The sequence below is a fragment of the Zea mays genome, chromosome 3 (genome assembly GCF_902167145.1).
Source record: "Zea mays cultivar B73 chromosome 3, Zm-B73-REFERENCE-NAM-5.0, whole genome shotgun sequence".
Lineage (NCBI taxonomy): Eukaryota > Viridiplantae > Streptophyta > Magnoliopsida > Poales > Poaceae > Zea > Zea mays.
In genome coordinates, this window is record NC_050098.1 from 200,315,821 (window position 1) to 200,387,909 (window position 72,089).

At 48.0% G+C, this 72,089-nt stretch overlaps 2 protein-coding genes across 2 annotated transcripts; one reads left to right on the plus strand and one right to left on the minus strand.

Moving 5' to 3' along the window:
• Positions 1-9,885: 9,885 nt before the first annotated feature.
• LOC100383445 (CPP transcription factor) lies at positions 9,886-32,821 on the plus strand. Its single transcript, NM_001176095.1, is given in 8 exon segments — positions 9,886-10,501; positions 10,855-10,959; positions 12,685-12,859; positions 13,922-14,278; positions 29,944-30,020; positions 30,107-30,201; positions 31,544-31,999; positions 32,436-32,821. Coding segments are annotated over 8 exon segments (1,824 nt in total). The 5' UTR covers positions 9,886-10,121; the 3' UTR covers positions 32,615-32,821.
• A 7,436-nt stretch (positions 32,822-40,257) lies between these two features.
• LOC100276610 (Protein CHLORORESPIRATORY REDUCTION 7 chloroplastic) lies at positions 40,258-41,464 on the minus strand. The gene is given in 3 exon segments (NM_001150359.1): positions 40,258-40,879; positions 40,964-41,094; positions 41,234-41,464. Coding segments are annotated over 3 exon segments (516 nt in total). The 5' UTR covers positions 41,346-41,464; the 3' UTR covers positions 40,258-40,606.
• Positions 41,465-72,089: the final 30,625 nt, after the last annotated feature.

Sequence of the window (72,089 nt, forward strand, 5' to 3'; positions counted from 1 at the left end):
CAGCTTTGTGTTGATGGGGGTTACCAGCTGAGATTAGGAGTCTTGGGGGTACCCCTAATTATGGTCCCCGACAGTAAGGAGTGCTTTAAGGTTCCCGAGAGCTTCTTCGGCCTCGGGAGTCCAAGTGAAGCGCTCGACCTTCCTTAAGAGGCGGTACAAGGGCAATCCTTTCTCGCCAAGGCGCGAGATGAAGCGGCTCAGAGCCGCAAGGCATCCCATGACCCTTTGTACTCCTTTTAAATCTTTGATGGGTCCCATGTTGGTGATGGCCGCGATTTTCTCCGGGTTGGCCTCGATGCCTCGTTCGGAGACGATGAACCCTAGGAGCATGCCTCGGGGGACTCCGAAGACACACTTCTCGAGATTGAGTTTTACGCCCTTCGCTCTTAGACACCTGAATGTTATCTCAAGGTCAGAGAGGAGGTCAGAGGCTTTCCTTGTTTTGACAACAATGTCATCGACGTAAGCCTTGACCGTTCTGCCGATGTGCTCTCCGAACATGTGGTTCATGCACCTTTGGTATGTTGCACCTGCATTCCTCAAGCCAAATGGCATAGTAGTATAACAATACATGCCAAAAGGTGTGATAAAAGAAGTCGTGAGCTGGTCGGATTCTTTCATCTTGATTTGGTGATAGCTTGAATAGGCATCGAGGAAAGACAGGGTCTCACACCCAGCGGTGGAGTCCACAATTTGATCGATGCGAGGCAGAGGGTAGGGAACCTTTGGACATGTTTTATTTAACCCAGTTTAGTCTATGCACATCCTCCATTTCCCACCTTTTTTCCTTACAAGCACATGGTTAGCTAACCATTCTGGATGGAATACCTCTTTGATGAACCCTGCAGTCATTAGCTTGTGGACCTCCTCACCTATGGCCCTGCGCTTTTCTTCATCAAAACGGCGTAGGGGCTGCTTCACGGGTCGAGCACCGGCTCGGATGTCCAGTGAGTGCTCGACGACATCCCTCGATATGCCTGGCATATCCGAGGGACTCCACGCAAAAACTTTAGCGTTTGTGCGGCGAAAGTCGACGAGCACTGCTTCCTATTTGGGGTCGAGCTCAGAGCCGATCCTGACTTTCTTGTTGGCGTCGTTGCTGGGGTCGAGAGGGACAGACTTAACCGCCTCAGCTGATTCGAAGTTGCCGGCGTGTCGCTTCGCATCGGGCGCCTCTTTGGAGAGGCAATCCAGGTCGGCGATGAGGGCTTCGGACTCGGCGATGGCCTCGGCGTACTCCACACATTCCATGTCGCACTTGTAAGCGTGGCGGTATGTGGATCCGATGGTGATGGTTCCCTCGGGGCCTGGCATCTTGAGCTTAAGGTACGTGTAGTTGGGGACGACCATGAACTTGGCGTAGCACAGTCTTCCCAACACCGCGTGATAGGTCCCTCGGAACCCGACTACCTCAAAAGTTAGGGTTTCCTTTCAGAAGTTTGAGGGAGTTCCAAAGCAGACGGGCAAATCAAGTTGCCTAAGGGGCAGGACACGCTTGTCGGGGACAATCCCTTGAAAAGGTGTTGCATCGGCCCGGATCGTGGACAGATCGACCCCCAAGAGCCCTAGGATCTCGGCGTAGATGATGTTGAGGCTGCTGCCTCCGTCCATGAGGATCTTGGTGAGCCTGGCGTTGCCGATGACGGGGTCGACGACAAGCGGGTACCTTCCTAGGCTCGGTACGCAGTCGGGGTGGTCGCCTTGGTCGAAGGTAATGGGTTTGTCGGACCAGTCTAGGTAGACTGGCGTTGCTACCTTCACCGAGCAGACCTCCCGGCGTTCTTGCTTGTGGTGCCGAGGCATTCGCCACTTGTCCGCTGTAGATCATGAAGCACTTGTGGACCTTCAGGAACTCCTCTTCCTTGTCGCCCCCCTTCTTGTTGTTGCCTTGGTCCTTGCCACCTTCTGCCGAGGGTCCTGCCTTATTGAAGTAACGCCCGAGCATGTCGCACTCTTCAAGGGTGTGCTTGACGGGACCCCTGTGATAGGGGCATGACTCCTTGAGCATCTTGTCGAACATGTTGGCCCCTCCGGAAGGCTTCCGAGGATTCCTGTGCTCGGCAGCAGCGACGAGATCCGCGTCAACGGCGTCGCGTTTTGCTTGTGCCTTCTTCCTATTCTTCTTCTTCGTGCCACGCTGGACGGACGCCGCGGGGGCGTCTTCCTTCTGTCTTCCCTGAGGCTGCTTGTCCTTCCGGAAGATGGCTTCGACCGCCTCCTGACCAGAGGCGAACTTGGTGGCTATGTCCATAAATTCGCTTGCCTTGGTGCGAGTCTTGTGTCCCAGTTTGCTCACCAGGTCGCGGCAAGTGGTGCCGGCGAGGAATGCCCCGATGACGTCCGAGTCGGTGATATTGGGCAACTCGGTGCACTGCTTTGAAAACCACCGGATGTACTCTCGCAGGGATTACCCTGGCTGCTGGCGGTAGCTCCGAAGATCCCACGAGTTCCCAGGGCGCACGTACGTACCTTGGAAATTTCCCGCGAAGGCCTTGACTAGGTCGTCCCAGCCGAAGATCTGCGCAGGAGGCAGATGCTCCAGCCAGGCCCGGGCGGCGTCAGAGAGGAAAAGGGGGAGGTTGCAGATGATGAGGTTGTCGTCGTATGTCCCTCCCAACTGGCATGCCAGTCGGTAATCTGCAAGCCACAACTCCGGCCTTGTCTCCCTTGAGTACTTGGTGATGGTAGTAGGGGCTCGGAACCGGGTCGGGAACAACACCCGTCGTATGGCCCGGCTGAAGACTCGCGGACCTAGTGGTTCAGGCGAGGGGCTCCGATCCTCCTCACTGTTGTAGTGTCCCCCGCGCCTGGGGTGGTAGCCTCGACGCACCTTCTCCTCGAGGCGGGCTCGATGGCCGCGGCGGTGTTGCTCGTCGCCGAGGCGATCCCGTGCTGCAGGTGTCCTGTCTCCTGTGTGCTCGGTGTGGACCGAGGCCTCGCACATGCATCGAGAGGACGCTGCATGATGCTCCGAGGGGCCTCCTCGCCCTTGGGAGGCAGAGCTCTCGGCTCGCCGGACAACGACGTTTTCCAGGAGATCCTTGAGTTCGCCCTGGATACGTTGCCCCTCGGTGGTGGATGCTCTGGCATTGTTCGAAGTAGCATTGCCGCTGCAGCTAGGTTCTGGTCGGCCCCACTGAAGGCCGGGGGCAGCCCTGCCCTGGCATCGTCAATGATGCGGCGTTGGACGTCCCGGGCCCGATGACGCGCTCCTCCGGCGAGTGCTCGGCCTGCCCACTCCTTCTCGATGTTTTGTCGGAGCTACACAAGTCGCCCCGTTTCTTCGTCGAGCTTGGCCTGCATCTCGCGGAGTTGCTTGAGCTGTGTGTCCTGACCCCCAACAGGGACTCGGACCACAGCTAGCTCCTGCGGGATCTCAACGCGAGACGCAAGCACAGGGGCGTCGTCATTTCCTAGCATGCCGAGGTGGTTGTCTTCGTCGTGATCCCCCTGATCGATGTGGAAACACTCGCGACTTGGGTCGTAACCCTCGTTGTTGAGGCTGTGGCCATCGTCAGAGTAGCCGGAGAGGCAGTAGTCACATGCGGACATGAAGTCTTGCATGACACTGGGATCACGGAGTCCGGAGAAATCCCAACTGAAGTCAGGGTCATCCTCTTCCTCGGAACCCGCGGGTCCGAAGGTTGAGACGACCGTCAGTTGGTCCCAAGTTGACCACATATGGTACCCTGGAAGGTCAGGATATGCCCTTGCAAAAGCGCTCACCGAAGCGGGGTCGCTTGGTGGATCAAAGTTGAATCTAAATGGAACAGGATGGAAAACTGATGGTACCTCCTAGTTGATGGACGGTGGTGAAGTCGCATCGGGGACGGAGTGTGATGTTATCTCAGGTGCAAGACTAATGTCCGACAAGTCCCTCGCAAGGGTGCCGACGTCATCAGTCCGCTTGGGGTTGACACGTTGCTGGGAAGCAACACCCGTCGTTGTCTCAGGTGCGAGGACAACACCCGACATGTCCCCCGCAGAGGTGCCGGCGTCGTCGGCTCGCTCTGGTCGGACAGCCGACGAGGTACCACCTCTTGCCTGGCCACGGTTGCTCCGTCTTCTCCTCCTCCGGCGAGGAGGGTGGCGGGGCAAACCCGTACATCCCTCTTCTACCGCGGGGAGACGTCGTCGTCGAGTTCGCCGTCGCCGGGCGAGCCGACGATCGTCGTTGTTGTCGTGCTGCGAGGGGAGGAGTACCATGTCGTAGCTGCCATCGCGGGACATGAACTCGAGACTCCCAAAGCGGAGCACCGTCCCGGGCTGAAGAGGTTGCTAAAGATTGTCCATCTGAAACACAACGGGAAAGTATTTGTCAACATGCAGTAGGACCCCTACCTGGCGCGCCAACTGTCGGCGTTTTGGACCCGCGAGGACCCTCGACCGACCAGTGAATTTGACACTGCGTGTCCCTGCCCAGATGGGTTGATGCAAGATGAAACACAAGAGGGAGGATGAGGCTTATATTATCTTGCACCAAGGTGCTCGTAGTAGGGGTTACAAGCGTGACGAGAAAGAGAGAGGGTGCGTCCTTGAGGTGAGCCGTCTGAGTTAGCCTTCTCTGCTTTTTTCTCTCCTTCTCTGCCTGCCTCCCTTGGGAAGGCCCTGGACATCCCTTTTATAGATACAAGGAGATGGTCCAGCTGTACATAGGGGTGTATCTATGTGCTAACGTGTCCGGTGGAGAAGTACTTGAGCCATGTAGAAGCGCAGCTGGCGTTGTGGCCCGGGGTCCTGCTGACGTTTCTTTGCCTTCGTAGAGAGTTAAGAACAACCGACGTCATGGACGCATGCAGGGAACCATCATTACCTGTTACCAGAGTAATCTAGATGGGACACCGATCTTGTTCCTTCGTAGCCTGAGGCAGCTAGCTAGGGGTAGGGTAATGATGTATCCCCGTGGCGTAGTCGGTCCGAGGCCGAGGTCGAGGTCGGGTGAGGTGGAGACTTCTCCTGAGGCTGAGGCTGAGGTCGGGCGAGGTTGTGACTCCTCCCGAGGCCGAGGCCCGAGGTCGGGCGAGGCGGAGACCTTCTTCTGAGGCCAAGGCTGAGGCCAAGGCCTGGGGTTGGGCGAGGCGGAGACCTTCTCTCGAGGCCGAGGCTGAGGCCGAGGCCTGAGGTCGGGCGAGGCGGAGCTCCCTGTTGCGCCCGAGGCTGAACTCGAGGGAGATCGTGACTTACTGTCGTTAGTTTCCCTAGTGGTTGGCACAGTAGTCGGAACGGGGTGAATAGTGTTGTTTTCTTGTCAGAACGATCAGTAAAGGGGCGAAGTGACTGTGGTCATTTCGACCTTGCCAACTGAGGCACGCGTGTCAGGATAAGGTGTCAGGTGATCCCCGCATTAAATGCGCATGCGATACGGTCGGTTGGTAAGGCGATTTGGCCGAGGTCGCTGTACGATAAAGTTTGCCCGAGCTTAGCCTCGGGCGAGACGGGGGTGCGCCCGTTGCCTGAGGAGGTCCTCGGGCGAGGCGTGAATCCGTCCGGGATACTGTTCTTGCCCGAGGCCGAGCTCGGACGAGACGAGATCGTGTCCCTTGGCAGACGAGGCTTCAACTTTGAACCGCGCTTACCGGTCTTTACAGTCTTTTTTGAGGATGTTTTCTAGCCATGTTAAGGAGTATTGGGGGTACCCCTAATTACGGTACCCGACATGTAGTCTCTAGCACTTAGACATATATGATTAGTACATAAGACAATTGACTAAGTGCTAGAACATACCTTTTTTACTTGGAACCATATAGATTTATAGTATGCCTACTTTCTAGCCTAAAAGTGCCTTTTTCTCAATTTGCTTTAACTACATGTACTCATTTCTCATACAAGATGATGTTAGTCCAAGCACAATCTGTTGAACATTTAATCATCAAAACTAAATAGAAATAACCTAAGGGCACATTTCTCTTTCAGGAACAAATCAAACTTTTTTTGTAGCACCGGACACATACAATGAGTTATACACCAGTCAGCCATTACAAACTAGCTATTGTCGACCCTTGAAGCCTAGGTATCCAATGCAGTCACTAGTGTCACTCTGGACATGTCCGGTGAGTGTTACACTGCTTGATTACATTTGCAACCTATTTGAGTGCCCTACCCGATGTGGGATCCGGTGTGTCACAGGACATGTCTGGTGCGTAGTAAATTGTAGCACGTTGTAAAGCTTATCAGTGTCCTAATAACAGTCACATAGAGGGATGTGAATAGACGACACCTGAAAATTACACACTTAAATCATAATGAGGAAAGAATATCCTCTGAATCTGTATCCATGAGGATTAAAATGAGAAATATCTTAAGCATTGCACATCTAACTTTACGTGATGAATATTATCCATAGGTAATCGTGTTTAGATTCTGCTTTCTCCGTACCCATACCCACCACACATAATGGGGAAAGATTTTCCTCTAAATTTGTATCCGTGAGAATTAAAATCTTCTCATACCCAAACTCTAATAGAGAAATTTTCCATGATTTAACGGGTATCGGATCTCCATTGACACATATAGCAATAGGAGTGGATTCCATGCAAAGCCGCGTATCGGTTGCTTATGATTTCACGTTGGACTGACGTGGTGGAAACAAACAATTCCCTTAGAAGGTGCCCTAGAAGCTACACGTTTATGGTTTGTTTGCTAATTTTAGCCCCTTCAATTCTCTTATTCCCAGACAAGTTCTTAGAGCATCTTCACCAAAAACACTAAACAAGGTTCTATTTTAAAATATAGGGCCCTAACACTAGAAACATGCTCCGACAGGGTTCTATTTTTTAAAAAAAATCATCAAACGAATATAAGGCTTATAGATGTACATTTGGGTTGGGTCTGACGGGCCGGCCCGAAGCACGAAAAAAAGTACGGCACGACACGACACGAAATATTTTAGTGCCGGGCTGGCACGACACGATATATCGGGCCGGGTTTGGGCTGAGGTCGTGGCCCATGGGCGGGCACGAGCACGAGCCGTTTAAGGCAGACACGAAATGGCCCATATAGAGGCACGAAAAGGCCCATATATTTATTAAAATCACACTTCATTTCACACTTTTATGTACTTGATAAAGAACACAAATCTATAGATCATGTTATTTAGATGTTTTTTATAGCTTTGAATTAGAGTATGCGATGTAATTTTATTTTTGTTATGAACATTAGATAATGAGCTGAACTTACGAACTTTATATAGAGCTGATTATACTCTTTTTCTTTCTAACAAAATGATTTGTAAACGAGGTAGTCATTGCATAGCTCTAGTAACTTAATACAAATATTAAGTTTGCTTTTGGTCAAATTTATTTGTCTTATCTTTTATTTGTTTTATTAAATTTGTTTTGAATTTCGGGCCTGATATGAATTTCGGGCCAAAAACTGAATTTCAGGCCAAAAATTGAATTTCGGGCCCTAATGTGAATTTCGGGCTTTTATAATTTCGGGCCGCCCGAAATGAGCCCGGCACGTTTAAGCAATTACGGGCCGAGCCGTGGGCCGAGGGCTAGGCCCATGGGCCGGCCCGGCACAACCCGAAATTCAAACGGACCGGGCCGGCCCGAAATTCAAATAATACGGGCCTTTTCGAGCTTGGGTCGGGCCGGACGGCCCGAATGTACACCTATAATAGGGCTCACTCTCTCGGGTTCTAAATATAGTACCCTATATACGGGAGCCTTATACTCATTTTGTATACTATTTCTAATATTTTATTTCCTAATAATATAGTTTATTTCTTAATAATATGCTATAGGGCTCAACTGCTGGAGATGCAAACATTTTTGTGACAGTAAACACTTTAAATCATGTCTTATTTTAATTTTGAGAACTCAAATATATGACTTCGTGTTGGAGTTGCTCCAACATGACTTATAAAAATGTCATATAATTTAAAAATAAGTATATTTTTAATAGAATTTAGGGCACAAATAAAACATTCCATTCGAACAATCTAACTTCAAATCTATATTATAGGGTAGCCCACTATAGTGTAGTATATTTGAGGCACTTGAGAGTTGCCTATTATTTTTTGACTAAATTTTATGAAATGTGACATTGTTAGAGTAGTTTCTTTTTTTGCGTAGAGCCTTATACTTCAATTTGAGACACTCATTTAAGATATTGTTGGAGATTCTATTAGCTGTTAGAACTTAGAAGCGGGTTCTTACTATGAGACCAAAAGCCACTAAACACGGGGACAGGCACCGTGTAAACGAGGTTCCATTTTTTTTTCGGGAAGTACTCCACGGTTAAGGCTAGAAAACAGAATTTGTACTATAGATTACAATGTATATAAATAAAAATTGAAATAGAAGATAAAATAAGAAATTACATATAATAACTGATGGATAGCGCTTAGCGACAGAACATATTGTGCCCCAGAGCTAAGGATGTAAATGGTCGGTAAAATTCGGTAAATTTCTGGTACCGTTTATCGGTTTTTCCCGACCGTTTTCAGATTTATCATGATATACGAAAAACGGGACGAAAACGGAAAACGATGCGGTAAACGGTGAGACATGTTTACCGTTCGTTTACGAATTTCTCGGAAAAAACCGGTATTTCCCGTATTTTAACCGTATTTTTCCGGTCCACAAAACAACCAAGGAGGCAAGAACTATACCCGTTAGGGTTTAGGGTTTCATATGTCATAGAAGATATATCAAGTGATCCAGACGACATGCCACATGATTTCTAGTTTATGTATCGTGTGTTTAAGATTTATATACTATGTGGTTAAAACTTCAGTGAACATGTATGATCATTTATGTGTGGTCATGACTATGTATTGTGTATTTGTGTGGTTGAGACTTGTATGTGGATGTGAATGAACAATCGTGTTTAAAGACTTATGTGTTGTGTGTTAAAATTTGAGAGTGGATATGTATGAGTGTATGACCAATTATATGTGGACAAGATTGTGTTTTGTGTATTTTTGTGAACGAGACTCGTACGTGGATGTGAATGAATAACTGTGTGGTCAGAATTTGTTTATTGTGAGCTTTTCCGATTACAGTTATCGTTTTCCGATCAATTTCGAGTTATTTTGCTCGGATTTATCCGTTTTCGATATACCGGAATTTATAGGTCGTTATTCGTTTCCGATTTTTCCGTTCCGACCGAACAAAAAATTATACGGGTAAAAACGATGAGAGTTTTTTTTTCAGAACATTACCGACCGTTTTCACCCTTAGACTATCCGCAACCGTTACCCCTAAATTTTTCCCCCTATATCACTTTTCCCCCCTATTTTTTCCCCTATTGTTTCATCTCCCGCAGCGGTTCCCCCTAAATACTCCCCCTATACCCCACTACCACTATAAAATATCATTTTCTATACCAACTATCAATTTTTTATCTACTAACAATTACTCGTGGACCCACAGCACAGTGTTTAGGGTGATGAACAGTGACACGCCAGATTGAGGGGGAGAGAGAGGAGGACGGCGGGCTAGGGGGCGGTGCAGGGGGCACCGCTGCGCGCGTGGAGCGCCCCCTGCACGCGCCATGCAAGGGGAGGGGGCAGCGTAGGGGCTGCCGTTGCGCACAGCCTTACACAAACCTGCCGCTTCTATTGCGCCCTCGCATCGACTGCGCAGCCTCACCGGATCCTCGTCCTTGTGGCCCACGTGTCAGCAGGGGACGCCGCGTGAGGTGAACAATTCCGAACCCGTCGAATCGAACGGCGAGCGGACCAACAAGCGAACATCTATGAATTTGAGCCGCAGGATGCTGCCCAGCCACGCCGCCGCCGTCGGATGGCGGGGCGCCTCTCGGATCTGGCCGTAGAATATATATGAATTCGATTTCGAAAGGAAAGGGTGGGAGAGAAAGAAAAGGGGAGAGGTGGCAAAAGGGAGGGGGACTGGGCGAGTCGAGAGCAGCAGGGAGAGAGGGAAAATCCACTAATCCCCCACCCAAGCTCAAAACCCGCCATAAACACGCGTCGGAGCTTGTGGCGAGCGCCGCCACCCTGCACTCGGCTGCGGGGCCTCCGCCCCCTTCGATCTGTAGCCGGCCGCGGCGATCCCGCAGCGGCCCCCCGCGGCTGCCGCGAATTGGTTTTGTGTTACGTTACCGGTGGGCGGTGGGCGGAGGCGTTTTGATCCTGTAGCTGCCGGCTTGAGTAGATGGAGGGCAATGAACAGGGCTGTGGAGGGCTGCCGCAAAGGCCTCCCGTGCTCGGTGCGTCCATGCAACCGCCGATTAAGAAGCTGGTAAGGCAGCTCGACTTCAACTCGGCGGCATTGGCGGGAAACCCCGCGATGGCGGTGGCCGCCGCCGCCGTATCTAGGGTTCTGCAGCCGAAGGCGTCGTCCGTGGGGTTCCAGCATCCGCAGCACGTGGGGGCTGCCATGCCGATGGGAGTACCGCAGCAGCTGCACCAGCGTGTGCTGCCGGTGATGCGCCTGCATCAGGTGGTGGGGCATGTGCCGCTGGCGGTCTCTGTACCGCAGCTTCGTCCGGTGCCGCCGCAGCCAGTCCAGCGCCCCCCGGTCGCCGTTCCCTTGTGAGTGTCCCCGTTCTGAGATTTAGAAGTTTTGAAACTTCCGCCTCTCTGTTTGGTACGGGCTTCGTTTTGCTCGATGACCGAGCCCGTTGTCGTCTTGATCCATACGCTGAACATGGGATCGTTCGATTTCCTGAGCCTCACCACGAGGCAGTTCCCAAATTTTAGTGTGGCCTTGTCATTCCTCGGAAAAGAAGGCACATATTTGCGTTAGATGAGCTTATTGATCTTAAACTAACAATTCTATGAAATTTTCAGTGCATCCTCCCTGCCGAAGATCCAAATATTTCAAGTTCTCTCTTTAAAATTTGCATCTTGCTCGTGTTCTAATTGTGCTTTGGGACCTTGTGTAGGAAACCAGAGTCACCAAAACTACGGGCAAGACTGTACGAAGGGAAAGATAGTACTCCCACGAAGAAGAAGTGCTGCAACTGCAGGAATTCCAAATGTCTGAAGTTGTAAGTCAGATTCTATCATTAGCTTGAGAAAAATAAAATATGGCAAAGGACGTTTTCTTATGTGGACAGTGTTATCTTTTTATCAATATGGATTCTTTGACTTGACGTAGAAGAGTCAATGAGCTGGAGTGTTGTATAGATAGTCAAAATATGCTTATCATTCCTGGACGGAGGGTTTATGCTTATTTAATATTTATATGGCATTATAGACGTGGATCTGCTTTAGCTATGACATTATCACCGAAACTTCTTCATGATTTCCAAATAAATAAACTTCACTCAAATGGTACGTAGGGGGTGCTTGATTTCTAAGGACTAATTTTTAGTCACTCCATTTTAGTCTTTAAATTGCTAAACACGGAAATTAAAACTCTATTTTAGTTTCCGTATTTGGCAATTTAGGGACTAAAATGGAATAAAAGGGGGGACTAAAATTAGTCCCTAGAAACCAAACACCCCCTTAGACTAGAATTATAAGCTAAGTAATACACTCACAGACAACAAAGAACTTATGTTGTTTGATTATTCATTAAGTAAATACCACTATACCAGTGTTCTTAAGGTGTCGCCTAGGCGTCCAGGCGCTCGGAGAATACTTGGCGCCTTGCCCGCCTAGGCGCTAAGGTGGTGATCCCATTTGCTTGCTCGCCTTACCGCCGTAAGAACACTGGTAGATACATACATGTACATGTATGTTAGATGAGTACTAGTAATCGGAATATGAATAATTCCAGTAATCTTTCCAACACCCTTTCAATCCTTCATATTATCTCCAAAACCCTAATTTATGATTCTCTGCATACCTTTAAAAATCTATACAGCGTGTCATAGTTCTTAAGGCGGTAAGGCGAGACAAGGCGATGGGCCACCGCCTGGACGCCTAGGCGACGCCTAGGCGCTTACTAAGGCGAGCAAGGCGACGCCTTACCAATTAAATAAAAGACAGAACAACAATATATATGAGGAAGAAAAAGAAAAAGGGAGAAAGAAAAAAAAGAAGAAAGGGGTAGAAGAGATGGCCCAGCCCACCAGGCAGGCAACCCATTTATCCTACGGTTAGGGTTGCTCCCATCTCACTGTCGCCGCTCATCCACAACCATGCATCGCTGCTCCTTCTCCCCCAAGCTCGGCAGCGCTCCCCCGAGTCTCAGCACCGCCGCTCCCCCGAGCTCTCTGCGCCGCCGCTCCCCCGAGCTCGGCACTCCCCCGAGTTCTGTGCCGCCGATCCCGCTCCCCAAAGTCTCTGCTAGGCTTCTTCCCCCTCCCCTCTTGCCAACTCTTGGCTAGGCGACGGGGACGCCTAGACTTTTTGGCTGCCTGGACGCCTAGGCGACGCCTTTGAAACCAGGCAGTGTGTCATTGTTTTGATCTCCACGTTGAAGTCAGCCCACCTCCCGTTTTAAGGGGGTGTTTGGGATGTCTCCAGGTTCCAGCCTAGTGTGGAGCTGTAGTATATAATATCAATTTAAATAGTTTTAAAAATATTTTTAATTTAAGTAATAAACGAAATGACTTATCTAAATATATTTTAAAGGCTTACAACTCTAGCTCCACGATTTTCTGGAGCACCTAATGACCTGCTCCACTAACTCCACCAAATTTACTAGAGCTGGAGCTATCCCAAACAGGACCTAAATACAAAGAATGTACTGTGGTTTTGGTATTTTTCCAGTAGACATCTTGTGTATATGTATCCATTTGAAAACTTTTTATGGTTCTTTACAGGTACTGTGAATGCTTTGCTTCTGGTACTTACTGTGATGGTTGCAACTGCACCAACTGTTTTAATAATCCTGATAATGAGGTTGCCAGGCGTGAAGCTGTTGAAGCTATATTGGATCGTAATCCAGATGCTTTCAGGCCTAAGATTGGGAGCAGCCCACATATGCATAGGAATAATGTATCTTCTGTGGTCCAAATATTGTTCGCTTACTTTCTAAAGGAACATTTATTGCTATTGGTTTTCCTTTGAGTTTCAGTTATAGTTTATGCAAATTGGGAGAGTTTGAATTAAAGGACCATTCTAGCTCAAGGGAAAAAGGAGAACATTCCAATAAAATTATACCAGAAGTTTCCTGATAAATCCTGACATCTTAAAGTTATTTTTTGAGTAATTTATGCCTGCAATTCATTTTCTCTAAATTACTGAAGCATCATGCCTCTTTGGAAATGTGTATCAATGTAGTTAGATTTGTGTGTGTGCTTGGCAGTTTGTAAATCCAAATTTGAATCCTCAAAGTTTAAATCAACATACCATATTTGACATTGTCTGAAATGGAAATTTGCTGTTGTTGAACCTTAATCAAGCTCTTGTCTCTTTATTAAACTATTATTGATAAGTTTTCTGTAAAAAATATAACCTGGTAAAGTAGGAAGAAGACAAGGTTTGTAAAAAGTCAAGATTCAGTCTCCCTGCAAAATATTTGTCACCTCTGTCCTCATAAACAAGCGCATGATTTCTTTCCTTTTGCTTATACTAATATTAAGCCCACCTCCAGCCAAAAAAAAGCTGTTCTAGAATACGCCAACTTTTATAATTTGTTCACCTCTTCACAAAATATACTTATATTTGTTAAAAAAAATCATGGATTCACCAGCAAAAGTGCTTCAGTGTAATTATAATGTTATTGATTTTCTATAGGCGCGTCAGAGACTGTATTGTCACCTTAGGTAACAAGAAATTTGGACTGTAGGACACATGTAGTATTTTAGCTGAAAAGGATAATGTTTCCAATAGGAAGGTCACATCCATATTTTCTCTTGTTATCCATAGCTAGCAGTAGTAATTGGGATCTGATGAGATTTTGATAAATCAAATATGCTATTGCATTAACCTTAGACCCTAACCCTATTCTATTTATTATCAATTACAGGCATTATATCATTATTGCATTTCATTTCGGCCATGTTATTGTGCTGCCTTGACACGTCACATTAATTCTAGTCCATGAAATTTTGCCAGGAGGTGCCTAGTGATCTCCCTTTAGTAGGGAAGCATAATAAAGGGTGCCATTGCAAGAAGTCAGGATGTCTCAAGAAGTACTGTGAGTGCTTCCAAGCTAATATACTATGCTCTGAAAACTGCAAGTGCATGGATTGCAAGAATTTTGAAGGAAGTGAAGAGAGAAGAAATCTTTTCCAAGGGGATCACAAAAATGCAATTAACATGCAGCAGGTGACAAATGCAGCAGTAAATGGTGCTATTGGAGCAACAGGATTCCCTTCTCCTTCCACATCAAGGAAGAGGAAACATAATGATCCTTCACTTGACCATTTCAATAAGGAACATATAGCGCACAAGAATTATCACATACCTCAGGTAATGGCCGTGCCTAAGACTTCAACTTGCACTATTTTTGCCTCATTTCATTATCTTGGCATGGCTTTGTGTTCTTGCCTTATTGTCTTTAGGAGCAAGCTGAAGTGCCTTGTTACATTACTAGGAGTGTGAGTTTTTTCCCATGATGAATTGGATTGATGAATAGCGCCTCAAAACTTTTCTTTTTACGTGACAAAGCAGTGTTAGCTCCTTATCCTCTACTTCTAATAGATAAATGTGCAAGCACACCAGTAGTCTAGTGATTGTGTAGAGAATTAGGAAACAACTCACACCCATTAGGGAGGGGTGACTTTCGTATATACAACCAGGATACAACTTGGAGTACAAGTAAGGAGTGACTTTCGTGTATATATAGCTAGGATACAACTTGGAGTACAAGTAAGATACAAACACATATGTAGACTATATATCTCTAATACACATCCGCAGTCACAACAGGAGGGAATTGGATGCAGAGAATGGGTCGGAAGCCACTAAACACCTGTACATACAGTCCCTTTGTCATGATGTCTGCAAATGATGTGCAGAGGGGACATGTAACACTCGAACCTGCCCCAAAGTAACTTTCTTATGGACGAAGTGGATGTTAATCTCAGTGTGCTTCGTGTGACGATGATGAACCAAATTGTTAGTCATATAGATAGACTGCACTATAACTGTCGCAATAGACAATGGTCACTGAAGGAATCGAGACATGAAGCTTCTGAAGCAGCTGTAGCAACCAACAACACTCGCCAACTGTATGTGCAACAATTCAATACTTAGCCTCTGCACTTAGGGATGGCAATTTTACCCGCGGGTTCGGGCTCGGGTACGAATTTGTACCCGCGGGTCTTGCCCGTACCCGACCCGTGATAAAATCGGGTCGGGTACGGATATTTTTTGTCGCCCGCGGGTTACCCGTGGATATCCGTAAAAACTAAAAAACTAGTGAGCATGTATCATGAAGACTTGAAGTGTTCCCATATTATGTTTTGTATACATGTGTTGACGTATAATTCATGAAGACTTGTTTGAATTGTTCCCTGTACGAATAAGTTTTCTGGAATTTTTGCTGGTTATGATTGTATTTTTTTGGAATTTTCTGTGTGTGTATACACACACACACACGCGGGTACCCGATACCCGACGGGTACGGGCACGGGTACAATTTTTTACCCGCGGGTATAGTTGCGGGCCGGTATGGCTAATACCCGTGGGTACGGTCGCAGGCGGGTATTTATTATACCCGACCCGAATCCGACCCGTTGCCATCCCTATCTGCACTAGAACGGGACACTATATCTGTCGCTTTGAAGACTAGGAGACCAAGTTATCATTGAGGAAGACATAGACGCCCAAGGTAGAATGTTGTGTGTCCGGGTGTTGGAGTAGGCAGTGATGGATGACACACTACGAGTGCCTAAGTGAAGACCTACATCAAGGGTGCCCTTCACATAGCGTAGGATGCACTTGATCAGGGCAAGCTGGGGCTCTTATGGATCGTGCATGAAGAAGCAGACTTGCTGAATGACGTAGGCGAGGTCAGGCCGAGGCAGCGTGGGGGTACTGTAGAGCACCAACCAGACTCTGGTACTTGGAGGGGACAACAACAAGGTCACCATTAGTGATAGACAAATTGGACCAAGAGTCAACTAGAGTCGTCGTACAATGACACTCAGCTGTACCAGCATGCTGGAGTAGATCAGTAGCGTACCATTGACATGTTGCTGTAACACGAGCAAGCCATCAAAAGAGTGTGACGAATGAATGACGCAGGCGAGGTCAGATCGAGACAATGTGGGGTACTATAGAGCACCATCCAAACTCTGGTACTTGGAGGGGACAAAAACAGGGTCACCATTAGTGATAGACAGATTGGACCAAGACTCCAAGAGTCAACTAGAGTCATTGTACAGTGACACTCAACATACCAGCCTACTGGAGCAGATCAATAACATATTGTTGCTGTGACACGAGCAAGACATTAGAAGAGTGTGACAAAGATACCAAGGAAGTGGTGGAGAGTGCCAAGATTTGTCATGGCGAACTTGGAACTGAGACGATCAGTGGTGCGTCGTAGTAGAGCATGAGAGGACATCATGAGTATAATGTCATCGATGTAGAGCAATATGTAGGTGATGTCATCTCGATCTTTATAAATAAAGGGAGACATGTTGGACTTCGCTGTAGAGAAGTTGTGTCTTCAGTTGTCGGTGGCGAACTGCTGATACCACACGGAGGTGCCTGCTCGAGGTCGTACAACGACTTCTGCAAGAGGCAAACTGAGTCAGGGACTGACAGGTCGATAAACCAGGCAACTACTGGCAGTAGACATTCTCAAGATCGCCATGAAGGAAGACATTCTTCACGTCGAGCTGATGAATGGGCCATGTCCATGAGGTTTTAAGCTGAGCAGAAAACAGATGGTGGCCAGTTTGACAACAGGAATGAAAGTCTCATCATAATCAACGTCATGCTGAGAGAAGCCTAGAACAACTATCTAGCCCTGCAACGCGCAAGAGAGCCATTGGACTGAAACTTGTGCTTGATTATGCACTTGCCCATTAAAATGTTCGCATCGGAGGTTCGAGGTACGAGGCGCCAAGTGTTGTCGATAAGCGTCTGATACTCGTTCGCCACAACACCACAATCAACATGCTCTGGTAGTTGTTAGGAAGCAGAGATGTCGATGTGACAAAGACCTTGGTTGCTTAGCACCTAATTGAGTCAAGCCCGCTAGAGGAGGGAAGGCGGTGGTGTCATGCGTTGCATAGGCCATGGAGGCGGCGCAAGCGGCTATAACACCCTAGAAGGGACCCTCGAGACAGTTGGGGTGCATGGACCACATGGGGCAGCAGGGACAGACACAACATCGCAAAGAGGCTGACTTGTTGATGTCGTGGTAGTGGACGACTCAGCCCGTCCATCGCAGGGGACAAGAACGACGATGGACGATGCTAGTTGACAATGCCACTAAAGCGATAGTCAGTAGGAGCCAACAAGGATCGACATTGGTAGATGACCTCAAGCCGAGAGCTCTCGCTCGGAGCTATAGCGGGGCTGGGTTGGCTGGCTAGACAATCGCACTATCTGGCTGAACAACTAATCGTAGAAGGCTTGCCATGATGATGGTTGGGTCATCGAGGCGGTGAACCGATAGCTGCTCGACCACAAAAATAGAGAGAGTAGCCAAAGATGCATCATGTAGAAGAAAGTCAAGTGAAGCTGCCACAAATGGAGTGGCGACAAATGGAAATACCGGCTCATCAAAGACCACATGGCGGGATATAATCACCCATTGACTAGAGATGTCAAGACAACGATAACTATGGACATAAAATGGTTCGAAAAATATCTGTTCGAATCCGGATTTGAAGAAGGTGAACACAAGTTCGGATGCAATTTTCGGATATCCGAACGTTTTATCGGATAACAGATACAAATACAAATATTTGGTTCGAACATCGGATACGAATACAATATGTATGATATTCGTCGGATAGCTGTGTGCATTTTGATGGTTTTCTGCAGAAACAATACACAAATAGCCTCAGAAATTCATGAAACTTTATGGAGGTGTAACATATGTCCACATATAATCTTAAAAAATATTTGGACTATAAAATCCACAAGATGCCAGCGTTTCTTTCTGTTGACGCCTTTTCGGAGCGCCAAACACTCAACAAGAACCGTGGCGGTGCCCTCTGCACAGGGGCGGACGGTCCGCGCGCAGGGGCCGGACGGTCCGCGGCCTGGTGCGAGGCGCGGTGGTGCTCTCTGCGCAAGGGCGGACTGTCCGCGGCCTGGGGCCGGACGGTCCGCGGCCTGGTGCGCTGCTGGGACTTCTGCCTGACGGCCGGACGGTCCGCGCCCTGGGGCCGGACGGTCCGCACGTACGCAGGGACGGCGGAAGATTGCCGACGGCGCCTGGATCTCGCTCCCGGGAGGGACCCCGTCGGGGAGTAGAGATCCTAGGTGGTGTCTAGGCTCGGGCAGGCCGACCTAGACTCCTCTAATCGACGTAGAGTCGAGGAGAGACGGAGAATTTGGGGATCGAGTGGCTAAACCTAAACTAGACTAGAACTACTCCTAGGATAAAATGCGAGTAAAAGTTGTATTGATTCGATTGTTGATTGTTACAAATCGGCCGTATACCTCTCTATTTATAGAGGAGGGGGGCTGGACCCTTTACAAACTAATTTCCGAGCTTATCCCATGATTTTAGCTAACAACCGTAGCACAAAACTCGGAACCCTAATCTGTTCTGCGCACGCGCGGACCGTCCGGCCCACAGGCGCGGACCGTCCGGACCGTGGACCGTCCGGCCTCAGGGCCGGACCGTCCGCGCTCAATTCTGGTTCGAACATATGCCCCCCTGCCTTTTGGTGGAGCTGAGCGAACCAAAAGCAACTAACTCGATGTTATCACATCGGTTTTCTTAGGCATCTTGCCACTTACTAGGATGGTACGCAGTGGCCTTGGTCTCGATGGTTGACTCAACGGACGTGATCCCTTTAGATTTGATCGAACTGTCAGTCCCAACATCGCCGAGCGTCATACTGGTCCTGACCAATTCGTCACCTTGCCTTCCTAATTCTCTAAGTGTTCTGGCGTAGCTCCGTAGTCGACCAGGTCTTCTTCTTGCAGGTCGTCTTCCTCCATGGGCGTCGGTACGTCGTCGGAGGTGTCTTGGTGTAGTGCGGATGGTTCGGCCTCAGGGGTCGGATGGTCCGCGTCCTGTGCAGATGATCCGGCCTTTATAGCCAGACAGTCTACCATACCTGCAGAGAGATGCACAGTTGTTGTTTTATTTACTATCTTTGTGGCCGTTTGACTTTTCTCAACGGCCTTTGGTCTCCATCTCTTTTGCGGTGGCGGATACTGCGGATGCGTGTCGTTGAATATTCTTTCTGCCTCTTTTTCCTGATTCTCCTTTGCTCTGAGGCGCTGTAATTTTCGCTTTTGCGATCGTGTCAATCCCGATGGACACCATCGGGGCATGGAGTATTTTGGATCGGCTATTTTATTGACAGTCGTACTTTCTTTTTTGTTTGTGTTGGCCGATTCACCAAAAATCATCGGCCCTTCGTTATTTTGTTGTACGACGACATCTGTCGCTCCTATTTTAATGACCTCTCCCTTTTTCGTACTGTTGGAGGTTATAGTTGTATGCCCCCCTGCCGGATTAGTCAGCCTTTGGGGCCGAATTGTTCGGCAATCTTGCTGGGCCTGTGCTCGTGGACCAGATTGAGGGGCTCTCAATCGGTCTTGTACTGGAGGTGTCAACCTATTGAATACAGATGTTTGGGGTGCCCCCCAAGCGGGGTACTGTGGCATCCCAAATAGGTATGGTGGCATGCCCCACATTTGATTTGGGACGTATGGTGGAGGTATGTATGTGTATGAATATGGCATAGATGGATATGGTGGTGGAGGTGTCCATGCAGGTATGTTAGGTCTTAATTGAACATTATGACCTCTCGTCCTTTCCGATTGGTGTGGTGGTCCAATCGGCCTAACCTGCCGTCGCACCTGGGTGGGTAAGCGAGGTCCCTTTGGTGGCCGGTCGCTGGGGCCAGCCTTCTTTTTCACATATTTAGACAATAATTGATCAAAGGTCGGGCTAGATTTTACCAACCGACCAGTTGCCTTGAACGTGTTAGTTTTCCACGTACCTATTTTTGGTCGTCGTGGTTTGAAGGTATGTGGTCGCCGCGGCTCTTCGGCGTTGCCGGACCGTCCGCTGGAACGCTCCGGACCGTCCGGTGATGTTACGGACCGTCCGCGCCTGGACACCGGACCGTCCGCGATGCGTAGTATGGGTTCTCGCGCATATCTCCTTGTCTGTGCTTGCCCCCCAGCGCTGGAGTTTGTGATGGTTACCTTCAGTGTCTCCCCTCCATCAGGAGTCTTCTCGGCCATCACTTTCCTGCAAGAAATTTTGTTGTTTTCATCGGCCTCCCGTGCGTTGCCGATGATGACTTCTTTGTCTTTGCCCTTATCGGCTGTGTTGGGCCGAATTAGGACCTTTTTGCCATTAAAGTCGATCACATTCATTGGGAAGGGCTCCGTGTCCTCCTGAAATTTCAATCGTCCCTCATTAATGGCCGATTGAATTTGCCGTCGGAACACATTACAATCATTAGTGGCATGGGAAAATGAGTTGTGCCACTTGCAGTATGCGCGACGCTTTAGTTCGTCGGCAGGTGGAACGATATAATCAATTTTAATGTTACCATTTTTTAGTAATTCATCGAATATCTTATCACATTTGCCGACATTAAATGTAAACTTAACCTCCTCCTGTCGTTCCTTCTGAACTGACTGCAAGGAGTAGCAAACCGAAGATTTGGCCTGCTCGGGCCAAACTATTTCGGCAGTGTAAACTTTCTTTGGTTCATCGTCCGAACTACTTTGATTGTGTTCTACTATAGGGACATTATGATGAACCGTTCTGACTAGTTCTTTGCTTCGGCTTTCACAAGCCGAAGCTCTCTGATGTAATTGTGCTAGAGTAAAGAACTGGATGCCTTCTAATCTCTCTTTTAAATAATAACGCAATCCATCAAAGGCTATTCCCGCCAGTTGTTTATCTGTTAAATGAATTTGAAAGCATCGGTTTCTCGTATCCTGGAATCTCCGGATATAATCACTAACTGATTCATCCTTTTCTTGTCGTAGGGTCACTAAGTCTACTAAATCTAGCTCATAATCACCAGAGAAGAAATGTTCATGAAATTTTTGCTCTAAGTCTCCCCATGACAAAATGGAATTAGGAGGGAGCGTGGCATACCATGTGAATGCAGTCCCTGTTAAGGATAATGAAAATAAACGCACACGGAATGCTTCGGTGTCGGCCAATTCTCCTAATTGTGCTAGGAACTGGCCTATGTGCTCACGCGTGCTCTTTCCTTGGTCACCCGAAAACTTTGCAAACTCGGGTATCCTGGTTCCCTGTGGGTATGGGTGGTTATCAAATCGGCTGTCATAAGGCTTCCGATATGATTGCCCCCCAGGGATCATGCTTACTCCGAGCTTATCTCGGAACGCCCCGGCTATTTCTTCCCTCACTATACCAATGGCAGTCGGTGCAAGACCACCGGCTCTCTGGTCAAACATAGGTGGGGTTGGTTGCATGTTAGTATGTTGTCGTTCCCCCCATTGGTTTGAGCTACGTGGTGCATTTCCATTTGCCCTATATGGCTCATATGTTTGATCGTTTCTTTCCGGCCTTCTAGGTGGGGCCGGAAAGCTTTCCTGGGCTCTGAATCCTGAATTAATGGGCTGGTGCATTGCATAATGTGATGGGAAGTGTTGCTGGGACGAGCGAGGATTCAGGTAATAATCCCCCTCAAAAGACTCATGCGCGGACTGTCCGGATACGTACCCGGACCGTCCGTGATTATATGCGGACCGTCCGTCGTTGTATGCGGACCGTCCGACTGGATAGTTTAAATTCGGTGCCCTATGTGGTGGCTCGGGTGCGTGTCTAGGTAACTCATTAAAAATGGGCCCGGCTGTGGTTGACCCGGACGGTCCGCGCTCGCGAGCGGACGGTCCGGACATGTGTAGATCGGCTGGTTTACTGCCGATTTGCGTTTGCTCAGGGTACGTGTCCATCGGCATCCCATAAGGGGGTTGTGACTGGTCGTGACAACCTTTAACCGATGTATTACATGTATTATCTCCTAATTCAACCTCGTGTGAAGGAAAATTTGCTATACTAGATTTATCAAATGCACGTACTAGTCTCCTACAATCGTTTTGCATAACCCCTATGATATTTTGCATCTGTTCTCGCTGTTCGTCTATGTAAGCTTTAAGAGATTGGAGTTCGTTGGTGCTACTTACATTTGGGGTAATCGTAGTAGGTCGGAGCGAAGCCAGATCTGTCGCCCGTTGCCGAACGACTTTGTTGTTCCTGTCCACTTTGAAGTCAGCCAGGAACTTCGCCTTTGCTTCTTGGATCAGCTGCTCCTGGCGCTCCTCGAACAGGAGCTGTTCTTCAGCCGACAAGGCTTCCCATGTCGGTGTGATGATATTGCTGGTGGAAACCTCAGAGCTATCTTTTGAACCGGCCATTGAGGGCCGATTTGATAGGTCTATATGTGTTGTCCCCAGCGGAGTCGCCAAAAGTATGTTGACGCCTTTTCGGAGCGCCAAACACTCAACAAGAACCGTGGCGGTGCCCTCTGCACAGGGGCGGACGGTCCGCGCGCAGGGGCCGGACGGTCCGCGGCCTGGTGCGAGGCGCGGTGGTGCTCTCTGCGCAAGGGCGGACTGTCCGCGGCCTGGGGCCGGACGGTCCGCGGCCTGGTGCGCTGCTGGGACTTCTGCCTGACGGCCGGACGGTCCGCGCCCTGGGGCCGGACGGTCCGCACGTACGCAGGGACGGCGGAAGATTGCCGACGGCGCCTGGATCTCGCTCCCGGGAGGGACCCCGTCGGGGAGTAGAGATCCTAGGTGGTGTCTAGGCTCGGGCAGGCCGACCTAGACTCCTCTAATCGACGTAGAGTCGAGGAGAGACGGAGAATTTGGGGATCGAGTGGCTAAACCTAAACTAGACTAGAACTACTCCTAGGATAAAATGCGAGTAAAAGTTGTATTGATTCGATTGTTGATTGTTACAAATCGGCCGTATACCTCTCTATTTATAGAGGAGGGGGGCTGGACCCTTTACAAACTAATTTCCGAGCTTATCCCATGATTTTAGCTAACAACCGTAGCACAAAACTCGGAACCCTAATCTGTTCTGCGCACGCGCGGACCGTCCGGCCCACAGGCGCGGACCGTCCGGACCGCGGACCGTCCGGCCTCAGGGCCGGACCGTCCGCGCTCAATTCTGGTTCGAACACTTTCATTTCACTTCCACTTGTTGCGTGAGTTACACGTGAAATCACTCTAAGTATCCAAGTTTCAAAATAATCAATACTTCACCTTTTCATTTACATGTGGAAACTTGAGGTTATCTTCTTATAGAATGTTTATTAGTCTTGGGAACTTATTTGCAATTTTCGGTCGGCACTAGAATATTTTATGAGCTAATTGCATTTTGATGATTTTATGCATAAATAAACTAATAATACACAAGTAGCCTAAGAAATGAGGCGCGACATATGTACACATAATCCTCAAAAAAATTTTGGACTCAAGGAGTGACTAAATGATTACAACAACCGTAATATTTGTGGAATGTTGTCTTACACGGTATCTGACACAAAAATTCGTTACCAACGATATCTGTGTCAGACTAGTTTCATATTCGACACACTATTCATATTTGCATCTGAGAACATCCGTATTTGTATTTGTATCCGAAGCTATCCGTATTTGAATTCGAATCCGAATAAAAATATGAAACAAATATGGTTTCAATGATATCCATTCGTATTTGACTTGATTACACCCCTAACGGTAACCTTGATGAGAGGTTGGATAACCGATGAAGACACATGGTATTAGATATGTATATACAATTTAATTCTTGCCTAGCATAGGTGACTGTTTTTACCTAGAATAGGTGATTGTGATTGCCTTGTATAGGTGATTGTGGCTGCCTAGTATAGGTGATTGTAATTGCCTTGTATGGGTGATTGTGGTTGTCTAGTATAGGTTATTGTATTCCTTGTATACCAATCCAAACTAGGTATATACATCTAAGGTCATCCCCCTATTGGGTGTGTGGTGTTTCCCCAAGCCTATTCCTCTACACATGGTGCAGAGCGAGGTGAAAGTTTGTGGGAACTTGTGGCACTAAAGTTAGGATAGCAGAGACAGCTGAACACACGAAGCTGAGAATAATGCAGTACAGAGCGATGGAGGAGCTAGTACGGGAGTTGGTTGCTGTTGGCGCCGATCTGGGCGCCAATCACTGTGATGAGTACCGACGGCGGTGCTCTCTATGGAGGCGTGGACGGTCCGCGGCCTAGGACTGGACGGTCCGCGATCTGGCACAGAGGCTAGGGTTTCTGCTTGACGAGTCGGACGGTCCGCGCCTGGTGGCTAGACGGTCCACACGTGCGCAGAGGCGACGGAGTTTGCCAACAGCACCTGGATCTCACTCCCGGGAGGGACCCCGTCGGGGAGGAGAGATCCTAGGGTTTGTCTTGGGATCGACAGGCCACCAAGACGCCTCTAAACGACGTAGAGTCGGAGAGAGGTGAAGATAGAGGAAGAGATCTATGTTATTGTCTACTCCTAGGGCAAAAGGTAAAGAACTTAAGGTAAGTTGATTGTTTGATCGATTGTTGGTTATTCAATCGGTCGTACCCCTTCAAATATATAAGGGGAGGTCTAGACCCGTTCCTAGGCGTCCTCTAACTGCTCCCGCGAGATTAGAGGGATAGATACGCGAGGAGATAGGAGTTTAATCGCCTGATCTAATCCTATCGCGGACCGTCCGCGCCTATAGCCGGGCCGTTCGGGCCTCAATGCCGGACCGTCTGGCCATGCCCAGTGCCACAAATGGTGCTCAAAAGTTGCTAACAGAAGAAAGTGTTGCTGGTTGAGCAAGTAGCTGTAGCAAGCGCTTCAACCCAGTCCGATGGTGGCATGGAAGCATGGATCATCCATGTCTAGATGTTGTTGATAATACGAAGCATACACTCGGCTTTACCTTTCTATGGAGAGTTGCAGGGATAGGATAGGCGAAGCAAGATCGCAACTCGCGAAAGGGCCTCAAGCGTAATGGTTAAAGCTTCTGAGTAGCACCTCTAGGTCCCGGGTTTGATCCCCCATGTGGGCGAATTTCGGGCTTGGTTCAAAAAATCCCCTCGCTGTGCCCCGCTCGCTCTCGGAGATCGATATCCTACGCGCCACCCTCCGACTAGGCCGTTGCAAAGTGGGCAGTTGATCAGCTCGTTAGTGATGGGGGGCTAGGGTCGAGGGTTTTCTCGGCCAGGACTATGTTTCAGTCTCTTCTTAATATAATACCGGGAAGGCGTTCTTTCCCTCCCTGGCCGAGTTATTTTAGACATCGCAACTCGATAGGAAGGTGGACGTGGCAGACTGCAACTAGCAGTGGTCGGTGTCGAAGCTGGTGAGATGGTGTAGAGGTCCCCACTACTATTGCAACCGATAATCACTTCCCGTTCATGGATCCTTAATAGAAAAACCAAAGGCATCAATAGAGCAATGATTATTACGTATAAACTGACGAACATAAAGGAGATTGCACATAAGAGTGGGTGCAATAAGGACTTTATCAAGGTAAAATGAAGTGTCAGCTATAGTAAGAACGGACGTGCCATGACTCACAACGGGAATAGAGTGCCTGTTGGCCATAATAATGGATGAAGAACAATAGGGTAGACATGTGAGTAATATATCATTCGATGAAGACATGTGGGAGGTAGCACCACTGTTGAGAACCCAAGGACTGCCCCCTTGAAGGGTCATTTGGTTCAATGTGGCGATGAGGCCTGCCTGGTTTTGTCCACTGGCCAGAGGGTGTGGTAGTGGGGCGAACTGTTGGCGCCACTGGGAGGAGAGAACTCAACAATGACAAATGCTATATGGGCCTATGAAGTAGCCCCTATCCGCACCACTCTGGCTGCAGCGATGGACGCAACCAAGGCTGTTGTGGCTATTGTTGGTCGTGTAGTAGTAGACCTACTAGCCAGTCGGAGGAGGTGGGCGCTGGTCACCCTATTGCTGCTATCATCTACCACCATCACCATGGCCCTTTTTGTTGTTGCAGTTAGAAGTATTATTGCTGCCTCATGGGTTGATTACATAGGGTACATAGGACTAACAACCTACGTGGGTAGGCAATGTGGTACTATTCTTGTTTACTCTATCATCCCCCGCAGTTGCAACGACAACATTATAGACACTGAGACTGAAGAAGCTCACAAACTAATATTCTCCCGCAGTCATAACGGGTGATGCACTGCGTAAGTTGTGGCTAGAGAAGCCGATGAGTCCTCATGCAATGTGGTAGCATTTTGTGCTTATGTCGATGTAGCAAAGCTTAAGGGCAATTTTTGAAGAAGTCGTGCTGAAGATAACCGAGGTAGATGTAGTTGTGGTTAGGTTGCCATATTGGTGGAGCTGCAAGCACACAAGAGGCACCATGGTGATGACGAAGACACATCGAGGCAGTAATCGTGGAAGGGGATGGTGGTGAGGTAGATGTAGTTAGGACCGTTTTAGACGAAAGGCGATGATGCAATCGAGGCAAACATAGAGGGAACATGAGGGTCGATGATGAAGTCGATGTAATCAAGTCGCCTGAACTAAGGCGTAGTACGGGTTTGCTAGGCCCACCAACATGTCGGGGATGAAAGTATGTGCTGATGTTGCCAATATCAATTGTATGAGGTAGAGGGCCCCAACCATATATCAGTGTATGAGGGGCCAACAAAGGTCTTGATGAAGGTTGCTGTGCGCGGAACAGTGCATTAGAAGGTGTTGATGCGTGAAAGTGCCTCTAGCTGAGTTGATTAGGTGGTCTGAGTAGCACTCCTCAGGTCCTGGGTTTGACTCCATGTGGGAGCGAATTTTAGGCTGTGGTTAAAAAAAATCCCCTCGCGTGCCCCACGCCAAAGCATAGGTCTAAGGCCCGATCCCGGTCACGGTCGTGTTCTCACATGGGCTATTGTGCCATGTGTATGGGTGGGGCAGAGGTTCGGGGGTTTTCTCGACTTGTGTGAGAATGTCTTCTTAATATAATGCCGAGGGCTGCCTTACCCCCTGCAGGTGGAATTAGTAGGCGTTGACGCAACATGCGATCGTCAGATTATATGAAGTAGGTGGGGACTAGATAACGATGCTTACAATGTGGTTGTGTTGGACGAAGAAGCAATGCAGTAGCGAACTCAAACTCGAAGGCAAGTAGTTCAGACAGTAGTGGATGTTTGAGAGTGAGCAGTCAGGACACAGAGTGTGGTGGCAGATGAGCAGCGGTGGCCCCACTCACTGCTAGCACTCAATTGACGATGAAGACCTGATCAACAAGACAAAGACCTTATGTGGACGGATGACACAACAAAGATTGCACAACATACTTGTCGATGCACGTGGAACGATGTTGTAGATGCAACTGCAAAGTGGGCACATGGGCGGTGGTGTTGTGGCCTGACGAGGTGATGCAACGACAACCTTGTTGCTTAGAGAAGATGCACATAGTACTCGACAATGGACGTCACGAGAGCCGAGTGGATCACACAATTGATTGTACGAACTGAGAACATGCGGGATGGAGCAACGATGGAAGAAGTAGGTTGAGGCGTTCGATCTGTTGTGATGATGACGAACTGATGACGCAGACATGCACATGGAATGACCGAGAAGCGACGCGGGGAGGCGTCCCCTTGGTATCACATTCCTGGCTAGGCCACATAGTCCAAGATGTAGATGACATTGTAGTTGATGCTGATGTCGAGTAACATGCTCGAGATCGATGGCGGTGGGCGACTCGATCCCAATCAGTTATTGGGTAAACTAAAACAGATATAACAACATCACATGACTCTCTATGGTTGAGGAACCTGCCCTGATGGAACCTCTAGGACTCGATGACCGCGACTTGGCGAATGAGTCAACGACAATGTCAAGCAAGTGTAGAGGAGAGGCACATGCGATCTATGTAGAGATTTCTTGGAGAGGATCAACGTTGGCACGTGTACAACAGGAGACACAAGATCGACTGGAGTCGAGCGAGGGTGCAAATTGGTTGACTACCACCATGGCGACATGGTGTTGGGGTCATGGCGGCGCAGGATGGAGCGACACTAGGCGCCCTTCACGACAAGCTTGAATAAGGTGATGAGGTAGCGTGGCATCGCGAGAAGGCTCGATCTGCTGTTTGACGATGACGAGGAAGGCAACGAGATCAATAGGATTCGATTCCTAAAGAGGTGGCACTGCCCTTGGTGGAGATCAATCTCTCCTCAAGGGCGTGCAATGCAAAAGTTATCGACGGCTAGGGTTAGGATCTATATCGAACCTAGACTCCTGGACGATTGATACCATATAAGAAAATAGAATTGGTACACTTGGTTGAATGTATTGTATTGAGGTTCATGGGTTGATTACATAGGGTACATAGGACTAATACCCACATTGGTAGACAATGTGATATTATTCCTATTTACTCTAACGGTGTGGAGTGCGCTCGGAGGAAACCTTGCCTTCATTAGCGAGGCGAAGTTACTTGAGCGTGTGGTGTTGAAATCGGGCAACAACGTGGTGTCCGTGATGTTGTCTGCGTGCGGGAGAAGCGTGAGTTGAGACCACGAAGGAGACTGAGAACCAGTTGGGACGACAAGACTAGATGTCTGACATCGTTCAAAGCAACGACAATAGACTTCATGCGTTGGCAATAGTCATTGATGGAGAGATTCCCCTTCCTCATAAAGGAGAACTCATTAAGGAAGACAACACAACACTCCTTGTTGCCTAGAAAGAGGCCCTTGATGGTGACCTAGAGCTGGCGTGCTGACCGCCAATTGTTCGCCCTCATGGTGAGGTCCTAGATGTCTAGGGCGATGGACCTGAGGAGCCAACCGTAGACACATGTATTGTCCATAACTCCTAGGGATTAGGAGGGGTTGGCTGGAACAGTCCCATCGATGTGGCCGTGAAGACCGAACTTTCTTATCAAGAACTTGAAGTGCGCCCACTTGTGGAAGTTCAGGTGCTTCATCTCGAGGACGATACGGATGTGAGAGCGGATGGTGATCGTGGCGTAGGGGGCAACGATCGGGCCGACGGGGACAAAGCCCATGGCCCTGCTAGTGGAGGTAGAAAACTTGGTTGTCATCTTGGGCAAATGAGCAAAAGTGCAGGCGAGCGAGTGCCGCACGAGCAGATGAAGAGGAGGCGAGCTCGGCGTAGGGACGAGCGGAATGCAAGCATAGGTTGCGTGCAAGAACGCGGGGATAGCAAGCAGATGGAGGTGGCTTCACGGACTGAGCTCAGGACCATGCAGTCATGAGCGGGAAGTAGAGGGCACGACATGCGGGAAAGAGATGGTGCGCGCGAGGAGGCGTGTGCAGAGGAGCGCGTGAGATTGCAATAGTATAGTGGAAATGTGTGAAAGTGGAAGGTTGTGAGCAGAAGAGATCGTGAGCGGGGGTGGCCGCGCAGCCGTGGAGTCGGCAGTGCTAGGAAAGATTAAGGTAGAGGCAGGAGCAGGAAGGGGACCTGGACTCTTGATACCATGCAGAGAATTAGTAAATACCTCACGCCCATTACCATTAGAGAGGGGTGACTTTTGTATATATAGCCAAGATACAACTTGGAGTACAAGTTTGATTCAAACACATCTCTAGACTACACATATCTCCAATAGGTTGGTCACTGAGCAATGGTACCAGCTGGCAACCAGCTGGGGTTCAAATCCCGCCTCGCACCCAAATAAATTCTCTGTGCCTCCACAAAAAAGTGGTAGGGCAGGTTCTCAGCTAGTTTTGCTGAGGTTTCTTCTTAGTGCATAGCTGTGGGGCAGTCTTTTCCCCATCAGTTGAGTTTTTAATAGACAAACGTACCTTACGGAAGTCATTTTTTCTATTTTCGTGGGAGAACTTCGAATTATCTAGAACATAATTGTAAATTAAAATTGACTTTTTGCAAGGTGATAGACAAAGTTACTTGGAGCAGCAGTTATTATGAGATTCCGTTGAAACTAGTTGTATGTACTGCACACTATCTTTTTTCAGAAAAATGCGGTGCCTGATGGTTCAATTCCAATAAGCCAGTCTGCACATCCTCCAACTCTGGGCCCCTTCACCTATAAGTAACTATCCATCAGCTATATAACAGTTTCATGGAATGCCTACCGTACCTGTTTGCTACTGACGGTTTTGTGCCATCCTACTTCAGGCCCCTTTTAGCAGACACTGTCCAAGCAGAGGATATAAAGGAGCTATGCAAGCTTTTAGTGGTGGTATCAGGAGAAGCTGCAAAAACATATGCTGGTACTGCTCTTGTCTTTACGCTGATTTAATCTTCTGCGACTTAGAAACAAGAAGTGACATTCAGTTTTGTATCCATGAGTTATCTTGTTGATATGCAGTGAAGTAACTCACATAGATCAGCACCTATTTGTTTTAATATTAACTTCCCTGTGTATAAGCAAGTTCTTTTGCTTTCTTTCTCCAAAGTTGGATTTGATCTTTTTTGACTTGTTTACAACTTTACGTCATTTCTTCAACCTGGAATTTGGATGCTGATGAACTGCTTTATTGAAGATTAGTTTGACAACAACCAGAAGATAAGATATAGGGACAAAAGTGTTAATGCTTCATTCTTCACGCAGAAAATTATGTGATATACTTATTGTTATTGAGTTATTTGGGTTTATTGGATGTGCAGCTATTACCTCTAATATATACTGTTATATTATGACTCTATAAGTTACTAAGCGCTACATTTCATGGTCACGGTTACTGTTCGTCTTTTTCCTGTTGAAACAGCACAAGAGTTGGCAAACAGTTGATATGTTCATATGTACAATCACACTTTCTGTTTCTCACATCATCAATGCGCGTTTCACTGCATATGTACACTTCTGTCCTTCAATAAAAGGGGCAGATCGCGAAAGAGCCTCTAGCCGAGTTAGTTAGGTGGTCTGAAAAACACTCTTTAGGTCCTGAGTTTGACTCCCCGTGGGAGCGAATTTTAGGTTTGGTTAAAAAAAATCCTCTCGTCTGTCACACGCCAAAGCATAGGTCTAAAGTCCGGTCTTGGTCGTTTCTCACATGGGCTACGGTGCCATTATGTATGGGTAGGGCAGGGTTCAGGGGTTTTCTCGACTTGCATGAGAATGTCTTTTTTTAAATATAGTGCCCGTGGTCTATCTTATCCCCTAGGTCGAGTTTTTTTTTAATAAAAGGAGCAGACCCAGTTCTCGATGCTTCCACATGAGCGGGGTTTGTTATATTTATTTATCAATATAAGTATGGACACACCCGTTACCATGGTTTTTAAAGCGGTAAGGCGGTCCAAGGCGTTGGAGCACCGCCCGGACGCCTAGGCGGCGCCTAGGCGACGCCTAGGCGAGGTAGGCGGGCAAGGCGCCTAGGCGTTAGACCACCGCCCGGACGCCTAGGCGACGCCTAGGCGTCGCCTTAAGAACAGAGCCCGTTACTTACATGTAGCACTATTTTATCCCTCCCCCCTCCCTAGACCTGCAAGTATGCACTATTGTATGTTAAGAGAGAACACCATAGAGTATTATAAACATAGTCCACGAGATGGTTAAATGGGCATTAATTGGATGGTTATGTGCTGCTCATTGTTTTTTCATTAAAATAACAGGTCAGAAAACGAAGGAAGAGAGGGTCGGCGAGAAGGAAGATGAAATCGGAGGGCAGAAGGAAGATGACAGGGTAGGTTCCCTAGCATTGACAAACCATGATAGAGAAGGAAATAATCAAGATCAAGATCAAAAAGCACCAATTGATGACCATTCAAGCAGAGGAACTCATACGGGCAAAGCTATTATAGAAGAATCCAGACCTAACTGCGTTGATGATCATAAGACCCATAGACCTATGTCTCCTGGAACACTAGCACTGATGTGTGATGAAGAAGCATTTGAGAAAATGTGTGACGAACAAGATACAATGTTTACGACTTCTCAAAATGCTGCTCCTCAGCAGACAGTAATTGTCAACCATAACCAATCTGCACTGTATGCAGAACAAGAAAACGTTGTGCTGACAGAATTCCGGGATTGCCTCCGCAAGTTTGTGAGATACGGAAGAATGAAAGGTACACCGAATATGTTCTTATTCACCATGCTAATTACTAACTTGTTACTTCACGTCAGTGATTGTTTTATGAGGGGCCGGGAAATACATTAGGGCCCTACTGTGCAATTTATTTTATTATAAAAAATAAGAGTGTTATATTTGCCAGCATTACATAATATGGGAAGTCTGGCCTCATTTTATCCCTTTCTCAGACCCTATTTCATGTAGGAGCCTCTGGCATCGGGTCTGTCACTCTGTCCTCTCTCTCTCTCTATTGCATAATATGGATCCATCTGAATGAGTGGTTTTACATGGTCTTCTATTTTATCTGGGAACTGAGAATCCATTAGTAAACCTAGGAAGGCTAGAGCGTATATTGTGTGGTGAGATAATGTCCTTTTCTGTTTGTTTTCCAAGACTAGGATGAGTTTAATCCTGATTATTCTCCCCTGCAGAGGAAAGGTACTCCATGGCAATCAAATCTGAAACATCTGGTCATCCTGGACAGGTAAATGGTGTTTCTCAAGTACCATATTCAAAAGTAGATGTGCCTGCTGTAAAAACATATCCACAGAGTTCCAGCAGTCATCTTGTTGCTGGAAAACCTGTTACTGGCCTTTTGGACAAAAACTGAAGCCTTGGCGTTCCAGATTTTTACTTGGGGTGTTGCAAGGATCAAGGGAATAGTATTTTCACCCTATTAACATGTTGATCAGATACATGTATCAGTCTTGATAGATAATTTAGATGTTAGAGAATTCCAATTTTTTCTCATTGGTCAGAATAAGTGTAATGCTGGAATCTGGATAGTTAGTTTAGTAATAAATGCCAACCTTGTAATATTTTCTTCATTGTATTTTCTCTCTTTTCTTTTCCCATTTTCCACCCACCTGGTTCGAGCCAAGATGTAGCTTGGTGGGTGCTTATTTGAAAATAAAGAAGTCAAAAGGAAGAAAAGGGCAATACTGCAGAGATGAGCCCAGCTGTCATTGTTGCACTGGTGTTATTTTTAACTCGCAGATCGTTGTAGCCCCAACAGGTGCTACATCGATTCCATGGCTCTACAACTTGCAGCTGCCATTGTGATACTTGATTGATAACCCGAGAGATAATCATAATGGCCACCCACATTCACCGCTGGCCATTACTGGAACTCGTTGGCATCTTTTCTTTGTTTCCATGATTTCAGATGAAACTGAATAAGCCGAAGCCCGAAGCATTCAGTTGAGGAAGAATCCGGGTGTGTTCTTATTAGACAGTTACATTGCATAATTGCATTCGGCGCTTGCAGAGAGTCCTTTACTTTACAGAGCGCTTGCTGTCTACTGTCGCCTGCAAAGGTTATTACAGTCCCAGGATCCGAGATACTGAGCTGTTGATGTTATTCAGAAATTCTTTCCTGCAGATAATATGAACAAATCAATCCGAAACTCACAGGAGCCGTGGTGGATCGAGCAATTGTGCGTAACTACAATGCTTAAATAATTCTCCTGTTTGCCTTAACGTCCCGTTTGGATCATTGGAATTGAATTCCATTCTAATAATATTAATTTAGTCATATATCAATTAAGCTAATTCAGTATTATGAAAAATATATTTGTATATTATTATTAACATCATATCAGAGATATTTATGTGCTACATTTTTAATATAGAAGAGTGAGACGAAAAGTGTCATGTAAGTTACAGAGTATAAACAAATTCTACTAATGCATAAAATCATTTCTCATTCTCCACCCCATAAATTTGAGATAAACTTGTATCTAAACTTTGTAAAGTGGTAGAATGTCAAATTCTAAACTAAATAAGTTACTTTATTGAGTGAATTCTAATTCCTCTAAAACGAAGGGATCCAAACGTCCCGTAAGAGATTTACCTGTGTGATTAATGGAGATTAGTTGATAAATAACAAGTAGCATCCTATATAAACACCAAATTTGTGCGACTACTTAAAATGAAACATGGCTTGTCTCCTAGAATCCCTTGTATTTAGGTTCAGAGTGGAAGGAAATAAGAACGGGAGTTAAAGGAGGGAATTCACATCCCCTGTGGGGTTTTGAGTGGAAAATTATATAAGACATCATGAACGGGGATGAATGATGATGCATTCATCATTTACTACAAGCACAATTTTCAACCAATCACCACCCTTCCCAAGGAAGTGATCCGTGACACCCCCCCCCCCCCCCTTAACTCCCAGTTCTTTCCACCAAAAACGCATAGTCCCACCAAACAAACAAAAGATTTCATAAACCCTATATCCAAACTCCCATTCCATCCTTTCAATTACTGTCAGTGTTTGTCCTATTCTATATTCATATCTATACCAATATATAATCTATCAGTTTAAAATTTACAAAACTCACCCAACCAAATCACCTCTCCATCCTTAAATACAATAAATAAATTACATCCAAACTTAATACACCATCAAAACCAAGATCACTGGATAATCTCATCTCCCTTACTCACTTAAATCCAATGGACAATATTATTTGAATTATCTCACATCCCTTTCCTCCACGTCCCCTGCCCCCGGTCTCTCTCTCCCCTCTCCTCTGTGTCCACACCGCCTCCTCCCCTCACTCGCGTTGTTGTGGTTGTCAATCCCTCCTCCACGCCGCTGCCACCGCTGTTGTCGACCCATCCTCTCTCCTCTTTGGGATTGTAGCGATAACACAAGTTATATGCTAATACCTGAAGTTGAACACTTTGAAAGAAGAGATGTAGTTGTACCGTATTGTTTAGGAGTATGCTTGGAATCATTTCACGTGGATTTTTCTTTCCCTGAAACATATCCTAAGAGGTACGACAGTCATCATCTCGGGAGTAGTTATTCCCTCTTTGGCATGAAGAGAAAATTGTTATAGATGAAGAGCTGAAAACATGTCAAAGAGGAGTTGATGCGAATTGCGATAACTTAAAATATTTGAGAAGATAGTGAAGTGTTAGAGTAAACACTCGAAGCCAAAAGGTGTGTCAAAAACTTACCCATGCAACTAATACCCCAACTAGTTCAAAGAGAAGAGGAAGGACATGGAGCTTATCGATGATCTAAAGGTGAACGAAAACATGGACGGACTAGATTAGCCTTATGTTAGGAATTGAAAGCGCAACATGTCATTTGGAATGTATCTCAACGAGGTTGACCGATGCCCATAACGCAGCTACTGCAATAAAGCCGATACCAGCTAGAGCAAAAACGTCTTTCGCAGTGCTGAACTGTATTCGTTTCCACAAAAGTAGTAGTAATAATAATAATCAATTTGAGTTTGGTTAGTCTTCATTCATATGTAATATAAGTGCCTCACGGAAATACTAATGCCACCCTAAAGCTGCATAAGTGAGCTCTGTAATGTTCAAAACTTCAAGGACAAGAAACTCACAGAACTCGTGGGTCGTGGCATATTTCACTACCAGGACCAGCCCTAAGACTGTCTCCAGCAACGACCTCTATATACATCCTCTATATCCATCCTTTACAGTCTTCTCTAAAAGATTTCATCTCCTATATCTACTTTCTCTCCAACAACGTCCTCTATATATAAATACCTATATTAAAGACATTTTTAATTTTTTTAATTTTTGTACATACGTATTTGTCATACTCTCAAATGTATTGTACATATTTTAGTTTTATTAAACCGGTTGTTTAAAGTATTCAAATAGATAGAGAACTGTTTAGAGAAACTCTACATATAGATGATCCATCAGCGTTCTCTAAATTTAGAGTACCGTTTAGAGGACGTTGCTGGAGGGAGTAAAGGATGTACTCGTCCTCTAAATTTAGGGTACATGACCCTTTAGAGGGTCTTGTTGGAGCCAGTCTAACCCTGAAGGGGTCGAGCGGGGCGGCCGCCTCGGGTCCCCAGTTTTCCCACTCTAGTAGTCTAGTAGCCTATATGTATAGGTTCAGTCATCCATTTTTCAATATTAGCATGAATCGCTTGCTGTACCAATAGGTTACCGAGTCATGACACATATAATTTAGACTATTTACTAAGATTATTATTGATTACTTACTATTTACTAATTAGACTATTCTATTGATATTTTGTCAGATGTCTAAGATGATTATTGATTACTGTTTTAAGATAACCATATATTATGTATTTTTGCATTTGCGGTGATTTTTTATATATAATTAAATTTTTATTAACAACATATATTATAATAATAAGGACCTCTATTTTAAATCTTGCTTGGATCCTAAACCCTAAATCATAAACTCTAAACCCTAGACCGGTACTGAGTGAATCCTCGATCCGCTACTGGATGCAGATGTGGAGCCTGAAACTCCTAGCTAGCGTGTAGCAATGGGGTTGACCTTATTTCTAAGGGTTTTTTTTTGTATAAATCGACTTTTCAGTGTTGTCCATAAAAACTAACTTCTTTAAAAGAAAGTCAAACAATGAGTTTGGCAGTGACAGCTATCCACAACTTCTCATTTACCTCGCAACTCGCCACTGGTAGGACCACAAAGCTGCAGTTGGGCTCGCGTTGCCCGACCGTCGAGAGGCGAGAAGCTAAGGGGCGTGGGAAAAAAGAATCGACTGGTTTGGTCTATCCACCAAACTAGTCCTAAGGAGATTCTTTTATGGATTAACTCCATTTTTCTATCCACCAAATCAGCCCTTATGGCTTCCCATTCATCGACTTCCTAGTTTTTGTGTGTTGTTTCGTTAAATTTTCGGTAAATAAGCCATACATCCAAGCTAGGGCGACAACTAGTCGAGCTGGACTTGGTACCACTCCACGGACCCAACGTCTCTGTCGATCTCGAGCACGCACACGGACCTGACGAGGTACGAGACGACCTCGTCGACCGTGCCGAACCTAGCGTGGTCTGGGGACAGGGTGTCCCCGGGCCAGTTCTTGAGCCAGCCCTTGAGCCTCTCCTCCAGCTCCTCCTCCAGTTCCTCCCTGTACACGAACGCCTCGTCCACGCCGGGTTCCATCAGCACATACGTGTTTTCCGCCTATCGCCTCCGCGCTGCACAAACCTTGAACCAACAGATAGTGGTGGAGCGTGACATACTGGTTGGAGTTTTTTTAGAAGCTTAAATTACTGTAGGGAGGGCCTGCAGTATTTTTTATTGCATAAAGAGAAAAAAGAAAAGAAAATACAGGAGGGTAGCTACAGGAAGGATAACGAAAATTACAGTACAGAGCACTGAATCCAGGTCTTAATTTTATCCCCTATCTCTGGTTTAACTCGGTGACACAATAAATTCATTTCTGTTTTGAACATGTCCCGACATTCCTCCACAGTGGGCGAGATCTCATTGAACACCCAATTGTTTCTGCTTTTCCAGATGCTCCAGGTTAATAGGATGATAGTTTCAAGTTTCCATGGGACCTGCCAACGTCTTCTGATCCTTAGGATGGTGTTGATTAGATCAGTTGTTCGTGGCGGGGAGATTCCTATAAAGGACCAGCATCTCCTAGCAAAACTGCATCTGAAAAAAGATGAATGGCTGTCTCTTCAGCTTGAAAAATACAGTTGTCACAGGTGTATGAATCCAGTAGCATAACTCGTTGTCTTAGAAGTGCCCGGGTATTTAGTCTGTCCTTGAGTAATAGCCAGAAGAAGACCTTGTGTTTGGGTTGGCATTTTGATTTCCACAGCCAAGTGAAGATGGGATGAGTCCACTGGTTGCCCATCAAATGAGAATAAATCTTTTGTGATGAAAAGAGGCTAGAAGAGGCATTGCAGAGCCATTTGTCTCTCTGATTATTATGCGGAAGATTAACCAAAAGACCCTGCAAAGCTTGAAATTGCACAAAGGCCTCAGCCGACAGTGGGGTGTGAAACATCTCATGTGAAGCTGCCATTCTTGCTTGTTGGATGGTGATATCTTTGCATGAAGCGAAAGACCAAAGTTCTGGATATCGTGCCGATTTGCGTATAATCCCAGTTGTCATGCCACAAAAAAATGTTTTACCATCTCCAATCTCCACCCGAGCAATTCCTTTGAAAGATTCAAGAGTTTTAAGGACGTCTCTCCACCAGAAAGAGCCAACTGGTTTATCTGAGGACAACGAATGGCTATAATGATTGGCCCAGATGATATTGATCCACGGGATGTCAGCTTTGTTATAGAATTTATGTAGATTCTTCATAAGAAGGGCTTTATTTTGTAATTCTAAATTTATGACACCCAATCCCTCCTGAAATGTTGGCTTGCAGACCGATTTCCAGGCTACTTGAGGGGGTTTCTTGGCATTTAAATATGCACCTCTCCAAAGGCAGTGCCGTCTGAATTTGTCAATATGTTTGATCACCGTTTTAGGAGCTTGAGAGTGCACATGTAGTATGTTGGAAGTGAGGAGAAGATTGCATTAACCATTTGTAGTCTGCCAGCCTGTGATAAGAAGATAGAGGTTGACGCCAGTCTTTTCTCAATTTTCTGAATAAGAGGAAGAAAAGCACCCAGGTTGGGTCTTTGTAATCCCAAGGGAAGCCCTAAGTAAGTGAACGACATTGATCCAATTTTGCAGCGGAATGTATTTGCAAGGATTTCCATTTTTGGTCTGTGACATTGATGGGAAAAATATTAGATTTGTGGTAGTTGACATGTAGCCCTGTGGATTCAGCAAAAGAATTGAGCATCGCCTTTAGAAAGAAAAGTTGTCTAGGACAAGCTTCCATTATGAGAATAGTATCATCTGCATATTGAATAATAGGGAAATCAGGACCACAATTGCTCGGCAGGGGGAGCCGTAAGATGCCACAGTCACAAGCCTTGTTGACAATTGACTGCAGAAGATCAGTTGCAAGAACAAAAAGAAGTGGGGACAAAGGATCTCCTTGTCTGACTCCGCGTTTGCAGTGAAATCGTTTCCCAGGGACGCCATTCAAAAGAGCTTCTAAAGTGCCGGAGTCAAGAATCATAGAAACCCAGTGAATCCATTTGTCACCGAACCCCTTGTGCCTCAAAACCTTAATAATAGTTGCATGTTCCCATTTGTCAAAAGCCTTTTCAAAATCTAGCTTTAGAATGACCATTTCTTTTCTGGACTTATGGCAAAGAGAAATGTATTCAAAAGCCTAGGCTAGACAGTTCTGAATTGACCTAGCCTTGATAAAACCATATTGATTCTGATGAACTAACTTTGTGATCACCTATTGCAAACGGTTGGCTAAGATTTTTGTCAACACTTTAACACTTGTGTTAAGGAGGGAGATAGGCCTATAGTCACCAACTGAGTCCGGGGAGCTATTTTTGGGAATGAGAGTCACGTATGAACCATTAATGTTGCGCATGCAAAGTGATCCTTCATTTTTTTGGATAATTCATAGAAGTGTGGAGCAATCACCGACCAACATTTCTTCACAAAGTCCGTATTAAATCTATCTGGACCTAGCGATTTATTTGAAGGCAGACATTTAATGATCCGATCAATCTCATGACAAGAGAAGGGGTGCTCAAGTTCTGACAAATTATCAATCGGCTGAATCAAGGATGGTAAGTTAAAAACCATGGATGTTTGTTGAGAAGTCCCCAATCTGTTCTTGAAGGCATTAAAAAGCACAGTTTCTTTGTACGTATGAGAAAAAGTCGTATTTCCATTATCATTCTTTAGTGACGATGCTTGATAGTAGCATTGGCGTGAAAGAACTTAGTGCCAGCATCACCAAGGGTAACCCATTTAATTTGACCTCTTTGTTTCCAATAAGTTCGCTGTTTAGACAAAAGATCATGCAGATGGAGGATAAGTATGTCTTTGAAATTCCATTTTTGTATAGTTAAGTCTCTACTCTCCTCAATGAAGTCCAATAGCTGAATAATCAATTTAACCTTATCAATCAATTTTGTTAAATTAGGGAGAGGCTTATACCAACCCTGAATCGCTTTTCGTGCCCTTTTAAACTTGGCCATGGGCCTTTTAGCTGGGTCTGGTTGAAATAGAGGCTAACTCCAAGAATCTTGAAAAATTGTATGAAAATCTTTAAGCTGAAGGCTATAATTTTTGAATCTGAAGATGGGCGATTTGGGAACATTAATTTGGACATTGATCATCCAAGGAATATGATCCGAGGTTCCTCTAGAGAGCGAAAGTGCAGAAGTGGCCGGGAAGTTGACAGACCATGCTTTGGAGATTACTCTAGAGAGCGAAAGTGCAGAAATGGGCTAGATCCGCCCCTGACTCCAAGCCCTTGCCAAAAAAGGTTGCGCACGCAATGACACAATCAATCAAATCCGAGAAGAACTATCCGGCGATGAGATTGTAGCCGCTAGCCGGCTCTTGCTATGCCACAACTATACATGTCTCTTAGAAAGTCAAAGACTTCCAGCCGTGTTGTTTAGTTGCACAAATATGAACAATTATGATCAAGCTAACTACATGAAATATTCAAGATGCTGATTAAAGGATTCTTCGAGGTCTCCTACCAAAGGCGTGCCGATCTAGAGTAGTTCTTAATCTAGAGCGGAAGGAATTTTTTGAGAAAACAAGTCCTCACTGGTAGGAGACCGCAAAGGAGGGGTAAGCTCACGGAGTCACGGTTCGCGTCGCCATATCTGCATATTGGGCGGCCGTCCAGAGGCGAGAAGTTGAGGGGCGTGAAAAAAAAGGCTCTCAATGGGTTTCTCAGCGCTATACATCCAATCTAGGGCGGCAACTAGTCCAGCTGGACCTGGTACCACTCCACGGAACCAACGTCTCCGTCGATCTCGAGCACGCACACGGACCTGACGAGGTACGAGACGGCCTCGTCGACCGTGCCGAACCTGGCAAGGTCTGGGGGCAGGGTGTCCCTGGGCCAGTTCTTGAGCCAGCCCTTGAGCCTCTCCTCCAGCTCCTCCCTGGACACGAACGCCTCATCCATGCCGGGTTCCATCAGCACGTACGTGTCCGACTGGATGTCCGCCCGTCTCCTCCGCGTTGCACAAACCTACAATAGGAACCAACAGAGAGTGGTGGAGTGTGACGTACTGGTTGGAGGTATAACAACATTGTTTTCTTTCTAGAATTGGACCTGTTCTCCGTGGCCTCGCATTCTCGGCGATCGCTTCAGCGAGGCCGTGCAAAAGCTCGCGGCACCACCCACCACGAACGCCGTCTTCTGCGAGCGCCGGCGGGGCAGCAGCAGTGACGCCCTTCTGCTGCCTGTGTTTTCGAGGAGACAGTGCAGATGACGGGCGCTTGTGCGCGGTGACGCAGAAGTGGAATATGGTGTACAGTACACAAAACTCCGTCCGCATCAGGCCTGTATGCAGAGGAAGTGAGGAACCAGGAGCAGTTTTACCTGAAGGTCTGGGAGACGGCAGCCATGGGGGACGGCCGCCGGAGAGGTTCCTCTTGCCGGATGGCGCGAGAGACGCTGCAGGCCAGGCGACGGCGAGGGCGCACGCCATCATGGCTGCCCACCTGCGGTGTGGAATCACTGCAGAACGAGACGGAATTGGGAGACACGAGGCGGCGGTGGGTGAACACCGCGCAAAGAGCTGCTTGGCCTCCGATGTACCGCACCGGATGTGAACCGGACGGAGCTCTCTAGTCCACTAACGCAACATCAGATGTCTGGTTTGCAGATTGGCCCTTTTTTCATGGAAGTATTATGTGTGTGTTCTACTTTCGTGCACATGAACGACTCCACAGGTCACGAAAGAAAGGTTACATCTCTATCTCTATTATACTTAAAGCACATGTTGAGCACCGTTTTGAGCCTGGCGGACCGTCCGGCCCTGAGGCCGTACGGTCCGCGGTCCGGACAGTCCGCGCCTGTGGGCCGGACGGTCCGCGCATGCGCAGAGCAGTTTAGGGTTCCGAGTTTTGTGATATGGTTGTTTGCTAGATTTGCGGAATTAGCTCGGAATCCAGTCGTGTAAAGGGTCCAGCCCCCCTCCTCTATAAAAAGAGAGGTATACGACCGATTTGTAATCATCATCAATCGAATCAACACTTCTATTTCGCATTTTATCCTAGGAGTAGCTCTAGTCTAGTTTAGGTTTAGCATCTCGATCTCCAATTTTTCGCTTCTCTTCGACTCTACGCCGATTAGAAGAGTCTAGGTCGGCCTGCCGAGCCTAGACATCACCTAGGATCTCTCCTCCCCGACGGGGTCCCTCCCGAGAGCAGCGAGATCCAGGCCGCCGCCGGCGACTTCCGCCGCCTCTACATACGCGTGGACCGTCCGGCCGTCAGGCAGAAGACTCAGCCCCTGCGCCAGGTCGCGGACCGTCCGCGCCTGACCAGAGAGCACCGCCACGGTTCTTGCTGAGTGTTTGGCGCTCCGAAAAGGCGTCAACATACTTTTTGGCGACTCCGCTGGGGAAGACATATTTAGACCTATCAAATCGGCCCTCAATGGCCGGTTCAAGGGATAGTTCTGAAGTTTCTCCAAGCAACATCATAGAGCCGACTTGGGAAACCTTGCCGACCGACGAACAGCTCCAGTTCGAGGAGCACAAGGAGCAGATGATCCAGGAGGCGAAAGCAAAGTTCTTGGCCAACTTCAAAGTCGACAGGAACAACAAGGTCGTCCGACATCGGGCGACAGATCCAGCTTCACTGCAACCCACGCCAGATATCCCCAATGTAAGTAATACAAACGAGCTGCAATCTCTTAAGAATTATGTAGATGAACAGCGTGAACAAATGCAAAATATCATAGGGGATATGCAAAACGACTATAGGAGGTTAGCGCGCTGTTGGAACTTGCTCTCAGCAGCAAGGAGGCCAACGAGGGTGAACGGTGGTGACAACAGGGTTACGTGCTCGGGGGCAATAGCTCTGTTGATCTCGCCTCTCACGGGCACTGTGCGGGGGTATTTATAGGTATCTGAGTGCCCAGCGCCTTGTGTTAAGGACGCATGTGCCCTCAGACACCTAGTTTATCCCCAGAATATTCCCATAAAGCAGGGTTACAAGCTGTAATTACAAGTATGCCTTTACAAATTAGGCCCGTAACACAAAGGCGGCCACGCAGGGCCCGTTACAATGGGCCAGATCACACGTGGGCCTCAGGACTGAACGAGGCCGCGCCGCGGGAAGGCGTCGCCGCAGGCCTTCGTCAAAGTGCCGAATGGAGCGAAGGGTGTCCCTGCCCGCTTTGTCTCTGTCAGACCAGCGACTGCGGCGAGGGCCTCGAGCGAAGGGTGGCGTCTTTGCCTTCGCCCCAACATTTGCCCTCCGAGGGACCAGTTCGATAAAGTCACCTGGTGCCGAAGACGTCGCTAGATGGCGGAGACGCTGCCCTCGCTCGAAGTGGTTCCGCGGGGGTTTTTGATGTGACCGTTGATGGACGGCGTACTGTTGGATTGCAGGTTTCCCGAAGCGCCGCGCCCTGCCTATAAAAGGGGGCGGGGGTCGGCGCTGTTTGAACTTTGCCTTCCACGCTCCGTAAAAACCCTATCCGCCCGCCGTCTTGCTGTTCCTCTTCTTCCGCTGCTCCTTTTGCTCGCCGGAGTTCTGGCTCGAGTGAAGCAGACCGCCCGCCGCCGCCGATGGTACGTAGCAATGCCGTCCTCTTCTTCTTCCGCCGACACCACGCCGCCGGCCGCCGCCTCGTCTGAGGAGACGTTGAGTAGCGTGATGGTGGAGGAGTTGCGCGCCGGCGACTCTGTTGATTTTGGTATGTCACGGATGACGTCAGCCCGCGTTGAAGATATGCAGCGGTTGGGCTACTTTGGCGGCGGAGTTGCTCGTGCTCCGGGGACGGAGGAAGTCCCCGAGCCGGAGGGTGAGTTGGTCGTTTTCGAGGCGTTCTTCGCCGCCGGTCTCCGCTTGCCTGCGCACCAGTTTGTTGGCGAAGTCCTGCGTAGATTCAACGTTCAAATACATCAGCTGACACCGAATGCCATGGTGGCGCTGGCGAAGTATGTCTGGGCGACGACTTCGTACGGCGGACAGCCGTCGGTTGAAGTTTTCGCGAAGAATTATTGTTTGCATTGGTAGAAGAGGATGGTTAGGGACGGAGTTGCCCAGTTCGGGTCATGCACATTCACGCCGAAGACCGGCAAGACCACAATGCCAGTAGTGGAGTTGGTTCCGTGCGCCCGCAACAAGTGGGGCAATTGGAATGAATTTTGGTTTTACGTTGCTGAGGGTACTATCGAAGACCATGAGGGACTCCCCGTGTCTGAGATGTGCTCTCATTATTACTCTGCGTATCCGCCTTTTGAAGTGGCAGAAGAGGATGCAGACGAAGGGGCCCTTCGGTGCGCCGCCGGTCAGAGCAGTGGGCGTGATTTAGTTGAAGAGTTCGTGGCGTACGGGGTCTGGCCCTTGGCGCACGGCTGGGCGCTGGGCGAAGTGTGCCCTCGCCAGATGCCTTTTCACGGAGGAAGGGTGGTGCAAAGTCCTGCCTTCGCACTAAATTTGCGAAACCGTGACCCGGCCGCCTTTGTGCGTGATGCGGAGGACTTGGCGGTACGGCTCGTGGGACGTTACGTGCCGAGGACGGAAGGCCAGCGCAGCTTTGATATCCGTGGGTCAAATGACCGTTTGAACAGGGTCTTCGAATTAAATCAATTGCCGTACGACGACTACCCTGGTCAAGACGAAGCGGACCGCCGTGGGAAGAAACCGGCGGTGGAGACTGGAGGCGACCCTGAGCTGGCGGCCGCCCCCTCCTCAAAAAAGAGAAAATTAGGTACTGCGATGGGAGGACTTGGGGTGTTTGATAGTTTTGCTAGAGAGTTAATGAGGACGTGTGCGGCCCCGGGGGAAAGGATGTCTTCGCCCGAGCTCCGGGAGTCTTCGGCTCGGATGCTGAGGGTTACCGGGGGTTGTTGGCCTAGAAATGTTCCTATCCCCTGCGCGGCTGAGGAGGACTGTTTTACATCTCGTATGGTTCATCAGTGGAGAGTTTTTCCTTACGGGCGAAATATCGGTGCTGTTGTGTGGGCAGTGATGGACAAGGATCGCCAAGGGGCGGCGCAAAAACGCCAGGCGACTGTCAGGATTCACGAAGCTCGGCCGAAAAGGCCGCGGGGAACTGCGAAGGCTGCGGCCTCCGGCGGAGGCAAGCCGCCGCTGGCGGCGAAGGCGGGCGCCTCTGCACCTAGCAAGGCGCCGGAGGCAACGGTGGGCGCCGGGGGCTCCAAACTGACGAAGGTGGTGCCGCCGGCCAGCGGAGTGGCGGAGGCTTCGAAGGCGGCCCGAACGTTGCCGCCATCGGGCAAACGCATTGCCGACTTCGGCACCGAGATTAATGTGGACGATTATCTTGGGGGTAAGTCTCTCTCTCTCTCTATATATATATATATATATATTTTAATTCGCTGATGCGTTGCAGGGTCGGACGAGGGCCAGCTTGCTATAGTTGCGCCTGCCGCGGCGATCGCGACGGCTGCGCTAGCGCCGAAGGCGAGGGGCGAGACCCTTGGCGCCGGAGGCGAGGTGTCGGTCCTCGCGATGGTCTGGGACGAGGCGGGCGTGGCGACCCGCCAGCTGAAGGGAGTGACGGAGGCGCTGAGTCAGGCGACGGAGGCGCTGAGTCAGGTCCGCTGAGTCAGGCGATTTTTTTAAGGCCGCGGCCTCACGTGTGCTTCTGCAGGTGGCTGACTTCACCAGTCGTACTGCGTCGGGGGCCCTTACGGCAGCTTTGTCTGCCGAAGTCGAGAGACTTCGGACGCAACATGCTGATGCCGTCCGTGAAAAATCGGCCTCCGACAGCAAGTGCCGTAAATTGGCGGACAGGGTGCTGGAGAAGGAGAAGGCTGACCTCCGGCGCCAGCTGGCGGGGGAGAGGAGGGAGGCTAACGAAGCCATCGCCAAAGAGCAGGCTGCGCAGGCGGAGGCCAGGCTGGCGCGGGCGGAAGGCAATATTGCCAAGGAGCGCGCCAGACAGCTGCAGGAGCGGCTTACAGCCCTGGAGAGCCGCGCGAAGGGGGCCGAGGCCGCGATGCGAGCGGAGGCGGAACGGACGCGCACGCAGCTTATGGCTGCATATCGCGAGCTGGGTGCGCGGACCGGTGACTTCGAGGTGCCGGAGCGAGAGGCCGGGCTTCGCTGTCTGGAATGGGTGCAGGAGGAGCTGCAGGAGCTCCCCACTGTCTTGGAGGGGTTAATGTCGTTCACCTCCCTGGTCACCTGCGAGGGGGCGATGAACGCACTCTCTCGCGAAGGGTGCCGGCACTTTGAGGCCCTCGACTAGGCAGATGAAGATTTTGGGCGAGATATCTATAAGGTCGAAGACCCCGTGGTGAAGGAATCCGCCGGGGCCCTCTATGACCGGATGTGGGGTCTGTACGGTCGTGAGGTGGTCAGGGAGCGGGCCGAGGCTGCGAGGGCTCAGGTAACGTTGTCGTTTGTTCGGCGTTTGCTGGATGTGGTCTGTGCGTGTGTTTGCTGAATTTTTGTGTGTTTTGTCTTAGGCGGAGCGTGGCGAGCGGGTGGACGACTTCGGGGCACTAAACAGCGCGCTGCCTGACCCGGAGCCGACCCCCGCGGAGGCCGCGACTGGAGTCGCCCTGGAACCGACCCCGGAGACTGCGGAAGACGCGCCAGGCGCCCCCACATCTGCTGCGGCCGGCGAAGACCTGCCCCCAAAGGTGGCCGAAGGCGCGCCTGATGCCCCCGCAGCTGCTGCGCCGAGCGCTGAAGATCCCGCGGCGGTGGTGGCGGAAGCAGCGGCGGAGCCAACGGCGGAGGCTCCCACAGCGGCAGGGCCTTCGCAGGTGGCGTAGTGGGTGTTTAGGGTTGGGGAATTTTTGGATGTTGTACTGAATTTTGGTTGCTGCGCAGGTTCAAGATTTTGGGCCTGCGCACGCAACCGCTACTACTGAGTTTTTGGCGGCTTCGACCGCGGAAGGTGGAAATGAATATGGTGGATCTGTATCTGAGTTTTTTGATTTTACTGACTCTGGGAGCTCGGTTGAGTGGACTGAGGAGTCGTCGGAGGAGGATTTGGATTATTTTGCGGCCTTGGACGTGGCTGCGGCGGAGGCTTCGCCACACGCTGCGGACGCGCCAGACGTGCCAGGTCCAAGCACCGGGCGCCGACGACGAAGGGCGGTTGCAAAGCGTAGGGTTAGCGCAGAGGAAGGGGCTCGGCTTCGCGTGAGTAGGGCTGGTCGGCAGGAGCTGTTGTCTTTGCCGGCTGCTGTGGGTACAGGGGAAGGGGAACTGCGAAGTCTTTTTGCGGGTGAAGAACTTAGGATAATGTTATTTAATTATAGGGAGATGGGAATTATTCCAAAGGTTGAGCCGATGTAGAGCGTGGTGCCCTCGCTTGTATATGTGTAAGGGCTTGTAAGATGAAGTTGTGTGCCCTCGCGTGCCTGTGCCTGCGAGGGCGCTGTGTACTTTGTCTGGTATGGTTGGTTATGCTGTGCTGGTGTGATTATAGTCGGTCTTGGCGCGGATGGTTTGATGTTGTCGTTTCTGCTTTTGTTGTACTAGTTCGGCTGCGCCCTTAGGCGGCTTCTGCGTGGAGTCTTTGCGATAGACTTCGGGCTTTTTCGCACTTGTTGTGCTAGTCCGGCTGCACCCTTAGGCGACTTCTGCGTGGATAGTCTTCGTGATAGACTTGGGATTTTTTCGCACTTGTTGTGCTTAGTCCGGCTGCACCCTTAGGCGACTTCTGCGCGGATAGTCTTCGCGATAGGCATCGGATTTTTTCGCACTTGTTGTGCTTAGTCCGGCTGCACCTTTAGGCGACTTCTGCGCGGATAGTCTTCGCGATAGACATCGGATTTTTTCGCACTTGTTGTGCTTAGTCCGGCTGCACCCTTAGGCGACTTCTGCGCGGATAGTCTTCGCGATAGACTTCGGATTTTTTCGCACTTGTTGTGCTTAGTCCGGCTGCACCCTTAGGCGACTTCTGCGCGGATAGTCTTCGCGATAGACTTCGGATTTTTTCGCACTTGTTGTGCTTAGTCCGGCTGCACCCTTAGGCGACTTCTGCGCGGATAGTCTTCGCGATAGACTTCGGATTTTTTCGCACTTGTTGTGCTTAGTCCGGCTGCACCCTTAGGCGACTTCTGCGCGGATAGTCTTCGCGATAGACTTCGGATTTTTTCGCACTTGTTGTGCTTAGTCCGGCTGCACCTTTGGGCGACTTCTGCGCGGATTTGTCGCACGCGAGGGTGGCTAGCGCTTGGCCTCGCGGTGACTTCTAATTGGTCGAATGCCGAAGACCGTTGTCGCGGTCTTTTTTCGACACATGTTTTTGTGGGGGATTTTTGTCACATATATTACATGGCTCCGCCTCGTTAAAAACCTCACCCCCCGGGAGGAAAAGAGTGCGGGCCGGTACAAGATTGCTTGCGGCGAATTACAAGGGCGAGATCAGCCCTAAATGGGTCAAACAAAAAATTTGCGAAGGTTGTCGATGTTCCAGGAGTGCTCCAGGTCCTCGCCATTTGGCGTTGTGAGCCTGTAAGCGCTGGGGGAAGCTTTTGACTTGACTATGAAGGGCCCCTCCCACTTGGGCTCCAACTTGCCCTTGGACTCCGTCCGAACTGTTCGGACGAGTACGAGGTCCCCCTCGCTGAACTCTCTCGGGATGACTGCGTGGTCGCGCCATGCTTTGGTCTGGGCTTGGTATTTGTTTAGGGCCTGTAGGGCGAAGACCCGGTCTCCGTCAATGAGATCTTTTGAAGTTGGCTCGTCCACGTCGGGGACGGCTGACGGAACTGTACGCGGGGACCCATGCTTTATTTCTTGCGGGGTCATTGCCTCCGATCCGTATAGAAGGCGGAAAGGAGTGAACCCGGTCGCCCTGCACTCAGTTGTGTTTAGCGCCCAGACTGCCTCCGGCAATAAATCGGTCCATCTGCCTTTTTTTCGTCGAGGAGCATCTTTTTGACAGCTGTGAAGATTTTCCCATTGGCACGCTCCACGACCCCGTTGGAATGCGGATGATAGACTGAAGCGAAGGCAAGCTTGGTGCCGATGGAGAAACAAAAATCCTTGAAATCTTGGCTGTCGAACTGCTTGCCGTTGTCAACTATCAGCTCGGATGGTACTCCGAAGCGGCAAACAATGTTCTGCCAGAAGAATTTTTGGGCAGTCTTTGATGTGATTGTGGAAACAGCCCTCGCTTCAATCCATTTGGTGAAGTATTCGACGGCTACGAAGGCGAACTTAAGGTTCCCCTGAGCGGTGGGCAGGGGCCCGACAATGTCCAGGCTCCAGCGCTGGAGAGGCCATGTATGGGCAATCAGCTTTGTATATTGCGAGGGGTTGCCTGACCGAGGAGAGAACTTCTGGCGGGCTTCGCAGGACCTTGTGACTCGATTTGCGGCGCAGATCATTGCAGGCCAGTAAAACCCTTGTCGGATCACCTTGGCAGCCAGGGCCCTTGGCCCTGCGTGCGAGCCGCACGTGCCACTGTGGACTTCGCGTAGGATTTGCATGCCTTCGGTTTCGGTGACGCATTTAAGCATTGGCTGACTGACCCCTTTCTTGTATAATTGGCCCTCAATCAGTGCGAAGTCCCGGCTTCGATGTCTGAGGCGCTTTGCCTCACTGACGTCGGTTGGATGATAGTACCCCTGTAGGAACAGGGTTATTGGTGCCCGCCAGTCTTCGGTCATGATTAGGTTGACTATACGGTGGCCCTCGCTATCATTAGTTATCTGGAGCCCTTCGGGGCTCCGGACGGCTGGCGTGCCGATGGTGTGAAAGAACACGTCGGAGGGCAGGGGCTCGCCCCTGGCGGCGGCCTTGGCTAATGCATCGGCCTCCTCGTTCTTGGCCCTATCCACATGCTGCAGGGTGAATCCCTTGAACTGTCTCTCGAGACTTCGGATAGCCGCGAGGTATTGCATGAGCGCGAGGTCTTTTGCTGCATAGTCTTTCTCGACCTGGCCGACAACTATCTTGGAGTCTGTCTTGATGATACATGTGGTGACTCCGAGGGCCCTTAGCTTGCGGAGGCCGAGGATAACCGCTTCATACTCTGCTATGTTGTTTGTACATTTGTCGGATTCCAGAGCGAAGTTGAGGCATGCTGCATATCTGTGTTTGACTCCGGCTGGTGAGGTGACGACTGCAGCGACGCCTGCCCCCGCATGGCACCATGCGCCGTCGCAATGGATGGTCCAGACCTTCTCTGTGGACGGGTCCGGCTGCGTTACTGGCCCAGTCCAGTCGACGACGAAGTCTGCCAGGACTTGCGACTTGATGGCTGTCCTGGGCTCGAAGCTGATGTGGTAGCCGGAGAGTTCGGCTGCCCACTTGGCAATCCTCACTGATGCCTCCGGGTTTCTGAATAGTTCACCGAGCCCCCTGTCTGAGGTAACTCGGACCTTGAATGCTTCAAAGTAATGGCGCAGCTTGCGCGAGGACATAACAACTGCGTAGGCGATCTTCTCCAGCTCTGTCATGTTGCATTTGGACGGTGTCAGGACTTCGGAGACATAGTAAACAGGGCACTGTCTGACTGCGCCCTCGACTGTCTGCTCCTGCACTAGTGCCGCGCTGACCGCGTGCGGCGAAGCCGCGACATAGAGCAATAGGGGGAGCGAGGAGTCGGGGCTTGTGAGGATGGCCAGCTCCGACAGGTACTGTTTTAGTGAGGCGAAGGCCGCTGCTTGCTCCGGTCCCCAGGCGAAGTCTTTCGCACCGCGGAGTGTTTTGAGGAAGGGAAACTTCGCTCGGCGGACCTGGAAATGAATCTGTTGAGAGCGGCCAATCTGCCTGTCAGACGCTGGACGTCCCTGGCGGACTGTGGGGGCGACATGCCGACGATGGCCTGGATCTTGGTTGGGTTGGCCTCGATGCCGCGGTGTGACACCAAGTAGCCCAATATCTTGCCCTGACGAACACCGAAGATGCACTTTTCCGGGTTTAGGCGGAGTCGTGCATCTCGCATGTTCGCGAATGTCTCGGCCAGGTCGGCGAGATGGTCCTCCTTATTCTTGCTGGCGACGACGATGTCGTCCACATATGTGAATATATTTCTGCTGACCTGCCCTTCGAGTACTGTTTTGGTGAGTCTGGAGAAGGTGGACCCGGCATTCTTGAGACCCTCCGGCATTCTGACGAAGCAATAAGTGCCGAAGGGTGTTATAAAGCTGGTGCTAGCCTTGTCTTCCTCCTTCATGTATATCTGGTGATAGCCGGAGAAGCAGTCGAGGAGAGACATGACCTCGCATCCGGCCGCGCTATCGACTATTTTGTCGATCCGCGGCAGCGGGAAATTGTCCTTTGGTCAGGCCTTATTGAGACTGGTGAAGTCTATGCACATTCGCCATTTCCCGCTTTTTTTCTGCACCATTACAACATTGGAGAGCCACGTGGGGTAAGCCACTGGCTCGATGAATTTAGCCTCCAGGAGGCGGTGCACCTCCGCCTTGGCGGCCTCTGTCTTTTCGTCTGACATTTTGCGAAGCCTCTGCTTTTTGGGTCGCGCCGAAGGGTCAATTCCCAAGCTGTGCTCGATTATGGATCGGCTGACTCCGACCAGATCGAGGGCGGACCAGGCGAAGACATCTTTATTCTTGGCCAGGCAGCAGAGGAGTCTCTCTTCTTCAAGTGAGGTGAGGTCTTCGCTGATAGTGACTGTCTGCTTGGGCGTGGCCTGATCGAGGGGGACAGTCTTGGTCCCGTCTTGGCTCTGCAACTGTGCCTTGTCGTGCTGCTTATCGGTTGGGCTGGCAGGCATGGGGACCTCGCGCTGGGTCGTTAGACAGTGTACGTTCCTCTGGCCAGGCACGAAGTCCCGCTCTATGTTGCGCGCCGTCTGCTGGTTGCCGTAGATTGTAATGGCGCCTAGCGGACCTGGTATCTTCATACATAGGTACAGCCCGTGGATGGCAGCTTCGAACTTATTGATGGAGCCCCGGCCCATGATGGCGTTGTATGGATATACCATGTCGACAATGTCGAAGGTTACTTGCTCGCTTCGGGCTTTGGGTGCTACACCGAAGGAGAGGGGCAACTCTATCTTGCCAACTGGAAAGGTGCCCTTGCCGCCGAAACCATACAAAGGGTTGTCCGAAGGCTTCAGCAAGCTGTGGCTTATACCCATGCGGTCGAAGGCGTGGAGGAAGATGATGTCCGCCTGACTGCCGTTGTCGACTAGGACTTTGTGTAGGTCCCAGCCTGCCACGCTGCAATTGATGACCATAGCGTCGATGTGGGGGGCGCTGAGCAGGTCGACGTCTCGTGCGTCGAAGGTTAGCGGTATGTGGGACCGCTTCGTCTGCACGACTGGGCCAGTGACGGCGACGTGGTTGATGCTGCGGTAGTGGTCCCGCTTCTGCCGCTTGGTGTCGAAGTCGGTGCTGGACCCCCCTGTTATCATGTGAATGACTCCGCGATATGGTTGATCGGCGAAGTCTTCCTGCTTTGGGGCATGGGGGATGTTTTGATGTTGCTGGTGTGGTGGTGGGGGTGGAGGAGGTACGATTTGTACTTCCTGATGGTGTTGGTAAGCGTGGTGCGGTGGATGCGGAGCGGGAGCGTGGATATATGGTGGAGGGGGTGGCTGGTAATTATGCGCGACAATTCTGGGATTGTCGGCTGGCTGTGCCCGCGCCATTCTGTCTCTGGTTGCCTTCGTCTTGGGGCAGTCTTTGGTTTGGTGGGCGCAGTCTTCGCCGTGGAAAAGACAGTAGAACCGGCGCGGCGGCTGCGCGCGTCCTCGGCCCCTGCCACGAGTTCCATTTCCGCGGCCCTGGGGGGATATTCCTGGCGACGAGGGGGGTCTGCAGCAGGCTGCTGGTTGGCGATGTTGTGCACTTGCTGTTGACTGTGGCCATCTCGACCGGAGTCTGGTTGCGGAGTCCTCGTCCACGTGCGGCTGGACTGCGGGGCATCTTTGGGTTTCCGCTGTGACTCAACCTTGCGCTGGTGGAGCTCTTCGGATTTGGCATATTTTTCGAAGAGCTGATATAGCTCCTGCAAGCTCTTGGGTGGATCTCTGATACAGTGGCTGTAGAGGACGCCGACCCGAAGGCCGTTGATGGCGTAGTGGATAGCGATCTGATCATCGACGGAGGGCAGCTGTGACTTGAGTGTTAAGAATTTGCGGTAGTACTCCCTCAGAGTCTCCTTTTCCAGCTGTTTGCAAAGCGAGAGCTCGGCCAAGGCGTCGGTGTCTGGGCGGTACCCTTGGAAGTTGAGCAGGAATTTGTCCCTGAGACTTCTCCACGAATCAATGGACAGCGGAGGCAATCTGGTGAACCAGGTGAGTGCTGGGCCCTCTAGGGCGATGATGAAAGACTTCACCATTGTGGCGTCGTCCCCTCCGGCGGATGCAACGGCGACCTGATAACTCATTATGTATTGCGCCGGGTCGGTGCTGCCGTTGTACTTGGGATAGGTCCCCGCTCGGAAGTTAGCTGGCCAAGGCGTCACCTGCAGGTGTGGCGCCAGGGGACTTCGCTCGTTGAGGTAGTTGACTCCTTGGAATGGCGCGCCGTGCTGGAAGGTGTGGTCGCGCTGGGGGAAACGCGGGCTCTCCGGCCGCGCCCGGTGATGCAGGGGTGGGCCATGCTGCAGGCCAAGGTGGCCTTCGCGCGTGCCTTCCGGTTGCGCACGCTGCTGGAGGGGTGGCTCTTGCTGCAGGCCGAGGTGGCCTTCGCGCTGCATCAGCGCGATCTCACGCTCGAGGTCTTGGGCCTTCTGCTCCTCGTCGCGTATCATTTGCCGCACCTTGGCTAGTGCGGACACACGTTGGCGCTTGGCCTCTAGTATCTCTTTCTGCCTCTGGAGATTGCGGTTCTTGAGGCGCAGGGCGCGCAGCTGTAGCTGTTCTTCTGTTGAGACGCCGAGGACCTCACCGTCCTCGGTGAGGTCCGCGCCTTCCAGTGGGGCGAAGCCTGGAGGCGGCTGCGATTGTCCTTCGGTTCCGCAGGTGCGGAAGGTGTCGTCTTCGCCGGTGTGGGGAACATTGTCTTCAGTGGGCTCTTGGTGGGTGGATTGGGTGAGGACGAGGGCCTTGCCCTTTCTTGCGGCCAGCAGTGCTGCCTTCGCAGCCTCGTCAGCCTTCGAGTTAGCTCTCTTGGGTGCCATCGCGGGTGGTTTTGTCGTAGCACGAACGGTGGGCGCCAAATGTTGGAACATGCTCTCAGCAGCAAGGAGGCCAACGAGGGTGAACGGTGGTGACAACAGGGTTACGTGCTCGGGGGCAATAGCTCTGTTGATCTCGCCTCTCACGGGCACTGTGCGGGGGTATTTATAGGTATCTGAGTGCCCAGCGCCTTGTGTTAAGGACGCATGTGCCCTCAGACACCAAGTTTATCCCCAGAATATTCCCATAAAGCAGGGTTACAAGCTGTAATTACAAGTATGCCTTTACAAATTAGGCCCGTAACACAAAGGCGGCCACGCAGGGCCCGTTACAATGGGCCAGATCACACGTGGGCCTCAGAACTGAACGAGGCCGCGCCGCGGGAAGGCGTCGCCGCAGGCCTTCGTCAAAGTGCCGAATGGAGCGAAGGGTGTCCCTGCCCGCTTTGTCTCTGTCAGACCAGCGACTGCGGCGAGGGCCTCGAGCGAAGGGTGGCGTCTTTGCCTTCGCCCCAACACGCGCGCATTTGACAAATCTAGCATTGCAAATTTTCCATCGCACGAGGTAGAATTAGGGGGTAACACGCGTAATACATCGGCTGTAGGTTGTCATGACCAGTCACAACCCCTTTACGGGATGCCGATGGACACGTACCCCGGGCAACCGCAAATCGGCAGTAAATCAGCCAATCTGCACATGTCCGGACCGTCCGCACGTGAGCGCGGACCGCCCGCACGTGAGCGCGGACCGTCCGGGCCAGCCACGGCCGGGCCCATTTTTAATGAGGTACCCAGACACGCACCCGAGCCACCACATATGACACAGAACCCAAACTACCCAGTCGGACGGTCCGCATACAACGACGGACGGTCCGCACATAACTATGGACGGTCCGGGTACATATCCGGACAGTCCGCGCATGAGTCTTTTGAGGAGGATTATTACCTGAATCCTCACCCGTCCCAGCAACACTTCCCATCACACTATGCAATGCACCAGCCCATTAATTCAAGATCTAGAGCCCAGGAAATCTTTCCGGCCCCACCTAGAAGGCCGGAAAGAATCGATCAAACCTATGAACCATATAGGGCAAACGGAAATGCACCACGTAGCTCAAACCAATGGGGGGAAAGACAACATACTAACATCCAACCAACCCCACCTATGTTTGACCAGAGAGCCGGTGGTCTTGCACCGACTGCCATTGATATAGTAAGGGAAGAAATAGCTGAGGCGTTCCGAGATAAGCTCGGAGTAAGCATGGTCCCTGGGGGGCAATCATATTGGAGACCTTATGACGGCCGATTTGATCACCACCCATACCCACAGGGAACCAGGATACCCGAATTCGCAAAATTTTCGGGTGATCAAGGAAAGAACACGTGCGAACACATAGGCCAGTTTTTAGCACAATTAGGAGAATTGGCCGACACAGAGGAATTTCGCGTACGTTTATTTTCATTATCGCTAACAGGAACCGCGTTTGCATGGTATGCCAATTTACTTCCTAATTCCATTTCATCATGGGGGGATCTAGAACAAAAATTTCATGATCATTTTTTCTCCGGTGACTATGAGTTAGATTTGGTAGATTTAGTGTCATTGCGACAGGCAAAAGATGAATCGGTTAATGATTACATCCGGAGATTCCGAGATACAAGAAACCGATGCTTCCAAATTCATTTAGCAGAAAAACAGCTAGCAGGATTAGCCTTTAATGGTCTGTGATATTATTTAAAAGAAAGATTAGAAGGCATCCAATTTTTTACACTAGCACAGTTACACAAGAGAGCTTTGGCTTGTGAAAGCCGAAGCAAAGAAACTGCTAAAACAATTCGTCACAACGTACATATAGTAGAATGCGACCAAAGTAGCTCAGATGACGAATCAGCAGAAGTGTATGCTGCTGAAATGGTTTGGCCAAAGCAGGCCAAATCTTCGGCTTGTGCCTCCTTACAACCGGTTCAAAAGAAACGGCAAGAGGAGGTTAAGTTTACGTTTAATGTTGGTAAGTGTGATAAAATATTTGACGAATTACTCAAAAATGGCAACATTAAAATAAATCACACTGTTCCATCCGCCGACGAGCTAAAACGTCGTGCATACTGCAAGTGACATAACTCATTTTCTCATGCCACTAATGATTGTAATGTGTTTCGGCGACAGATTCAATCGGCCATTAACGAAGGACGATTGAAATTTCAGGAAATGCAGGTGGATACAGAGCCCTTTCCGATGAACATGATCGACTTCGAGGGCAAGAAAGTCCTGGTTCGGCCAAACACAGCCGATAAAGGCAAAGAAACAATCATCGGCGATGCTAAAAAGGCCGATGGGGATTGTAAAGTTTTTTGCAGGAAAGTGGTGGCCGAGAAGACTCCCGATGGAGGGGAGACTCTGAAGGTGACCATCACAGCCTCTGGCACTGGGGGGCAAGCGCAGACAGGGAGACAGTTGCGGGAACCCGTGCTGCGCATCGCGGACAGTCCGCCATCCAGATGTGGACGGTCCGACGCTTCTCCGGAGGGTCCGGCGAACTCCAGCGGACGGTCCGGCCATGCTCAGGACTCGCAGCGACCACGTACCTTCAAGCCACGACGACCAGAAATAGGTACGTGGAAAACAAATACATTTAAAGCAGCTGGTCGGCTGGTCAAGCCTGGCCCGACTTTCGATCAATTGTTGTCTAAATACGTGAAAAAGAAGGCCGGCCCTAGTGATCGGCCAGCAAAGCGACCCCGCTCACCCATTCATGAGCAACGTCAGGTCAGGCCGATTGGACCGTCTCACCAATCGGAAGAAATGAAAGGTCCTATTGTACAATTGAGACCTAACATGCCGACATGGATACCTCCACCCCCTTATCCATCTATGCCATATCCATACACATACTTACCTCTACCATATGTTCCAAATCAAATGTGGGGCATGCCACCATATCCATTTGGCATGCCACAGTACCCCGCCTGGGGGGCACCCCAAACATCCGTTTTTGACAGGTTGGCGCCGCCAGTACAAGACCGATTGAGCGCTGCTGAATCCGGTCACCAGGCACAGGCCCAACAAGATTGCCGGACTACTCGGCCTCCTAGGCCGACCAATCCGGCAGGGGGCATATGCCTGTAGCAACTCAAAGAACAACAAAAAAGGACATCATCAAAATAGGTACTGTAGATGTTGTCATACAGGGAGACAATAAAGGGCCGATGATTTTTGGTGAATCGGCCAACACAACCAAAAAGGATACGGTTACCATCAAAACAGCTGATCCAAAATACTCCATGCCTCGATGGTGCCCAGCGGGATTGACACGGTCCCAAAAGAGAAAATTACAGCGCCTAAGAGTAAAGGAGAGCCAAGAGAAAGAGGCGGAAAAGATATTCAATGACACACATCCACTATACCCGCCACCGCAAAAGAAATGGAGACCAAAGGCCGTTGAGGAAAAACAAACGGCCACAGAAATGGAAAATCAAACAACACCTGCGTAGCACCTTGCAGGTATGGCAGATAGCACGGCCAGCAAGGCTGGACAATCTGCACCAGGCGCGGACCGTCCGGCCTCTACGCGCGGACCGTCCGTCCTTCACCAGGAAGCGTCTGGACAATCTACACCAGGCGCAGACCGTCCGGCCTCTGCGCGCGGACCGTCTGTCCTTCACCAGGAAGCATCTAGACAATCTACACCAGGCGCGGACCGTCCGGCCTCTGCGAGCGGACCGTCCGACCTTCACCAGGAAGCGTCTGGACAACCTGCACCAGGCGCGGACCGTCCGGCCCCCGCGCGCGGACCGTCCGCCGTTCACCATGAAGCCTCCAACGACACGACAACATCAATGGAGGAGGACGACCTGCTGGGAGAAGACCTGGTCGACTACGAGGCTTCTCCAGAACGCCTAGGTATGGATGTAAATATTATTACATTTTCCGCCGATTGTACTATTATCGGCGACGATGAACCTGTTGTTGCCCAGTTTGATTTTGGTCCTAAAGAAGTCGCCTTTACTAAACCAAAAGAATCGGTAAATCATTTAAAGCCGCTCTTCGTGCGCGGCCACATTGATGGGATACCGATTGCTAAGATGTTGGTAGATGGAGGGGCGGCTGTAAATCTAATGCCTTATTCATTGTACAGAAAATTAGGTAAACAAGATGACGAACTTGTCAAGACCAACATGACCCTCAGCGGTGTTGGAACTGATAGTTCGATCAAAGCCAGGGGAGTCACGTCCGTTGAATTAACCATCGGGACTGAGACCCTTGCTGCTGCATTCTTCGTCGCTGATGTAGAAGGAAATTACAGTTTAATCCTAGGCAGAGATTGGATTCACGCCAATCAATGTATACCTTCTACATTACACCAAATGCTAATACAATGGGTAGGCGATGACATAGAACAAGTACATGCTGATGTATCGGCCTGCATCGCTGTGGCCGATGCCCCTGTACTCTGGACTTATGAGACTGCTACATGTCTCACAAGAGTAGATTTTTCTGATTATCAATTCATAAGTATAGATAAGAAAGGTTTCATTCCTGTAATGCTAGAGCCGATGGAGAATCGGCTAAATCCTAAATAAAGTTTAAATGATGAATACACGCAAAGTTCATGAGTCTCTGGTCACGGACAGTTTGGCTTCCAAGGCCGGATGGTCTGGTCTTTCACAAAAAGGTTCGGACTTTAAGACTGAACAGATATCACAGCAAAAGGGCAATATTACGGATGATCCGATCCCCGAGACCGGAAAGTCCGCCGTCACACAAAGATCTTCTAATTCCTCTGTGGGGAACATGATAGAGGAATTCAGAGATCTTGATAAACTAGGACAGGGTTTACATCGGCCGATCCTTTGGAGGAGATTGACATAGGAGATGGTAAAACTCCAAGGCCGACTTTTGTAAACAAGACCCTGGAGACCGATCCTAGAGATGAGATGATCGGTCTATTGAAGGAATATTCAGATTGCTTTGCTTGGAATTACACTGAGATGCCTGGATTAAGCCGAGAGATCGTAGAGCATCGGCTGCCTATTAAATCTGGTTTCAGACCTTTCAAGCAAAGAGCTAGAACATTTCGTCCAGATCTTCTCCCACGCATCAAGGACGAAATCCACCGGCTGCTAGAAGCTGATTTTATCAGACCTTGCAGATACGCAGAGTGGGTCTCCAATATTGTGCCGGTGGAGAAGGAGTCACGTAAACTTAGAGTATGCATTGATTTTCGCAATTTAAATAGGGCAACTCCTAAAGACGAATATCCCATGCCCATAGCCGACACATTAATCAATAATGCATCAGGAAATAGAATTATTAGCTTCCTTGATGGTAATGCCAGATATAATCAGATTTTCATGGCCGAAGAAGATGCGTCTAAAACGGCCTTTATATGTCCAGACTTCATTGGTTTATTTGAGTGGGTTGTCATGACATTTGGTCTGAAAAATGCTGGTGCTACTTATCAGAGGGCTATGAATTTGATCTTCCATGAATTGTTAGGAAACACTGTGGAAGTTTACATTGATGATATTGTAGTCAAATTGGCTGAGTTTAGTTCTCATATAGCTGATTTGCGCAAAGCCTTTGATAAAATGCGTCAGTATGGTTTGAAAATGAACCCACGTAAATGTGCTTTTGGAGTGTCGGCTGGTAAGTTTTTAGGATTTATCATACATGAACATGGTATAGAGATAGACCCTGACCGAATCAAGTCTATTCGGAATGTGGGACCTCCGACCTGTAAGGTCGAAGTACAAAGGTTTCTCGGCAAGGTGAATTATTTACAAAGGTTTATTTCTAACCTAGCCGGGAAGATTGATGTGTTCACCCCTATTTTTCGGCTTAAGAATGATGCCGAATTCGCTTGGGGGGCAGAACAGCAAGAAGCATTTGATCTCATCAAAAAATACTTATCTTCGGCTCCCGTATTAAAAGCACCACGAGCAGGAGTACCATTCCGATTATACATTGCAGCTGAGGAGAAGGTCATTGGGGCTGTTCTGACACAAGAAACTGAGGGGAAGGAGCATGTGGTGACATATCTGAGCCGAAGGTTGGTGGATGCTGAAACAAGGTACACTTTTATTGAGAAGTTATGCTTATGCTTGTTTTATGCATGCACCAAATGTAGATGTTATTTACTGTCTAGTCATTGCACTGTTTCTGGTCAAGCCGATGTGATCAAATACATGTTGCATAACCCAATTATGAGTGGTAGAATTGGTAAGTGGGCTTATGCACTCATAGAATATGACTTGGCCTATGAACCATTGAAATCTATGAAATGCCAAGTCATAGCGAATTTCATTGTAGAACATCGGGTTAATGATATTCATGAACTAGACATGTCATACCTCACTATTACTCCTTGGACTTTATATTTTGATGGATCGGTTTGCAATGAAGGGCAAGGAATTGGCATTGTGCTTGTTTCACCAAGTAATGTCTCCTTTGACTTCTCTAGCCGATTGAAAACTTGTTGCACTAACAATCAAGCCGAATATGAAACACTTTTGTTCGGTTTAGAACTTTTAAATGGTATGGGAGTAAAACATGTAAAAGCATTTGGTGATTCTCAGCTAGTCGTCCAACAGGTGTTAGAAGAACATCAATGTTTTGATGGTACTCTAAATAGTTACCTTGAGAAATGTTGGAGCATAATCCATTCTTTTGACGAATTCAGTATTCGGCATATCTCTAGAGTTGAGAATCATAGAGCTAACGATTTGGCACAAGATGCATCAGGTTATCGGATAAAGAGAGGGAAATTTCACAAAACTGAAAATCTGATAACCAGTGTAGAGCCAAATTCCCAGGTCGCGGACCGTCCGCGTGATGACGCTGGACCGTCCGGGGTTACCAGAAATGTTCTCTTAATCGATTCGGCTGACAATGAAGCCGATACAAGTGATTGGAGGACACCTATACTTAATTATTTACTGAATCCCAATATCAGGACAGATAAGAACATTCGGCGAACAGCTTTCAAGTATGTTTTGATGAGTGATGAACTTTACCGCCGAACAGTCAATGACGTCCTGCTTAAGTGCTTGGGCCCAGATGATGCTATATTAGCCATGGCCGAAGTACATGAAGGAATTTGTGGTACTCATCAATCAGCTCCAAAGATGAAGTGGTTGTTGCGAAGGTCTGAATTTTATTGGCCTAGTATGATAGCTGATTGTTTCAAGTACTACAAGGGTTGCCAAGTGTGTCAAAAATTCGGCGACCTACAGTTGGTCCCTGCAGCCGAATTACATCCTATCATCAAGCCTTGGCCGTTCAGAGGATGGGGATTAGACTTTATTGGAGAAATTCATCCTTCATCATCAAAGGGGCATCGGTTTGTGTTAGTTGCCACTAACTATTTCACCAAATGGACTGAAGCCGTTGCTCTAAAGAACATGACGCACAAGGAGGTAATTGAGTTCATAACTGAGCATATTATTCATAGATTCGGCATTCCCCAGACCTTGACTACAGATCAAGGTACTTCTTTTATGTCAAAGGAGGTAAGTGAATTTGCTGAATTATACAGAATTAAGCTGCTTAATTCATCTCCATATTATGCTCAGGCCAATGGACAGGCCGAGTCTAGTAATAGGACATTGATTAATTTGATAAAAAAGAAGATATCTGATAATCCTAAACATTGGCATAAGATTTTGTCTGAAGCTTTATGGGCTCATAGAATATCTAAACATAGGGCTACTAAAGTATCTCCTTTTGAGCTTGTCTATGGGCAGGAAGCAGTGTTGCCTGTGGAAATAAGTTTGAATGATGTCAGGTTCGCCAGACAAAATGATCTAACTGCTACTGATTATTATAATTCAATGATGGATAATATTGATGAGGTGACCGACAAGAGAATGATAGCTTTGGGGGCAATAGAAAAGGACAAGATCATGGTAGCCAGTGCCTACAACAAGAAGGTCAAAGCAAAATCATTTCAAGTAGGGGACCTGGTGTGGAAGACCATTCTACCTCTAAGGAATAAAGACCGGAAGTTCGGGAAATGGTCGCCAAGCTGGGAGGGTCCTTATAAAGTAAAACAGGTGATGTCTGGCAACACCTATTTGCTACAAACATTACAAGGCAAGGATTTGCCTAAGGCTTTGAATGGGCGTTTCCTCAAACAGTACCATCCTAGTATGTGGCAAGATGCCTAAGAGAACCGATGTAATCACATCGAGTTAGTTGCTTTTGGTTTGCTCAGCTCCACCAAAAGGCAGGGGGGCATATGTTGAGCACCGTTTTGAGCCTGGCGGACGATCCGCGGTCCAGACAGTCCGCGCCAGTGGGCCGGACGGTCCGCGCATGTGCAGAGCAGTTTAGGGTTCCGAGTTTTGTGCTATGTTTGTTGGCTAGATTTGCGGAATTAGCTCGGAATCCAGTCGTGTAAAGGGTCCAGCCCCCCTCCTCTATAAAAAGAGAGGTATACGGCCGATTTGTAATCATCATCAATCGAATCAAACACTTCTATTTCGCATTTTATCCTAGGAGTAGCTCTAGTCTAGTTTAGGTTTAGCCTCTCGATCTCCAATTTCTCGCTTCTCTTCGACTCTACGCCGATTAGAAGAGTCTAGGTCGGCCTGCCGAGACTAGACATCACCTAGGATCTCTCCTCCCCGACGGGGTCCCTCCCGGGAGCGAGATCCAGGCCGCCGCCGGCGACTTCCGCCGCCTCTGCGTACGCGCGGACCGTCCGGCCCCACGGCGCGGACCGTCCGGCCGTCAGGCAGAGGACTCAGCCCCTGCGCCAGGTCGCGGACCGTCCGGCCCCAGGCCGCGGACCGTCCGGCCCCAGGCCGCGGACCGTCCGCGCCTGACCAGAGAGCACCGCCACGGTTCTTGCTGAGTGTTTGGCGCTCTGAAAAGGCGTCAACAACACCAGTTTCAACGGTCGTCTCGCGTCATCTTTTTAAAAATAACCCCTCATGGCTATTTTAAATTAACATGTTGCACGCCTATTGATGGCCAAACGGCGGCCCGGCACAGGCAAGATGCCCGCGGACCACAGCTCTGGTCCAGACATGTCATGCCGACTTGCTGACTTTGTCAGGCCAGTCCGTTAGCCTATCGGCCCATTTGATTAAATCAGCGTAAAATATTAAAAAAACAATGCAGGAGGTGGGGTTTGAACTTATGCCCTGATGGAAGAAGGGTGGGACCGTGGGAGGCACTAGGTGAAGTTGTCTAACCAATAGAACATCATACTCAGATGTTTTTAATATTGAATATAAATTGTATATGTGTATATACGTTTTTTGTAAAATAAAAAATATAATCGTGTCAGGCCAGCACTACGGGCCGAGGCTACAACTCAAACACAGCACGACGTTATTGGCTCTTGCAAGCATTAGATCGTTTCTGAGACCACATTGACGCAATGTACTCTATGGTGTTTGAGGTTGCTGAATTGGATGGAGCAACAATGATTTGTCACACTAACAGTAAATTAAAAGGTTATTTGTTGGTTTTAAACGTTAGTAATTGCTACGAAGTAGCATATTTATATGGAGCGCATCCAGTTTTTATTGATGTCTGACTTTAGCAACCACTCCATATTTTGATCTATCTTTTTTATAAGTTTAAGTTCATGTGACTTATTTTAGAAACTTGATCTCACAAATTTTCTCTTATTTGGTCTCTGTATGGTGGAATTTTATCATTTTATAATCTCTGTTCGTTCAGTCAGTCGTTGTGAACTCTCTTCTAATCGCTCACTTCATTGGTCGTGTTGTACCAAGACATATTGGATGGAGTAAACAATAAAATCAGTTGGCCAAATCAAAAAATATTATACGGAGAGCGGAGACAATCAATAAAAAATATTGAGATTTTTTTGGTGGATAGTTTACGTGGGTAATGTTGTAAGCCTTCGCAACGCACGAGAAACAGACTAGTTACATATATATTGTTGGCACCGATTCGGTCGCCAAACACGAGAACATGCCGCCTGGCGGGACTCTCTGCGGAGACGCGGATGGTCCGCGACCTGGCACAGGAGCGGCTCCTCCTCTGCACACTTACGAACAGTCCATGCTTGGGGGCGGACGGTCCACAATAGCGCAGAGGGTCTTCTTCTCCACGAAGAATCCTAGAACTCGCCCCAAGAGAGATCCCATCGAGGGAGAGAGTTCCAAGGGGTTGCTCCGGGTCGGCAGGCCGTCCGGTGCTCCTCTAATCGGCGTAGAGTCGAGTGGAGATTGTTGAGGAAGACTGAACTAGATCTAATCCTAAGGCTAAATTACTCTTACTCCTAGGAATTGCAAGAACGAAAGGGTAAAACTGATAAATAGATTTGATTTGATCAATTGTGGGGGTTCAATCGACCGTAGCCCTTCATCTATATAAAGGGGAGGTCTGAATCCGTTTACAAATCGTTTCCCGAGTTAATCCTACAGTTTAGCTAATAAATCTCGCAAAAAACTCGAAATCTTAACTGATTCTGTATACGCACGGACCGTCCGCGCCACCGCCGCGGACCGTCCGCACGACCAATTTATGCTCTCAACACATATGTGCTTGATCACAAGCTACAGTCTGCATGAGAACTGGAGAAGGCTGACGTCACACAGACAAAACGAAAGATCAGCTTCTGAAACAGGTTGGTTGGACTTCTCTTATTTACTTGCAAAGTAAAAAAACTGTGTAACATACTACTCTCTCGGTTTCACGATATTGTTCGTTTTAGTTCTTCATTTTTGTGTCTTTATTCAAATAGAACACAATAAATCTATATATATATATATATATATATATATTCATTTTTGTGTCTTTAGTAACATACTACTCCCCGATCCAGAGGGCGAGCGACTGCGGGGCCCTTGTGCGGGCAAGCGACGGCGTCCCCGAGGTCCCGAGGAGGCGGCACTTCCAAGGCTGGCGAGCAAGCGACGCCCGTCGACGTGCGAGTAGCGATGGCGACGCATGAGGCACGATGTTCGAGCGAGCGGCGTCACGGAAGGCCCGAGATGCGCGCAGCAATGATCGCGCGTGACATCCTCCGATCCGACGCAGTTTTCTTTTCGATTATTGTGTTTTATGTCTACCACATGTATTATTTACGCCAAAAACTGTACGATTTTATGCTTAAACACGGAGTTCGTATATCAGTTTACTGCATGCACATTGGAAAGACAATTCCTTGATTTATGCTGTTCGTAATTTGCACGCATACAATGGAAACTCTCACGATTTTTGCCATAATTTTTGGATCTGTATAAAAATAGAAACCGCATGCATGCGGCTGCCATGTTTTCGGATCTGTCATAAAAATAGGATAGTAATAACAACCTACTAGAGCTATCAACCTCTCACATTGACTCGGTATTTACGCTTATAATTGAGAGATTTTATACTCAAAACTTAAGGTTTTTACGCTCCATCTGGAGATGCGTCCACCAGTGAACAACATGCCAGATTTTTTACGCAGTGTAACGAATTGCATAAGTACCTACACCGTGTAGTATAATTTGTATCAGTATATATCATAAACTAGTTCTAATGCGTTTAGCTGCATGACTGTTGGAGGGATCCTATATTTACGAAGAAAATAAAACATTAAATGCGATTTTTTGTTTCTATGCATGCAATTCATTTCCTTTCATTGCATATTATTTCCATCATAAATTCCTGCGCATACAGTTGGTAACAGATTTTTACGCAGTATACCGAATTGCATAATTATCTACACAGTGTGGCATATTTAGTATCAGTATATATCATAAAATGGTTATTACGAGTCTAACTGCATGGCTGTTGCAGCGTCCTAAATTTATTGAGGAAATAAAGCATTTAAAATAGAAACCGCCACACATATCTTTCCTAAATTTACGCGCATGTAAGGGAATGTGTTTGACTCATGCATGTATTTTGCCATAATTTTTGGATTTGTATAACCGCATGCATGTGGCTGCCATGTTTTTTTGGATCTGCCATAAAAATAGGATCGTAATAACAACCTACTAGAGCAATCAACCTCTCACATTGGCTCGGTATTTACACTTATAATTGAAGGATTTTATGCTCAAAACTTAAGGTTATTACGCTTCAACCCGGAGATGCGTCCACCAGTGAACAACATGCCAGATTTTTTATGCAGTGTAACGAATTGCATAAATTTCTACACCATGTAGTATAATTTGTATCAATATATATCATAAACTAGATCTAATGTGTTTAGCTGCATGGCTGTTGGAGGGATCATATATTTATGATGGAAATAAAACATTAATTACGATTTTTTGATTCTATGCATGCAATTCATTTTCTTTCATTGCACATTATTTTCGTCATAAATTCGTGTGCATGATGCTGGTAACAGATTTTTCCGGAGTATACCGAATTGCATAATTATCTACACATGGTAGCATATTTAGTAGCAGTATATATCATAAAATGGTCCTTACGAGTTTAGTTGTATGACTGTTGCAGCGATTCTAAATTTATGGAGAAAATCTCTACTACTTATTAAGTAAGCAATAGTAGTCTGCCTCTGACATGTTCTGCCAGAGGCTGTGTTCTGCCAGGCGTGTGTTCCGCCAGCCGAGCCCATGCGATAGCCTCAACGCAAGCTAGGCCCACGAGCCAGCGCAAAAAATACCACAAGTTAACACAAGCAAGTAAGAGCACATGAACACAACTGTTTCTTTTAAACAGGGAAGGTTTATAAGGTGGTACTGCAACATTTGGCTGGCCGGTATGGTATATTATTTGCACCACGGCGACAGTAGCCCGCGTGGGCCGAGTTATTTGGTTAGGCCCATTTGTCCCCTCTCGCGTCCGCTGTCCCTAACCCCACCTCCCGACGCCGTCGCCGTCCACACACACACACCACCCTCTGCACGACTCTCAGCAACCGACACCCACACACCGCCGTCGCAGTCGCTCACGCGGGGATCCGCCCGCCGCACCTCTCTCCACCCCACCCGCCTCCGCCGCACCTCTCTCCACCCCACCCGCCTGTCATCCCCAACACGGGAGATCCATCCGAGGCGGCCGGTCGTGGAGGCGATGGCCCAGCAGCGCATGGTTTGTGGTGTGCGGCGGGTCCAAACTCCCCCTCGCGCTCCCTCCCGGTGACGGCCCCTCGCCTCAGCCGCCCACGACGTCGTGCGACCACCTCCAAGAATCGGGGTGGTACACCGTTGAGGTGCAAATCTCTGCCTCTCCTCCCTGTATCTTGCAGGTGCTTGAGGTGATCCACCTCGACCACGCCAACGTGTCCAAGGTGAGATCTCGGTCCTGCCGTCCCGGTCTCAGATCTTTACTCCAACGTTTGGCCTAGATCTCAGGGATGTTCTTTTTGTTCGCTTTTTGTAGATGGAGTTGAAGGAGAGGCTTGCCAAGATGTACAAGGTGAAGGACCGCAACACCATATTTGTCTTCAAGTTCCGTGCCGGTTCCACTGGCTCTGGCCTCATCTACGACAACCTCGACTCCAAGAAGTTCGAGCCCAAATATTGCCTCATCTGGGTATGTTGTCGTCTAGCCCTTCCTTTTGTTGCGTGTAGATACAATGTTTTGATACTTGGATAGTAAAATGTCTGATTAAAATTTAGTACCGCTAGCATCATATATGCTACCGTTGTTTTACTTGGTCTTAAGTAAACCTTGTTGTTCTATCACTTTGTTTTTTTGGGAGCTTCATTGCACCTGTGAAACTAGATATTGGTTATGACTAGCACTTCTTTTTCTGTAAATGGTTTCAGTGTTTCACATTGATATGCCCGCGATTCTGAGGCCCGCCCCGATTCCTTCTCCGGTTTCGACATTCAGCGTGCGCCCAACAGCGACGAGGATCACCGTTCGTAAGATGGGCGAGGTGGCACCGCTGATCCCAGCCACCCGGAGGAGGACGATGTCTCGCAAGGCCGCGGTGGCAGTGGAGGCGGACCGACCCGCTGAAGATGTATCTGAGGAGAAGACATTGAAGATTACGATAGCTTTGAATCAGGAAGCTGAGGCGGTGGCAATCGCATCAAAGGAGGAGAAGGGGCTGCAAGACGAACCGAAAGGTGAGAAGGTTTCATTTCCCAGATCGACTTGCTTCTACCATCCTGTTGTTTGTGGACAGTATTTTGCTAGCCGATATGTGTTAGCGTTACCATAAGCTAAAAGTTTAAATAGAATGAATTGGTTGCACTATGTGCCAAATTAAATGAATTTTCATATGCTCATACCTGGGCTCTGTTTTGTGTTTCTTTGAACTCCTTTGTGATGATTTCCCCCTTTTTGCCTTTTCGATGCTCGTCGACTACACCATGAAGAAGATCCGTCACTCCAAGCAGAATGCCAAGTTCCAGCGGACTGATTAGTGATTACCACGAGGTAACACATGTGCTCCTGGCATAGGAAGACAAGAAGACTCTTGTAGAACGGTACATCGTGAAGGAAACCCAGGTAGAATAATTTTGCTTATTCTTTCTTCAGAGTATGCCCGTGTGTTTGTCTAGAGCCTAATCGTTCTAAAATTTATTTCTTGTGTTCAATCCTTTGGGTTAAGGTTTTATGTACAGTGAGCATGAAACTATGCCAGGGTCAACATATTAGAAAGTAGTTTCCCTCCCATAATTTTCTAGAAGCAATAAGTTGTTGAGTATTACGCCGCCATTTTCAGCTTGTTTGCATGAATGTCCATTTGATTTTATCTACATCATTAGGAACTGCCAAAGCACATAAATGTCCATTTAATTTTTTAGTTACCTGCCTCATTGAGAACTTGCAATGTGAATGTGTTCTGTCCAAATTGGCAATCTGCATTAATTATCATCTAAACAACAAATAGAGCATGTCATATGTGTAATTGGTAAACTATATATGAGTAGTGAAATTGAAAGCACTGGATTGGTATATAAATTTGAACATTGAGTTATAGCCTTGTGATATAAGAAAAACATAAGAATAGACCTATGGCATGCACATTTTTTAGCTTGGCTTCTTGTTTGCTATCACGTGGCATCCAAACAAGTGTGGCACGCATACCAGAACACACAAAATAATTTATAAGCAAATAAAACTGAAAAAAGAGAGAAGCAAAAAATTTACATCAGGTAGAACAACATTTGGAATTTTCATTCAAATGATCATATTTATTATATATTGTATTTGTACATATGAACATGTGATCAATCACACTGGGTGTAGCAGATTAATATTACTAATATGTGCAAGTGATCAATCAATCATTTACTATTGCAGATTACTATTACTACAATGAATTGTAGCATTTCCAGATCTGAAGCTGACATAGGTGTTAAGAGAAAAAAAGTAATTAAAAAGAAGACGATCGTTGCTAAAAAGCCTAGAAATAAGACTGGTGGACTTGGTGCACGAAAGCTTACATCAAAGCTATGTTTTATATATTGACTGGAGAACACACAACCATTTTGTCCTGTTTCTCTACATATAGTTGTCATTTGTCAAGTAACGACCTCTATTTTTCTATTTTATAATGTGACAAAAGGGAGTTTGCTTTATAATTCTCTAATTTTACTTTTACCTGCTAATTAAAAAACTCTATGAACATGTTTTATTTTTTGTTTAAGTAAAGTGTAATTTCCTATCCAATTTTTGCATTGTAGCCAAATGAAAGCCTCTATGAGAAGAAGCCTGAAGAACCAACTCTCGTCCTGACATCATTGGTGATTGAGATACTACAACCAGGAGCAAACCCCATAGTTACCAATTTGAATATGTCAAAAATGCACCTCCTCCTAAGACTGGGAACAACTCAGAAGGCAAACAGATGAGTGGGTATGTTGCACCCCAATGTCGTCCTGACATCTGGTTTATGTCAATCAGAGTCAAATTTGGATTTTCACATGATTTTTAAAATAGGCCAAACTATAGTTTTCTCTACTTAGTGTATAGAAGCAGGTCATGCTCCCTTTTTGTTTTCACATTCTGAGTTCAGTAGGAGATCAACTACCTTGATAGAACCAATTTGATTTATTCCTTGCAGGACTATAGCATCGACGACTTATTTATTCTTTACAGGACTATTGTGAGTCCAGTAGTAGTTACATTTTTATATTCTATATTGTTATTTATTCTCAACTATGACATCCTCTTATGAGTCTTATCCCATTCCAGAGAAAAAGGGATCAATTAGGTCTGCCCGTCTACTCATAATTGCCATCACCACATATTACTTGGTAAAATTCTCATCTTGATTGGTTTGGAGTTGTGTTATGTGTATTTGTAAAATTCTCATCTTAATTGCCATCGCCATATAATGTATTTTAAGTTATGTTATGTGAATTTGTATTGGTACTGAGCAGAGATATTTTAATTGCCATCGCCATATACCATGATGGCAATAATAGCACTATAGATATCAAATAACGAGTAGAACCATGATCATTTATATATGCAGTCTTATATCTTAGATGTTAGCATATAAACATAATTGAAAGTCTGGATTTATTGTGTTAAGGCTATGAGAATATTCCTTTGTAGTAGATGATGTTATTCCTTTGGACGCACTTCCTGATAAACTCTCAAAAATAGGCAAGGTAAGCGATTGTAGTTTTATTTTATTGGCTCTCAGTCTCCTTTTAGTGCTGCTGACTTGACCTTAGTTTTTAATATAATTTCTACCAAATTTCATGAAGCTTTTGAACGGAGATATCTCGCGGCAACTGTTGCAACTAGCGCCCTGCAAGATGCATTGATCTCTAAATCCGTTATCAGGAACATAAGGTATATGGTGACTTTGTGGATGAGAACTCAGCAACAACTGAATTAGACATCAAGGAACCACTAAAGAGGCTTATGCATCAGCTTAAGAAATCCTCTCTCGAGGTATTTAATGCTCTCAAGAATCAAAGTGTTGCCCTCATCCTGACTTCTATATAAGCACTAGAGCAATGCAGTTTGTTCACACTGAATTTTGCATACCACTTTCATAGAAAAACCTGATGTCTATTTGTCCACTTTTTCCTTTTTTAATGTGTAAGTCTTCCTTGTGTGCTTTTGTGGTAGTTTGCCTTTTAAGAAACAACATCAATAGAGAAAACAATATATTTCTTGAGCCATGTTGAACCATATGTTATATGTGCCTTTTCGATGCCTTATATACTTTACAATTCAATTTGCAGGTGTTTAACTCAACTTTTTGCAAAGGACATCACTCTGGATGAGAAACAGGAACTTGATGAAGCACTTCAAAGAGAGGTAATTTGCTTAGATATTTTTAATAAAATTTATTTTTAGTTTTTCAGTGCTTAGTTAAAATCAAGTGGCATTGATACTATCAAAGGACCATTTGTTTTTCGTTGGCATTTCTTGTGGATATCGTGGTCAGATGTACAATACAGATTAATAGTATGAGCAAAGTCCTTTGATGAATATTTTAATGGGTCTTTTTTTCTGGGCACAATAGGGGACTGGCGAATAATATCCAAACAATGTTCCTACATTGTATATTTATCTTTCGATAAAGTTGTTTAAGTCTTGGAACTTAGCCATGTTGATGCCAAATAGGCAGTAGAACATGAGTTTGATTTCCTATATATCAACCAAAAAAATACATTTAATAAGTTCTAATAAAAAGAACAGATAAGTGAAAGAGAGAGAGAGAGAGAGAGAAGGAATTAGCCTAATAAAATAGATTTATTCATGACTACCCTTAAGATCTCAAAAGAAAGATCTTCAAAGCTTGAGAAAAGGAGTAGAGGACCTCCTGCTGTTGCAGGGCATATGTCACTCACGACCTGTAAGTTTTTCCAAGTCTTTAGTGCCATTACTAGGTTTCACAAATATGGTTTAGTAAAGGTATTCAAGTGGGCTAAGTAAAAAAATAACAAAAGACAAAAAAGAAATACCAAAAACAAATTAGGCGATGTTTTACTAAGACAAAATAAATAATTTAGGTGAAGGAAAATGTTATTTCATTAATTAATGTCAAATGGCAATAAAGAGATAAAGTGGACAACAAGACTATCGTTTCTCTGATCCGTTTGTAGTCCACAGACTCAAGCAGAAAAAGGCTTTATTTTCTGTAGCAGCAGGAGCACAGTGCCCCATGGTCGTAGTTAAGGGGTTTTTGTTTTAACTTGTAATAACCTGTTAAGGGGTTTTTGTATTAAATATGAATTGCATGTAGAACATAAAATCCATTGTGTCATAATCTGGTAGGTAAGTGCTTGAGGCTGGCTGCATAATAGAAGGTTTGTTTTCATTTTTCAAA